Here is a 59,265-nt window from a genome sequence, read left to right on the forward strand (position 1 = left end):
CGGTTTTATTTTAATTTGTTTGTACATGATTGCCTGCAAAAGCTGAAGTCTTGAGAGCAATCATTTAAGCTTGCACTTGTGGCCTCAAAACTGCAGCTGGGAAACTCCTTCACTTGGTAGTGTAATTCCTTTAGGGAATGAGGAATAAAAAGGATAGAGGCTTTAGCTTACTTTGAAACAGTCTTGCTGCCTTGACTACTTCTGGTGCTTTCTCTACAATACATATTTGCTTAAAATTGTACTGGAGAGCTTAGGTGTGATATGCTGTAGCAATTTTAACAGCTTATTCAATTTTAATAAAACGTGGTGGTTTACATTTTAAAAGAATTTGTTTAAAACGTGCAACATTACAAGAAACAACCTGATCCTTAAAAATAAATAATAACTTCTTTTTGCTTAATAAATGTAACACTTCAAGTATATTATCTGTCAACATCCTTCTATTAAATATATATAACACAGATTCAATTCACTGTAATAATTTGTTACCCAGTGGTAAATAGATGGGTGAGTAGTCAGAGATAAAGGAAGATGGTGACAAAGTAGGAGGACCCTAGTCTTGCCTCATCCCATGAATAGAACTACATAACGATCAAATCATCCTAAATACCCCAGAAACAGACCTGAGGACGAACAGAACAAAATCTACAACTAAAGGGAGAGAAGAAGCCACATCGAAGATGGTAGGAAGTGTGGAGACATGGTTTCGGAGAGACAATGGATCCTGGTTGTCGTGGAGGGGAAGGAGCCATGGTCACAGAGAAGGGCGAGAGAGAGGAGCACACTGGATCGCACAAGGAGGTTTCCCCATAGCCACCTGGCTCGGAAAACAAGAGGGGCTGAATTTCATGAGTTCTTGCAACTAGGAGGGCTGAAAGCCTGGAGTTTTAAAGTTCAACAGGATTGACTGGGATAGAGCCCATAGGCACTATGCGGCTCCTAGAGAGAAGGCAGACAAACCTGGGGGCAGACAGCTTGGAAAGAACGATCTAAAGAGTGCTGGGGCACATGGTGGGGAGATTACTCCCTCTTCTTGGAGCTGCCCTGAGAGGCAGAGTTCATGCAGACATCTCTCCGGGGAGAGGTACCAGCTAGTGCCATTTACCTCCCCTACCCCTCAGCATAAACAGGGAGCCACCTGTAGGAAGCCCTGTGGCACCAATATTGGCTACCTAACTTACTTACGCCAAGCACCATCCCCTGCACTCCAGTGGAACCACCCTTCTCAGTTAGGCTTGCCTCAGTCCCACTGTGGGGGGCCCCTCCCCCAGAAGACCAGCACAAAGCCTAGCCCATACCACATCTCCCAACCAGAGAGTTTTGCAGGGCCTCAGTTCCAGTGGAGGTGGTGACAGGACTCGTTTCACAAGCAGACCAAAGCACACCTAGTTAAAACTCACAACATTCAAGCCAGGTACCAAACACAGGCAAAGAACCTTTGCAGATGACTGGCCTCAAGGACAGAGCAGTCAGAACAAAACAGCAGAGTGCGCACAACACACACCGGAGGCACTCACTGAAGCACCAGGCTGTGGGCTCGACAGGACATCTTCAAGAGGCCATTACTGTCAGGAGCACGAGACATAATTGGAACACAGACAAGAAGGCAGCGACTTAGACAAAATGAGAAGTCAGAGGAATTTATCCCAAATGAAAACAAGATAAGGCCACAGGCAAAGATCTAAATGAAATGTAAGTAATATGCCTGTTAGAATTAAAAGCAACAGGGGGTGCCTGGGTGGCTCAGTCAGTTGGGTGTCTGCCTTCGGCTCAAGTCATGATCCCTACCTGGGATCGAGCCCCTCGTCGGGCTCCCTGCTCAGCGAGGAGTCTGCTTCTCCCTCTCTCTCCCCTTGCTGCTCCCCCTGCTTGTACTCTCTCTCTCTCTCTCTGTCTCAAATAAATAAAATCTTTTAAAAATAAAAATAAAAAAAATTGAAAGCAACAATCATAAGGACACCCCCTGGGCTTGAGAAAGGAAAAAAAAAAGACATCAGTGTGATCCTTACTGTAGAGAAAAGTTCAAAAAGAATCAGAGATGAAGAGTGCCATAAACTAGATTAGAAACATGGTTCTAGAAGGCTGGAAGAAGCAGAGGAATGAATTAGTGACCCAGAAGACAAAGCAGTGGAAAGCAATGAAGCTGAACAAACGAGAGAGAATCACACCAAATGAGACTAGAGTTAGGGAACTCCGTGACTCCACCAAATGTAATAATATTCGCATTATAGGATCCCCAGAAGAAAAAGAGAAAAGGGGGCAGAAAATTTATTTGAAGAAATAATAGCTGAAAAATTCCTTAAGTTGGAGAAGGAGATAGACATCCAGATCTAGGAGGCAAAGAGAACTCCCATCAAAATCAACAAAAGGAGGCCCACACCAAGAAATATTGTAATTAAATTTGCAAAATATAGTGATAAAAAAATCTTAAAAGCGACCAAAAAAGTCATTAACCTTCAAGGAAAAACCCATAAGGCTAGCAAGACGTTTTTCAACAAAAACTTGGCAAGCCAGAAGGGAGTGGTGTGATAAATTCCAAGTGCTGAGTGGAAAAAATCTGCAGCCAAGAATACTCTATCCAGCAAGGCTATCATTCAGAATAGAATGAGAGCTAAAGAGTTTCCAGACAAAACTAAAGGAGTTTGTGGCCACTAAACCAGCCATGTAAGAAATATTACAGGGTACTTTTTGATTGGAAAGGAGAGACCAAAAATGACAGTATAGAAGCAGGAAACATAAAAGCAATAAAAATGAATCTTTTTTTTTTTTTGAAAGATTTTATTTATTTGAGAGAGAGCACAAACAGGGGCAGTGGCAGAGGGAGAGGGAAAAGCAGGCTCCCCGCTGAGCAGGGAGCCAGACGTGGGGCTCAGTCCCAGGACCCCGGGATCATGACCTGAGCTGAAGGCATTCGCTTAACTGACTGAGCCACCCAGGTGATTTCTATACACCAATAATGGAGCAACAGAAAGAAAAATTAAGAAATCAATCCCATTTACAATTGCACCAAAGATAAGAAGATACCTAGTAACAAACCGAACCAAAGAGGTGAAAGACCTGTACTCTGAAAACTATAAAACACTGATTAAATTGAAGATGACAGAAAGAAATGGAAAGACATTCCATGTTCACGGATTGGAAGAACAAATATTGATAAAATGTCTACACTACCCAAAGCAATCTACACATTTAATACAATCCCTATCAAAATATGAAAAGCATTTTTCACCGAGCTAAAACAAACAATCTTAAAATTTGTATGGTACTACAAAAGACCCCAAATAGCCAAAGCAATGTTAAAAAGGAAAAACAAAGCGGGAGGCATCACAATTCTGGACTTCAAGTTATATTACAATCAAAACATGTACTGGTACTGGCACAAAAATAGACACATAGATCGATGGAACAGAAGAGAAAACACAAAAATGAACCCACAACTATATGGTCAATTAATCTTTAACAAGGCAGGAAAGTATATCCAGTGGGAAAAAGACAGCCTCTTCAATAAAGGGTGTTGGGAAATCTGGACAGCACCATGGAAAAGAATGACACTGGACCACTTTCTTACACCATAGACAAAAACGAATTCAAAATGGGAGCGGAGTAAGATGGCAGAGGAGTAGGAGACCTGGATTTCGTCTGGTCTCAGGAATTCAGCTCAATAGGGATCAAACCATTCTGCACACCTACGAACTCAACAGGAGATCGAAGAGAAGAATAGCAACAACTCTGAACAGAAAAGCGACCACTTTCTGGAAGGTAGGACGTGCGGAGAAGTGAATCCGAGGCGATATTCGGGAGGATGGACGGCGGGGGAGGGGGCCTCCGTTGGCCGCTTCTGGCAAGTGATAGAGCCGCGGAGCACAAAATCGGAACTTTTAGAAGTCGGCTCCGCTGAGGGACGTCGTTCCAGTGGCTAAGCGGGGCGGTGGAACCCTCGCTGGGACAGTGTGGTCTCAGGACTCTCGGGGTCACAGAAAGACCAGGGGTGCCTGAGTGCGGCAGAGCTCCCAGGTTGGAGCGGCGACGCCGGCTACAGAGATAGAGCCGAGGCGGGCTCTCAACTCGGGGTTGCCATAAACTGTGATCCGCGGCCCAGTCGGGCCACTGCTCCTCCAGCAGGGACCCAACAGTGGCAGTCCGGGGAGACTCCCCTTCCTCCCCGGGAGGAGCGGCGCGAACGCACCGCAGGGATCTGCTGGGTTTGGAGACTCCACAGGGGTCGGGTGCCAGAGATAGAAACACTCGGTCACAGGCTGGGTGAGCACGGAGTGCGGCCGGAGACCGGGGAGACGGGAGTGACTGCTTTTCTCTGGGGGCGCACTGAGGAGCGGGGCCCCGATTTCTCAGCTCCTCCAGGCGGAGATTGGGAGGCCACCATTTTCACTCTGGGCCTCCAAAGCTGTACCGAGAGCTTGCAGGGAACAAAAGCTCCTGAGAGCAAACCCGAGCAGATTGCTTAGCCCGGACCCACAAGGGCGGGGCAATTCCGCCTCCAGCAAAGACATTTGGGAACCACGGCAACAGGCCCCTCCCCCAGAAGATCAGCACGAACAGCCAGCAAGCCAAGACCAAGTTTACCGATCAAGGAGAACGGGAGAACTCCAGCGCTAGGGGAATACTACACATAGAATTCATGGCTTTTTTACCACGATTCATTAGTTTTTCAAAGTTAACTTTTTTAACTGTTTTTTTTTCCCTTTTTCAACCAACATCTTATCAATCCCTTTTTAAAAAAAACATGTTTTTATTTTTCATTTTTAGAATCATATTTTATCCCATCATAGTAGTTACCCTTATTTTTGGCATATATATATATATATAAGTTGTTCTCTCTTTAAAATTTTGAGATACAGTTTCTTCTAACAGATCAAAATATACCCTAAATCACTAGTGTATGGCTTTGTTCTAGTCTCCTGCCTGATCATATTCTCTCCCTTTTTTTTTCTTTTTTAAATCTTCTTTCTTTTTTCAAACAACTTATTATCTTATCAATTCCTTTTAAAAAATCTTTTATACTTTTCATCTTTACAGTCATCTTCCATCCCTTCATTGTATCAACCCTTATTTTGTACATATATAAGTCTTTCTTCCTTTAAAATTTTAGGAGGCACTTTCTTCTAACAGACCAAAATACGCCCAAAATCTAGTGTGTGGCACTGATCTGTGCACTAGCCTGATCATATTTAATCATATTCTGTTCTTTTAATTTTATTCTGTTGTTTGTTTTGTGTTTTTCTTTTTTTTTCTCTTTCTTTTTTCTTTCTTTCCCTTTCTTTTCCCCTGGTTTCAGGTCTTTTCTGATTTGTATAGAGTATATTTGCTGGGGACGTTTTAACCTGTTAGCATTTTGTTCTCTCCTTCATCTATTCTCCTCTGGACAAAATGACAAGACGAAAAAAATCACCTCAGCAAAAAGAACAAGAGGTAGTACCGTCTGCCAGGGACCTACTCAATACGGACATTAGTACGATGTCGGACCTAGAGTTCAGAATCATGCCTTTAAAGATACTAGCTGGGCTTGAGAAAAGTGTGGAAGTTATTAGAGAAACCCTTTCTGGAGAAATAAAAGAACTAAAATCTAACCGAGTGAAATCAAAAAGGCTATTAATGAGGTTCAATCAAAAATGGGGGCACTAACTGCTAGGATAAATGCAGAAGAGAGAATCAGCAATATTGAAGAACAAATGATGGAAAATAAAGAGGCTGAGAAAAAGAGAGAAAAACAACTACAGGATCACGAGGGCAGAATTCGAGAGAGAAGCGATACGATAAGATGAAACAACATTAGAATAATTGGGATCCCAGAGACGAAGAAAGAGAGAGGGGGGCAGAAGGTATATTGGAGCAAATTATATCAGAGAACGTCCTAATGTGGGGAAGGAAACAGGCATCAAAATCCAGGAGGCACAGAGAACCCCTCTCAAAATCAATAAAAATAGGTATACACCCCGACATCTAATAGTAAAACTTACGAGTCTCAGAGACAAAAAGAAAATCCTGAAAGCAGCTCGGGAGAAGAGATATGTAACCTACAATGGTAAAACATTCGATTGGCAACAGACCTATACACAGAGACCTGGCAGGCCAGAAAGGACTGGCATGATATCTTCAGAGCACTAAACAGAGAAAAATACGCAGCCAAGAATACTATATCCAGCTAGGCTGTCACTGAAAATAGAAGGAGAGATAAAAAGTTTCCAGGACAAACAAAAACTAAAGGAATTTGCAAACACGAAACCAGAAATATTGAAAGGGGTCCTCTAGCAAAGAGAGAGACTAAAAGCAGCATAGATCAGAAAGGAACACAGACAATATACAGTAACAGTCACCTTACAGGCAATACAATGGCATTAAATTCATATCATTCAAAAGTTACCCTGAATGTAAATGGATAAATGCCCCAATCAAAAGACACAGGCTATCAGATTGGATGAAAAAACAAGACCCATCAATATGCTGTCTGCAAGAGACTCATTTTAGACCCAAAGACACCCCCACATTGAAAATGAGGGGGTGGAAAACCATTTACCATGCTAATGGACACCAAAAGAAAGCTGGGGTGGCAATCCTTCCATCAGACAAATTAGATTTTAAACCACAGACTGTAATAAGAGATGAAGAAGGACACCATATCCTACTTAAAGGGTCTATCCAACAAGAAGATCTAACAATTGTAAATATCTATGCCCCTAACATGGGAGCAGCCAATTATATAAGGCAATTAATAACAAAAGCAAAGAAACACATTGACAACAATACAATAATAGTGGGGGACTTTAACACCCCCCGGACTGAAATGGAGAGATCATCTAAGCAAAAGATCAATAAGGAAATAAAGACTTTAAATGACACACTGGACCAAATGGACTTCACAGACATATTCAGAACATTCCATCCCAAAGCAACGGAATACACATTCTTCTCTAGTGCCCATGGAACATTCACCAGAATTGACATCCTAGGTCACAAATCAGGTCTCCAGTCAAAAGATTGGGATTATTCCCTGCATATTTTCAGACCACAATGCTTTGAAACTAGAACTCAATCACAAGTCGGAAAGAACTCAAATACATGGAGGCTAAAGAGCATCCTACTAAAGAAGGAATGGGTCAACCAGGAAATTAAAGAAGAATTAAAAAAATTCATGGAAACCAATGAAAATGAAAACACAACTGTTCAAAATCTTTGGGATACAGCAAAGGCAGTCCTGGGAGGAAAGTATATAGCAGTACAAGCCTTTCTCAAGAAACAAGAAAGGTCTCAAATACCCAACCTAACCCTACACCTAAAGGAGCTGGAGAAAGAACAGCAAATAAAGCCTAAACCCAGCAGGAGAAGAGAAATAATAAAGATTAGAGCAGAAATCAATGAACTAGAAACCAAAGAACAGTAGAACAGATCAACGAAACTAGGAGCTGGCTCTTTGAAAGAATTAACAAGGTTGATAAACCCCTGGCCAGACTTATCAAAAAGAAAAGAGAAATGACCCAAATCAACAAAATCATGAATGAAAGAGGAGAGATCACAACCAACACCAAAGAAATACAAACAATTATAAGAACATATTATGGAACTCTATGCCAGCAAATTAGATAACCTGGAAGAAATGGGTGCATTCCTAGAGATGTATCCACTACCAAAATTGAACCAGGAAGAAATAGAAAACCTGAACAGACCTATAACCACTAAGGAAATTGAAGCAGTCATCAAAAGTCTCCCAAGAAACAAAAGCCCAGGGCCAGATGGCTTCCTAGGGGAATTCTACCAAACATTTAAAGAAGAATTAATACCTATTCTCCTGAAACTGTTCCAAAAAATAGAAATGGAAGGAAAACTTCCAAAGTCATTTTATGAGGCCACCATTACCTTGATCCCACAAAGACCCCATCAAAAAGGAGAATTACAGACCATATCCTTGATGAACGTGGAAAAAATTCTCACCAAAATACTAGCCAATAGGATCCAACAGTACATTAAAAGGATTATTCACCATGACCAAGTGGGATTTATCCCTGGGCTGCAAGGTTGGTTCAAATCCGCAAATCAATCAACGTGATACGATACATTAACAAAAGAAAGAACAAGAATCATATGATCCTCTCAATAGATGCAGAAAAGCATTTGACAAAGTACAGCATCCTTTCTTGATCAAAACTCTTCAGGTATAGGGTTAGAGGGTACATATCAATATAAAAGCCATCTATGAAAAACCTACAGCGAATATCATCCTCAGTGGGGAAAAGCTGAGAGCTTTTCCCTAAGGTCAGGAACGCGGCAGGGATGTCCACAATCACCACTGCTATTCAACGTAGTATTAGAAGTCCTAGCCACAGCAATCAGACAACAAAAAGAAATCAAAGGCTTCCAAATCGGCAGAGAGGAAGTCAAACTCTGACTCTTTGCAGATGATATGATCCTGTATGTGGAAAACCCAAAAGCCTCCACCCCAAAACTGCTAGAACTCATACAGGAATTCAGTAAAGTAGCAGGATATAAAATCAATGCACAGAAATCAGTGGCATTCCTATACACCAACGATAAGACAGAAGAGAGGCAAATCAAGGAGTCGATCCCATTTACAATTGCACCCAAAACCATAAGATACCTAGGAATAAATTTGACCAAAGAGGAAAAGGATCTGTACTCAGAAAACTATAAAATACTCATGAAAGAAATTGAAGAAGACACAAAGAAATGGAAAAACGTTCCATGCTCATGGATTGGAAGAACAAACATTGTGAAGATTAATGCTACCTAGAGCAATCTACACATTCAATGCAATCCCATCAAAATACCATCCACTTTTTTCAAAGAAATGGAACAAATATCCTAAAATTTGTATGGAACCAGAAGAGACCCCGAATAGCCAGAGGAATGTTGAAAAAGAAAAGCAAAGCTGGCGGCATCACAATTCCGGACTTCCAGCTCTATTACAAAGCTGTCATCATCAAGACAGTATGGTACTGGCACACATAGATCAATGGAACAGAATAGAGAGCCCAGAAATGGACCCTCAACTCCATGGTCAACTAATCTCTGACAAAGCAGGAAAGAATGTCCAATGGAAAAAAGACAGTCTCTTCAACAAATGGTGTGGGGAAAATTGGACAGCCACATGCAGAAGAATGAAACTGGACCATTTCCTTACACCACACACAAAAATAGACTCAAAATGGTTGAAAGACCTCAATGTGAGACAGGAGTCCATCAAAATCCTAAAGGAGGACACAGGTAGCAACCTATTCGACCTCAGCTGCAGCAACTTCTTCCTAGAAACATCGCCAAAGGCAAGGGAAGCGAGGGCAAAAATGAACTATTGGGATTTCATCAAGATAAAAAGCTTTTGCACAGCAAAAGAAACAGTCCACAAAACCAGAAGACAACCGACAGAATGGAAGAAAATATTTGCAAATGACATATCAGATAAAGGGCTAGTATCCAAAATCTATAAAGAACTTATCAAACTCCCACATAATCCAATCAAGAAATGGGCAGAAGACATGAACAGTCATTTTTCCAAAGAAGACATCCAAATGGCCAACAGACACATGAAAAAGTGCTCCACATTGCTCAGCATCAGGGAAATCCAAATCAAAACCTCAATGAGATACCACCTCACACCAGTCAGAATGGCTAAAATTAACAAGTCAGGAAATGACAGATGTTAGTGGGGATGCGGAGAAAGGGGAACCCTCCTACACTGTTGGTGGGAATGCAAGCTGGTGCAACCACTCTGGAAAACAGTATAGAGGTTCCTCAAACAGTTGAAAATAGAGGTACCATACGATCCAGCAATTGCACTACTGGGTATTTACCCAAAGATACAAATGTAGGGATCCGAAGCAGTACGTGCACCCCAATGTTTATAGCAGCAATGTCCCCCATAGCCAAACTGTGGAAAGAGCCAAGATGTCCATCGACAGATGAATGGATAAAGAAGATGTGGTGTATATATACACAATGGAATATTATGCAGCCATCAAAAGGAATGAGATCTTGCCATTTGCAACAACGTGGATGGAACTGGAGGGTGTTATGCTGAGTGAAATAAGTCAATCAGAGAAAGATATGTATCATATGACCTCACTGATATGAGGAATTCTTAATCTCAGGAAACAAACTGAGGGTTGCTGGAGTGGGGGTGGGGTGGGAGGGATGGGGTGTCTGGGTGATAGACATTGGGGAGGGTATGTGCTATGGTGAGCACTGTGAATTGTGCAAGACTGTTGAATCACAGATCTGTACTTCTGAAACAAATAATGCAATATATGTGAAGAAAAGAAGAAGATAGCAGCAGGAAGAATGAAGGGGAGTAAGTCGGAGGGGGAGACAAACCATGAGAGATGATGGACTCTGAAAAACAAACTGAGGGTTCTAGAGGGGAGGGGGTGGGGGGATGGTTTAGCCTGGTGATGGGTATTAAAGAGGGCACATTCTGCGTGGAGCACTGCGTGTTATGCACAAACAATGAATCATGGAACACTACATCACAAACTAATGATGTAATTTATGGTGATTAACATAACAATAAAAAAATTAAAAAAAAGAATTCAAAATGGAATAAAGACCTAACTGTGAGACCTGAAACTATACAAATCCTAGAAAAGAACACAGGCAGTATCCCCTTTGACATCCGCTATATCGACTTCTTTCTAGATATGTCTCCAAAGGCAAGGGAAACCAAAGAATAAACTAATGGGACTACAGCGAAATAAAACCTGCACAGCGAAGAAACCAATTAACAAAACTAAAAGGCAACCTACTGAATGGGAAAAGATATTTGCAAATGACACATCTGATAAAGGGTTAGTATTCAAAATATATAGAGAACTGATACAACTGAATACCCAAAAAACAAATAATCCAAAATAAAAATGGGCAGAAGACATGAATAGACATTTTTCCAAAGAAGACATCCAGATGGCCAACAGACGTAAAAAGATGCTCAACATCACTCATCATCAGGGAAATACAAATCAAAACTACAATAAGATACCACCTCACACCTGCCAGAATGGCTAAAATCAACAACACAAAAAACAACAGGTGTTGGTGAGGATGTGGAGGAAGGGGAACGCTCTTACGCTGTTGGTGGGAGTGCAATCTGGTACAACCACTCTGAAGAACAGTATAGAGGTTCCTCAAAAAGTTAAAAATAGAACTATCCTATGATCCAGCAACTGCACTATTAGGAATTTACCCAAGGAATATAAAAATACTAATTCAAAGGGCTATTGCACCCCTATGTTTATGGCAGCATTATTTACAATAACCAAATTATGGAAACAGCCCAAGAGTCCACTGATTGATGAATGGAGAAAGATGTGGTGATATTCCACATCTTTCTCCATTTCCACATCAGAGAGAGAGAGAGAGGGAGGGAGGGAGGGAGGAACATTACTCAGCTATAAAAAAGAATGAGATCTTGGCATTTGCAACGATGTGGATAGAACTAGAGAGTATTATGCCAAGTGAAATAACTCAGTCAAGACAAATACCATATGATTTCACTCATACGTGGAATTTCAGAAACAAAACAGGGCGCCTGGGTGGCTCAGATGGTTAAGTGTCTGCCTTTGGCTCAGGTCATGATCCCAGGGTCCTGGGATCGAGTCCCGCATTGGGCTCCCTGCTCAGTGGGGAGCCTGCTTCTCCCTCTTGCTTCTCTCTCTCTCTCTCTCTGTCTCTCATGAATAAATAAATAAAATCTTTTAATAAAAAAAAAGAAACAAAACAAACAAGCAAATGGGAAAGGGAGATGAAGAGACCAAGAAACAGACTCTTAACTACAGAGAACACCCAGATGGTTAGCAGAGAGGAGGTGGGCGGGGCATGCGTGGAATAGGTGATGGAGATTAAGGAGGGCACTTGCTGTGATGAGCACCGGGTGATGTACCAAAAAGTTGAATCACTACATTGTGCACCAGAAACTAATATTACACTGTATGTTAGCTAACAGGAATTTAAATAAAAAATTTTTAAAAATAAATGGGTGAGTAGTAAAAACTTAGGAAACGAAATCCTCAGTGCATCTTGGAGATAGCCAAAAGTAAATCCAATTTACACTACAGAAGTCCTCAAATAGGTTCAGTCAGGTGTAGGCACCAGAAACATCCCAAAGTAAGGGTCAAAAGGAGTGGTTAAAATAATTCCTTGAATTCCATATTAGAAGCCAAATCGTAGATCTCCTCCCCAACTGCACACACTCTTCTAAATATGCCCTCCCTTCCTCTTGCCAAATAGTGTGGGATTTTCCTCTTTATAGGCAAACAGAGAGGATCCCAAGCACACACGAAAGCAGGGGTACTGACTGTGCTGTAGATCTTTCATTTGCCCCTCCAGATCCCCTTCCACCCTTCTCCAGCCTGCTGTGTGTCCTGGGAAGCTGACTAGTGTTGGCTACATCAACAGACGGCCCTATACTCTGGCTTCCGGTTAGATTTGGCTACCGGGGAGTATGACCAGGAGATCCCAGGGAAGGAAAAGACGGATTTTGGAAGATTGGATTCCCACACTTTCTTCCCTGTAGGTCCAGGTAGGCTGGTTGCCTCTCCACCAGTTTTCAGCTCTTGTAAAGTAACTGTCTCCACAGTACCAATCTGTCTGTGGCATCTGATAATGCTCCTTCCCCTTATCACTGGAGACCTACTGTTATTACCTCCGAAGGTACTTGTTATGATCTGAACTGTGTCATCCCAAAATTCGTATGTTGAAGTCCTAACCTTCAGGACCTCAGACTGTTAAGTGTTTTTGGAGATTGAGTCTTTAAAGAGGGAGTTAAGTTAAATGAGGCCATTAGGGTGGCCTCATATAACTCATATAGTAATTACTGCGTCCTTAAAGGAGAGTAGGGGGCGCCTGGGTGGCTCAGATGGTTGGGCGTCTGCCTTCGGCTCCGGTCGTGATCTCGGGGTCCTGGGATCGAGCCCCGCGTCGGGCTCCCGGCTCCGCGGGAAGCCTGTTTCTCCCTCTCCCGCTCCCGCTGCTTGTACTCTATCGCTGTCTCTGTCGAATAAATAAATAAAATCTTTAGAAAAAGAAAACTAGAGTAGGACACAAATACAGAGCTTAGACTGTGTGAAGTTGCAGGCGAAAGATGGCCACCTATAAGCCAAGGAGAGAGACCGCAAAAGAAATCAATCCTGACAATATGCTGACCTTGGACTTGTAAACTCCAGACTGTGAGAAAATAAATGGGCTTTACTACTAGGTTGTTTTCGCCACCTCGTCTATGGTACTTTGTTGTGGCAGCCCTAGCAAACTGACATAGCACTAAACTATTCCTTGTGGTTTCCTTATGCCCTACCCATTCCTGTATAAATAGGCTCTTTGTTGCACTCTCCTCAACATATCCAAATGAATCTGCCGTTTCTGTTGGGTCTCTAATACAATAATGGCACTAAAATGGGCTTTAAGCGAACATGTACACCAAATGCCAAGACCCCCCAGCCCATGGGACGCCTGGGTGGCTCAGTCGGTTAAGCGTCTGCCTTCAGCTCAGGTCATGATGTCAGGGTCCTGGGATAAGCCCCGCATCGGGCTCCCTGCTCGGCGGGAAGCCTGCTTCTGCCTCTGCCACTCCCCTTGTTCATGGTCTCTCTCTCGCTGACAAATAAATAAATAAAATCTTAAAAAAAAAAAAAGACCCCCAGCCCTCTAACCCCGACCCTCAGTCAGCTCCCAGAATGTAGATAGAAATGATCTAACCCTCTAGGCACGAGATAAGTAGAGTGTTATCAGGAATTTAACCAGCTCAAGAGATCTTTAAAAATATCCAAAGATGGGGCGCCTGGCTGGCTCAGTCAGCAGAGCATGTGATTCTTGATCTCCAGGTCATGAGTTCGAACCCCACTTAAGATATAGAGTTTACTTAAAAGAAAAAAAGAAAAAGAAATCCAAAGATGTGACATGGATGTTCCCCAACTTTAAACGGCTTACACAGAAAGCCCTTCAGTGAAGCCTAGTGTATCTAAGCCCCACTGAGAGCCTCCAATCAGCTTTGTAGTCTCTTACTCACAAATATGACCAAACAACCAAGATTACTGGATACCTGAGGAAAGTCTTTTTAACTATATAGACCAAAACAATTTGGAGAAAAAGTAATGAGGGCAACAGAGTCTACACACAGAGAGAAAACTTCAAAAGTATTATCATTAGTATCCCCAGAGAGATTTTAAAGGATATTGCATATAGTATAGTATAAAGAAAAGAATACTCCTGGGGCGACTGGGTGGCTCAGTCGTTAAGCGTCGGCCTTCGGCTCAGGTCATGATCCTGGGGTCCTGGGATCGAGCCCCGCATCGGGCTCCCTGCTCCGCGGGAAGCCTGCATCTCCCTCTCCCATTCCCCCTGCTTGTGTTCCCTCTCTTGCTCTGCCTCTCTCTGTCAAATAAATAAAATCTTTTAAAAAAATAAAAGATTCGCATTCCCTAAAGTCAGGGCTGCTCTCCTGTAAGGCACCCCCACTGCATGTGCAGGTGCCATCTGACCTCCTGTGTCACCCTGTGGGGCTTGGGGCTGGGAGCACCAGTACCAAAATGCCGATACTCTCGCTGCTAATATTGCTATGTATAATAAACCCTCCTTCGTTCTACTAGCATCCATAAAACTGTGCCAGGCAAACTTGCTAGCTTCCTGGTAGCATAAGATCTTAGACCCTTCAGTTTTGACGAGCAGTATTGCAAAGGTGGGGAAATGAAAAGGATACACGTGAGCAATGAATGTAAAGGAAGGAAAAATAATGAGATCTTCAATTTCGGTAGTGGGAAGTATACAATTCCTAACACAAGGATCAAAGAATAGCAGTTCAAACATATTATTTAGGACCTTGGAGGTAAGTAGCCCCCCCAAAATCAACCAAAAGTGATGAAAGGAGTTGCTTCCGGGGAAGAAAAATATGGTAAAAATCCTTGAGGAAAGGGATCATATCCAGAGGATAAGTGGAGGAGACTGGCTCTTGTTTAAAACATAAATAAATAAATAAAAGTCTGTACCCTTGCACTGACATTTCCAGTATCTATCTTTTTTATAGCACTTTCAAAACCTGTGAAAGGGAATTGGATTTTATGTCTTCTCGTCCTACCTCTGTAAAAGGACTGATAGTGAAATAATCAAAAGGATAGTGCCAGCAGAATAGCTATCAGTTACTAAGTACTTACCGGGTCCTGAGCACTGTTCTCTGTATACTACATGTATTAACCCTATGACATTATTATCCAAATTTTATATACAAGGAAACTGAAACACAAGTTTTAAGTGATTTTCCCATAACTGCACACAATTCTAACCTAGACAGTCCGGCTCCAAAGCCTGCACACCACATCCGTCCGGAGAATCAAGAGGTGCCTACACTAGTCAGGTCTCCGGCTGCAAGTGTCAGAAACCTAATTGAAACTACCTTAAGTAACAGGGGAAATTTATTAATCCATGTAAACAAATTGTATAAAGAGAGGGGTAGTGTTTCCAGAGTTCACTTGAATTCGCTGTATCTGACTGGGGTCTAAGTTCTTAGGTCCAGATGTTGGCCTTATTATCTCAGCCTCCTCCAAGTTGCAGGATAGATGGCCCAGATCTCTACAGTATCAACCTTACAGGCTGTAATTCAAAGAGAAAGAGAATGAAATCTCGAGGTGCCACTGCACACCCTTCAGAACAGCTCAAATCCTAAACACTGACATCACCGAATGCTGGCAAAGACACGAAACGAGAACTCTTGTTCATTACTAGTGGGAATACAAAATAGTACAGCCACTCTGGAAGACATTTTGGCACTTTCTTATAAAACTAAACATACTGGGGCACCTGGGTGGCTCAGTCGGTGAGCATCTAACTCTTGATTTTGGCTCAGGTTGTGGTCTCAGGGTTGTGGGATCAAGCCCCACATTGGGCAATGTGTTGGCCGTGGAGCCTGTTGGGATTTTCTCTCTCTCCTTCTCTCTGCCCCTCCCCACCCCGCTCATGCTCTCTCTCCACTACCCCCCCCCAAAAAAACCTAACATACCTTTACCATGTGATCCAGCAATCATGCTCCTTGGTATTTACCCAAATGAGTATGACCACACAAAACCTGCACACAGTCGTTGACAGCAGTTTTATTCATAAGTGCTAAAATTTGGAAGCAACCAAGATGTTCTTCAATAGGTGGAAGGATAAATAAACTGTGGTGCATCCATACGATCAAATATGAGTCAGTGCTAAAAAGAAATAAGCTGGGGCGCCTGGGTGGCTCAGTCATTAAGCGTCTGCCTTCGGCTGAGGTCATGATCCCAGGGTCCTGGGATCGAGTCCCGAGTCGGGCGCCCTGCTCGGCTGGGAGCCTGCTTCTCCCTCTCCCTCCCCTCCCCGCTTGTGCGCTCTCTCTCTCTCAAATGAATAAATAAAATCTTTAGGAAAAAACAAAACAAAACAAACCAAAAAACACAAACTTCTCTCACCATATTCCACCTAAGACCAACTGTGTGTATTTAAGATGTCTTTGCTGATTAAGGGTGCACTGAGTGGCTGGGGGAAGCTAGCTATTTGGTGAAAGAATGGAAACTGAGACTTTGACTGGATCAATAACATTCTTAACCAAATGACTAAAGGAGTTCTACTTTATCCCACGTTGGGACTTTTATGAAATTGTATGTAATAGCATGGCTTTATTCCGAAAGAGGCATGATTACGTTCTATGAATTCCCACTATTTCTGCTCGTTTAATCCTTTATAATCAATGTACTTCTAGCAGTAACAAGTAATAAAAACCATAGCACTTCTCATTAACCTTTTATTTTTAACGTAGTTTTACAATAAAGAAACAGAAAAGAAGTAGATCATTAAAAAAAACCAGCTGTCAATTTAAAATTTTAAATGAGGTTCTTATTAAACAAAGCAGTCACACTATATCCCATAATTACATCTTTACTTGTATATACAAGAACTGTGTGCAAAGTGCTTTTCAAACTATAAAATAAGACTTTGGAATAGGAAAAAAATGGTTATCCCTAGGAGTCAGTCACCTCCCAGTGCCTGTAATGAATCACCTCTGCTTCCATTCTTAATTGGCATTTAGTTAACTGATTTGCTAAAGAGAAAAGCCACCACTTTCTGATACCAAATTGATACCTAATTTTTGAAAATAATCCCTGATCCACAGGTTTAAATGTTATTTTTACATATAATTCAGTTACTTGCTTCATTTTTTTCCCCAAATACCTACAGAACAGTTTTTAAAAAGCAAATATTGGTAATCCCTTTAGATAGACACATTTTAGTCAAGATGTGATTAAAAAATAAAAAACACCAAGTTACATGAAAAAAAAAAGGAAAAAAGAGTCTGGGGAAAGCAAATTATATTCTTATACTTTTTTCTTCAAGCAAACAAAGAATCACCCTCTATCCTAGGGATGGATTACTTTCTTACTGAAAACACTCTGAACACATGATGCTGAACCCAACATCATACATACCAAGAATGCTTAAAAATTATTTGCTACTATGCCTTTGAATGAGAGAAATCTTTACAGTACAAGGTACATCTAAATAAATGGAGTTTTGGAAGGTATATAGGAAGAATAATTCCAAACAAAGCCTTCAAGGATCTAAATTACAGTCTTCTTTTTAGTGTAAACGGGGGACATTTAAGTTTACGTTAGTTGGGTGTGCCTTACTCATATGGAAGCATATGGCCTGCTAGCCTGCGAATCCTTCCATTACCCCTGTGAAATAGGTATATCTCAAATATTATACCCCGAAGGGAAAACGGATCTCTAGTTATTTGGGGAAAAAAATGAAGTAACTGAATTATATGCCTTTGAATGAGAGAGAAACGGAGGCACTAAGAGGTTAGGAGTCCAGTCTGCGTAGTTTACCAGTTGCAGAAAAGTGATTTTCATGTGTTTCCTTTTTGACCTTTGTAAAAACAGTATAAATAAGTTTTCATTTTATATTTCAAAGCACCCTATGAAGCAGAAACAAGATATCCTCAGTTACAGAAAAGCGATTACAAAGGAATAAATGTATACGGCTGGAGAAAATCTTACCAATGAGCTACAGGCTCAGAGTGTACTTCCAGGCCTACTTGCAGCCGGTTCTTCATCATTCCTGTCAGCAGGTTATGTCTAGTCTGCGTTCGTTTGGAAAAAGTACGCCTCGGATGTAGGGCTCTACTTTGTAATAAGGGCGCCTAAACACTAAAGTCAGTGCTGTGAATGCCCAGGAAGGATTCGGGGCAGCCCGAGGAGTGGATGTGGAGAAGATTCTCCAGGAGTTTTCTAGTCCTTGGCATGGCAATTCAGTGACTAAGACAGAAAGTTGATTTAATCTCATTTGAAATTCACTCCTGGTTTGCATTCTTTCTCATAGTTAATTTAGAAAATTAAAAATATCCAGTTATAAATCTCAACTCATTATCACAACTGTACCTTGGAAAAGCAGCTTATAGTTCTCTATGGGAGATAATCAGGTAAACATGTTACCAAACAATAATTAATAATTTAATGTCCTTCAAGTTCAAGGGTAGGGCAAATCTATGTATGCTACTTATAACCTAGTTGAGATTAATGATTCAAGTATCAGCAATATTAGTCCTTAAAATGTTATCATTTGTGTAGTGCAAAATATATATATATGTATATATGTACACAAACCAAACTATTGACGACAAAAAGAAGTGTAATCATCACAAACTAAGATTTCTTGTGAGTTCCACGGAAGTTCCATTTCATTCTGAGGTCATTCAGGCCCAGTAGTCTTCTTGGGGAAAATATCATTTTCTTCAGTTCAGTTTTCTTTAAAAACAAAGTAAAAACCAATTTCCTATGAATATAAATGCAACCTGAATACAAAACACATCCATACCAGAGAATTCTTTGAATGATAACAATAATATTCATATTCAGAATCAAACCATAAAATTACCAACAGTTCTTAAGAAATTACTTCTCATCCTTTTCTAGTTGGCTTAATGCAATTCAGAGTTTTGGGAATTAATTTATAACTTGGAAAAGTTCTGAAACAAAAAAAGCTGAGTAAGATTACAAAAGGTTGATAGATATACAACCTAGACTACTCATTTAATCAACATATATTGGGGCACCTGGGTGCCTCAGTTGGTTAAGTGTCTGATTCTGGCTCAGGTTATGATCCCAGGGTCCTGGGGTCAGGCTCTCTGCTCAGACGGCAGACTGCTTCTCCCTCTCCCTCTGCCTGCTGCTCCTCCTGCTTATGCGCTCTTTTCTCTCTGTCAACCAAATAAATAAAATCTTAAAAAAAAAAAAATCAACATATATTTTGTGTCTGTTACTTTCTGGGCACTGTGCCAAGCACTGAGGATTCAAACATAAATGAGGCAGGCTCTCAGCTCTCAGAAGAGCTCTCAGGTTAGCTTGGGTGTGAGAGGGAGATATATAAACTAAGTTTGGAAAGGCATAATGTGACAGTTTTAGTGATAGCAGAATGAACGAGTGATCAGAGAAGGGTGGGCTTGTTAGCACAAAACAATTCGCGTATGATCTGAGGTCTGGGAAAGGTCCCACAGCGGTGAAATCTCTATTCCGCCCCACAACTCAAGATGCCAAAATGCCTGGAACGTTCTCATCACAGATTCATTCCTCACCTCAGCAGAAATGCTCTTATGCAACCTCCTTGGCAGGAGTGATATTTTAGATAATACCATCAGACTTTATCTTCTGTAGAAAACCTCTTACGTACACTTCCTTGGCAGGAGTGACATTTTAAATGAGCAGATCATTTTTCATATTATGTAACATAAGGACAGCCCTCAAGGCATGAAGAAAAAAAAAAAGCCCCTGGAGCCAGAACAGAATTGTGGGTGGTACTTCTTTTTTTTAAAGGTTTTATTTATTTATCTGAGAGAGAGAGAGAGAGAGAGAGAGAGAGAGAGAGAGCACCAGCTGGGGGGAGGAGCAGAGGGAGAGGGAGAAGCAGACTCCCCACTGAGCAGGGAGCCCAAAGTGGGGCTGGGGCTGGATCCCAGGACCCCAAGATCATGACCCGAGCTGAAGGCAGATGCGTAACTGACTGAGCCACCAAGGCGTCCCACAATTGCGGGTTGGTTCTGAAGACTAACAGCCCGAGTGAGGTTTTAGCAGAAATGTTAGTTGGAAGGTGCATGAACAGTTAGCGACACTAACAACCCACGTGATGTAGATTCCTACACAAAATCCTTTGCAGATTTACAAAAAAGCACACAACTCTCTAATCCTCAATCTTCTCCTGTAATAGGTAAATAGACATAAATCCCCATCAGTATTTTCAGAACTTTAGAATGTTTTTCAAGGCTCTTCCTGAGATCTTTTTGTCCTTTTTTCTTTTTAAATTAACTTGCAAATGTAGGGTATGGTGTGATAAGAGAAGAAAAGTTACAGAAAACAACAGATTAAGGGTAGAGGGAAACATTATGCCTTTCGCCTTGCCTGCTCAAGGATCTGCTCGGCTGGACTGATGGATTCTTTCCCCTCCTCAGAAGCCTGGACTTTTTGAGGCAGGACCATCTGCCCCAGGCTCCACCTGAAGTGTTCCTGCAGAAATCCTCCCCACACCTACCTAGTTCCTAGAACCTGCTACTGAAAGCTCAGTGCCCCAAGAAACTACACGCATATTTATTAACCTGGGCAGGATGATAAAGAAAAGCGGTTACAAACATCCTTCCCTTCAAAGTAATAGCTTAAGGGTAGTCTTTTGGACTTAATAGGGCTGCTTTTAGTATTGTACTCCTGGATAATTTTATTAGAATGGTCAGGTTGGGTAACTGGGTAGAGGCAGAACCACAGAGGCCGCGCAGGGCCAATTTTTGGACAAGAAGTCTGTAGGTGTTGCTCTTCATACCACATTCAGAAAAAATGTTTTTGTTTTTTGGTTTTTTTCTGATCTGCTGCAGAGTGATAATACAATTTTGTTTTTAGATGTTATTTATTTACTGGACAGAGAGAGAGAGCACAAGCAGGGGGAGTGGCAGGCAAAGGGGGAGGGAGAAACAGACTCCCCACTGAGCAGGGAGACTGATGTGGGGCTCAATCCCAGGACCCTGAGATCATGACCAGAGCCGAAGGCAGATGCTTCACCGACTGAGCCACCCAGGCGCCCCACGAGTAATTTACTTTTGAATTTAGATTCTTCTGCACTGGGGGGGAAACAAAAATCAAGCAGTGGACCTCACACATTACTTTTAATGTTCAAGGAAACAAAACATCTTTTCAAAAAGCTTACCGCAAATAGCTACTTATTTTACATATATATGGAACTCTCTCAGTGTGTTTGTACCCAGGTGCATATTTATTAACTAAAATGGGGAAAAAACCCATTTAAAATAAATAAATAAATAAAACGAAAGCTTTCTATATCATATGGTACTTCAGTGTGAACTCCTACAAATAGTGGGCCTTCAGTCATGCCCTCAGCACACATTTATTGAAAGCCCACAGACACTGTATGAGGGGTTGAGGCATAGGATGGTTCCTATTAAGGATAGGGCATACCCACTCCTTTCCACACCTTTCCCACTCCAACTGGATTTCTGGATCTTTCTCCTCATCTCTAACACAGAACCCATCTCTTCCAAACCATACACACTGCTCTCTAGTTTCCATTCCTATATAACCGTCAGATTAAAAATTGTTCCACACTGGGCGCCTGGGTGGCTCGGTCGTTAAGCATCTGCCTTCGGCTCAGGTCACGATCCCGGGGTCCTGGGATCGAGCCCCACGTGGGGCTCCCTCTCCCACTCCCCCTGCTTGTGTTCCCTCTCTCTGTCTCTCTCTCTGTCAAATAAATTAATAAATAAATAATCTTTAAAACAAAATGCAGTTGCACAGTCTAAATAGTTGGTAACTTGGAAGGACTAAACACTTAACATACTGAAAACTTGATGAAGATTCAACAATAACAAAGTAGAGTATTGAAAATTGGTTAAGATAGCAGGACGGAAAGAATGAAGGGGGGGAATCGGAGGGGGAGATGAACCATGAGAGACGATGGACTCTGAAAAAGAAGCTGAGGGTTCTAGAGGGGAGGCGGGTGGGGGATGGTTTAGCCTGGTGATGGGTATTAAAGAGAGCACGTTCTGCATGGAGCACTGGGTGTTATACGCAAATAATGAATTATGGAACATTACATCAAAAAAAAAATAGGTTAAGAGTGGGGCGCTTGGGTGGCTCAGTTGGTTAAATGGCTGCCTTCGGCTCAGGTCATGATCCCAGGCTCCTGGGATCGAGCCCCACGTCAGGCTCCTTCCTCAGCGGGGAGCCTGCTTCTCCCTCTCCCTCTGCCTGCCACTCCACCTGCTTGTGCTCTTCCTCTCCCTATCTCTATCAAATAAATAAATAAAATCTTAAAAAAAAATAGGTAAGAGTTTCTCCATTCAGAGGCATCTGTAAGCAATCAAAAGGGATACTTAGGAGAAATGATGTAGATGTCTAACAGGAAGGAATATCTTAAAAAAATACTTTTAGGAGGCGCCTGGGTGGCTCAGTCATTAAGCGTCTGCCTTCAGCTCAGGTCATGATCCCGGGGTCCTGGGATCGAGCCCCGCGTAGGGCTCCCTGCTCTGCGGGAAGCCTGCTTCTCCCTCTCCAACTCCCCCTGCTTCCGTTCCCTGTCTCGCTGTGTCTTTCTCTCTCTGTCAAATAAATAAATAAATAAATCTTTAAAAAAATTTTTTTTGGAAAAACTGCAATTTTTGGTGACTGCTGAAGCAAAGTCATTGTTTTTTCCATCTTTAATAAAGTGATAAGCTGCTGCAAACTTAAGCATAACATAAATTATTAACCCAAGTAAGCGTTAGGGTTTTTGTCTTGTGCCAAATTTCTCTACTCTCCAATCCTCAACTTTCAACAAAGGAAACATGAAAAGGAACTTTGAAATACATTGCCAATTATGTCAACACCTAACTTCAGGGCCATTGTGTCCTGTTGCTTGAATCTAGCATTCCTACGAAATAGTGAGAAAACGTTGGGTCCTTTTTCTCTCCATTTATTAGGGAAATTAAAATTTAAAACACTGTGTGAGGGGCACCTGGGTGACTCAGTCATTAGGCATCTGCCTTCGGCTCGGGTCATGATCCCAGGGCCCTGGGATCGAGCCCCGTCAGGCTCCCTGCTCAGTGGAGAGCCTGCTTCGCCCTCTCCCTCTGCCCGCTCCCCTCCATGCTCTCCCTCGCTCACTCTCTTTCTCTCAAATAAATAAAATCTGAAAAAAAAAAAAAAAAAAAAGCCCACCGTGTAGCACTAAACCCGACCGTCATGGGAGAAATGTAAAATGTGTAAAAAGAAGAAAAGAAAGGACTTAAACTAAGGTTTATCGAACCCTGCCACCCACCTTCCACACAGCTGAAATGACATCTATACAAATGACTTAGAAAAGAGGTAAATAACAGTGTGAGAGCAGTTTTTGTTTCTGAACTCCTACTCAAGTTTTTTCAAGTGGGCGGGTGTATTCCAAGAACATGAATGTACCACGGAACTTATTTAGTTCTCTTACGAACATAAGTCAAACTGTCTTAACATAAGCAGAAAACGGGAAGACTAAAAGGATTCACCCAAATCCTGATGCATTTCGGTTTCTCTGCCATCAGGTATTATGACTGGAGCACTTATGTTAACTAGTGTGCTGTTTACCCCTTCCAGAGAAGAGAAGGGCGAATGCCTCATTTCCGCTTTTGATAGCAAATACAGTTAATTAGGGACTTGGGTTCTTTGGTAGAAGAACAGCATACCCATTAATTATTTAAACTTGTAGATTTTTAAAAATGTGTCTCTATTGCACATATTTAAGACGGCACTTAAAATTATCAAATATCCTATTTCTTCTCCCCATCTGTTGTTATTTAATGGGACATGGTGATGAAAACACCAAAAACATAGTAAGTGAGGCCATGAGTGGGGTAAACGATGGTCTATATGCCCAGCCATGCGAAGTAATTTAGTTTACGTAGTGTCTAAAAAAAAAAAATGCTTTAATGAACCCAAGAGATTGAGCCTCAGGTTATTCCTAACCTAGACAATCTCAGAGCCCTTTCAAGGATCCCAATCTATTATTCTCAGGCCTATCTGAGGTATCTCCTGGCATCCCAAACTGGAATATTGGCCCTCAAATTAGAAAAATCTCTATTTCTAGAGATAGTCAACACCAGGCTAAAAGTCTTCTGAAATGTCAATGTCCAGTTCAAAGAGCATGCAGGCATTATTTGTTTCCCTACCTATTGTCTGTGGTCCTTTAATGTTAGCAAAGAGCCCAAAATAACCATCAGACTTTAATTTTTTTAAGTCTAACAGGTACTAGAAATCCACTAGGTATCATTTCCAAGATAGTTCAGTCTCGGGATCGGTACAGAATGGCCAGTCTGACAATACATCTATAAAACAGACCTATCCTCTTCACTGCTATTGAAAGCTCTGTCTACTATAGATTATAAGACTCTGCAAACTATTGTCAATCATAAAACTACATTACCTTCTCCTTCTTTGATAATATAAATGCACCAACCACTGGGCAATAAAAGGCCATATGATAGCAAAAGTTAATGCACCAGGAGACATCTCGAAGGGCCACCAAGATGGTCTCTGAGAAAATAAAATAAGCTGGTCACCAGTCTATTACACATTGCATGTATAAACATAAAAACATACTATTTCATAATTTTGAAAATATAAAACTTAATAACAAATGTCAGTCTTGCTATACAGAAGGGAGGTATTCTGTACCTCAGAGCATAATTCAGTAAGTAGATTCCCAGGAGTACTTTTAGATTTAAACACATAACAAGTATATTTTAACTTCAAAGCTCTAGAGGGTAGATTTCATTTGGAATACTTTAAGAACCTGTATACCTAAATTTATTTTAAGTCATTTGAAACCCTGGGACTTAGACTTAAGAATTTCTTACCTGTGAGGGAGGCTGATAACTGGTCTGTAATGTTGACGATTTTGCCTATAAATACAAATGAAAGTGATTTACCTTGGACAAAATGAGAAAAAAATAGTAATTTTCCTATTTCCTTTTTTTTTTTTTAAAGCTAAAATATTAGTTTATTCTGCTAACCATGCTTCAATTGTCCTAAAACCCATACTGGCCAAATAACAAGGTCCCTAAAATTGCTAGCCAAATAAATACTTTTGACATTTTATATTTTATAGTTCAAATTATATAAAATTTCAAAATAAAACCTCAAACTAATCTAAACCATTACTTCTTTTATACTGTTATTCCATTACCTAATCAACTTTTCTTATTCTTTAATTTCCAAAAAAATTACCAATTTACAAACACATCTGAGAACTGCAGCCTTGATTATTATTAAAATTATAAATCATATGGGGCGCCTGGGTGGCTCAGTCCTTAAGTGTCTGCCTTCACCTCAGGTCATGATCCCAGGGTCCTGGGATCAAGCCCCGCATCGGGCTCCCTGCTCGGCAGGAAGCCTGCTTCTCCCTCTCCCATTCCTCCTGCTTGTGTTCCTGCTCTCGCTATCTCTCTCTCTGTCAAATAAATAAATAAAATCTTAAAAAAAATAATAAATCATATCCAAAGATCTGTTTTGAAAATTTACGAAAAGTTATAGCACAAGAGGTATGATAAATATGAGAAATGAACTGTTAGTGTTGTAGGTTTATTTTTAAAGTTTTTTCCAGCTTCATTAAGATATAAAAAAAAAAAGATATAAGTTGAGGGGTGCCTGGGTGGCTCAGTCGGTTAAGCGGCTGCCTTCAGCTCAGCTCATGTTCCCAGGGCCCTGGGATCAAGCCCCGCATCGGGCTCCCGGCTCCGCGGAAGCCTGCTTCTCCCCCTCCCACCCCCACTGCTTGTGTTCCCTCTCTCGCTGTGTTTCTCTCTGTCAAATAAATAAAATCTTAAAAAAAAGATATAATTTGAGATATAATTAATATATATGTGTGACAATTTGATACATATACATATTGTAAAATGATTACCATAATCAAGTTAATTAACACATTCCTCACCTCACATAGTTACCTTTCCTGAGGGAAAGAATACTGTCAGTTTTTCAATGAGATGTATAAACTAAGCAGAAAAATTTCAAATTTAGGAAATTTATATTCCAACTTGGCTCATCCAGAAAACAAGTTTCCTTATACTAATTGTTGGAAACTTATTACTCTAGTTACTCCATTTATTATAACTTCATAGAAATGGTATGAAAATTAAGATCATTCATTCATTCATTCATTCATTCAGTAAATGTTTACTCAGCATCTGTTATGTACCAGTTACTACTCTGGGTATTAGAAATGCAACAGGGAACAAAATGACAAAAAGTGCTGCCCTAATGGAGCTTATACTGTAATGGAGAGATACAAATAATAATGAATAAATCAGTAAAATATACACTATATCAGGTAATGATAAACACCATAAAGAAAAATAAAACAGGAAGGAGGAAAGAAAGAAAAAGAAAAACAGGGAGAGGAAATGAGACATGTTGGAGAGGAGAGTCTTGCAATTTTATTTATTTATTTTTAATTTATATATTTTTTAATTTTTTTAAAAGATTTTATTTAGTGATTCATGAGAGACAGAGAGAGAGAGGGAGGCAGAGGGAGAAGCAGGTCCCAAGGAGCAGGGAGCCTGATGCGGGACTTGATCCCAGGACCCCGGGATCATGCCCTGACCCGAAGGCAGACGCTTAACCATCTGAGCCACCCAGGCGCCCAAGTCTTGCAATTTTAAATAGGGTGGTCAGAACTGCTATTCAACGTAGTATTAGAAGTCGTAGCCACTGCAATCAGAAAACAAAAAGAAATCAAAGGCATCCAAATCGGCAAAGAAGAAGTCAAACTCTCACTGTTTGCAAATGATATGATACTTTATGTGGAAAACCCAAAAGACTCCACCCCAAAACTGCTAGAACTCATACAGGAATTCAGTAAAGTGGCAAGATATAAAATCAATGCACAGAAATCGTGGCATTCCTATACACCAACAACAAGACAGAAGAGAGAGAAATTAAGGAGTCGATCCCATTTATAATTGCACCCAAAACCATAAGATACTTAGGAATAAATCTAGCCAGAGAGGCAAAGGATCTGTACTCAGAAAACTATAAAATACTCATGAAAGAAATTGAAGAAGACACAAAGAAATGGAAAAACGTTCCATGCTCATGGATTGGAAGAACAAACATTGTGAAGATATCAATGCTACCTAGAGCAATCTACACATTCAATGCAATCCCCATCAAAATACCATCCACTTTTTTCAAAGAAATGGAAGAAATAATCCTAAAATTTGTATGGAACCAGAAGAGACCCCGAATAGCCAGAAGAATGTTGAAAAAGAAAAGCAAAGCTGGCGGCATCACAATTCCGGACTTCCAGCTCTATTACAAAGCTGTCATCATCAAGACAGTATGGTACTGGCACAAAAACAGACACATAGATCAATGGAACAGAATAGAGAGCCCAGAAATGGACCCTCAACTCTATGGTCAACTCATCTTTGACAAAGCAGGAAAGAATGTCCAATGGAAAAAAGACAGTCTCTTCAACAAATCGTGTGGGGAAAATTGGACAGCCACATGCAGAAGAATGAAACTGGACCATTTCCTTACACCACACACAAAAATAGACTCAAAATGGTTGAAAGACCTCAATGTGAGACAGGAGTCCATCAAAATCCTAGAGGAGAACACAGGCAGCAAGCTCTTCGACCTCAGCCGCAGCAACTTCTTCCTAGAAACATCACCAAAGGCAAGGGAAGCAAGGGCAAAAATGAACTATTGGGATTTCATCAAGATAAAAAGCTTTTGCACAGCAAAAGAAAACAGTCAACAAGACCAAAAGACAACCAACAGAATGGGAGAAGATATTTGCAAATGACATATCAGATAAAGGGCTAGTATCCAAAATCTATAAAGAACTTCTCAAATTCAACACCCAAAGAACAAATAATCCAATCAAGAAATGGGCAGAAGACATGAACTGACATTTTTCCAAAGAAGACATCCAAATGGCCAACAGACACATGAAAAAGTGCTCAACATCGCTCGGCATCAGGGAAATCCAAATCAAAACCTCAGTGAGATACCACCTCACACCAGGCAGAATGGCTAAAATTAAAAAGTCAGGAAATGACAGATGTTGGCGGGGATGCAGGAAACAGATGTTGGCGGGGATGCGGAGAAAGGGGAACCCTCCTACACTGTTCGTGGGAATGCAAGCTGGTGCAACCACTCTGGAAAACAGTATGGAGGTTCCTCAAACAGTTGAAAATAGAGCTACCATAGGATCCAGCAATTGCACTACTGGGTATTTACCCCGAAGATACAAATGTAGGGATCCAAAGGGGTACATGCACCCCGATGTTTATAGCAGCAATGTCCACAATAGCCAAACTGTGGAAAGAGCCAAGATGTCCATCGACAGATGAATGGATAAAGAAGATGTGGTGTATACACACACACACACACACACACACACACACACACACACACACACACACAATGGAATATTATGCAGCCATCAAAAGGTATGAGATCTTGCCATTTGCAACGACGTGGATGGAACTGGAGGGTGTTATGCTGAGTGAAATAAGTCAATCAGAGAAAGACATGTATCATATGACCTCACTGATATGAGGAATTCTTAATCTCAGGAAACAAACTGAGGGTTGCTGCAGTGGTGGGGGGGTGGGAGGGATGGGGTGGCTGGGTGATAGACATTGGGGAGGGTATGTGCTATGGTGAGTGCTGTGAATTGTGCAAGACTGATGAATCACAGATCTGTACCTCTGAAACAATGCAATATATGTTAAGAAAAAAAAAGAAGAAGATAGCAGGAGGGGAAGAATGAAGGGGGCTAAACTGGAGGGAGAGACGAACCATGAGAGACGATGGACTCTGAAAAATAAACTGAGGGTTCTAGAGGGGAGGGGGTAGGGGGATGGGTTAGCCTGGTGATGGGTATTCAAGAGGGCACGTTCTGCGTGGAGCACTGGGTGTTATGCACAAACAATGAATCATGGAACACTACATCACAAACCAATGATGTAATGTATGGTGATTAACATAAGAATAAAAAATTTAAAGAAAAAAAATAGGGTGGTCAGAGAAGGCTTTGCTGACACTGGAGCAAAGACCTAAACAAAGAGAACTATGCTCTGTGGCTAAGGGGGGGCGGGGTGGGGGCGTTAAGGAGAACAATTTTCAGTACAGAGGAATAGCAAGTGCAAAGACCAACGGTGGGAGGGCGCCTGCGGGCAAGTTTGAGGTACAGCACAGAGGCTTGTAAACTGAACCAACAGCAGGAAGTGGTAAGGAGGAGACAGGCTTTAAATTTCCTTGTTAGAAGTCATATGATCTCAAGGACCCCAGGACCCAGGATGACTATACCTTACAGGTAAAACTAAATTAGTTGCCTCCAGATGTTGCATTAGACCTCACAGACCATTAAGGTGTTAAAGAAGAGTATAATCAAATTGCAAGTGCTGAAAGAATCTAGACAAGGGAATGATCTTTATGGTATTATTTGTAATTGTACCTTGCAGGCATAACGATATATTTTAAAGATTTACTTATTTATTTGAAAGAGAGAGTGCGCACGAGCAAGCATGCAGCAGGGAGGGGCAGAGGCAGAGAGAGAGAGAGAGAATCTTGAGCAGACTGCTGCTGAGCACAGAGCCCGATGTGGAGCCCGATATGGGGTTCGATCTCACGACCCTGAGATCATGACCCGAGCCAAAACCAAGAGTCAGATGCTCAACCGATTGAACCACTTAGACGCCCCAAGGCATAATAATTTTTAACCGGGAGATTTACCTTATGGCACTTTCTTCAGAATAAAGGATAGATTTACAAAATTGGGATCCCTGGTATATGCTGACTTAACTAAGGTCACATTAGTCCGCATGATTTTCAATGGAATTCAAGGTGACCAAATCCCAATGTGATGACACTATTCTCATTAAAGCAGCAACTACTAACAAATACTAAGGTAGAGTCAGAACAATTAAATGTTAACTTTTAGCAGATTTTTTTTTTCTAAGTAATAAAGGGTCTGGAAAGGTAAATGAAGATTCCCAAGGACCCTTGCTTCCATCTAAGCATGGCACTAGCTGTATAAGTAACATTATGACTTTTTGGTTTAATGGTATTTATCCATACACGTTGTTAAAAAAAAAAATCAGTGACACGTGTGAAAGCACAGGAAGGAAGATTTTCTTCAATGGAAGAGGGGCTATCACTATGAGCATAGGGACTTCTACAGTAGGGGGAGACGGAGGGGGCTCAACTCCCAATGCAGCATGGGCGTTGATACTCGTATCAAGGAGTAGGGCTGGGATCGGTGGATGGAAAATTCCTAACAGGAAACATCAGGGTAAGGAAGATTCTGGCTAAACCGACCTAACAGGATTCGTGCTGAAGACGAGCCAGGGTGATCTCAGACAACACCTGGGCTTGGTGGAGGATGAGGAGCCCGCCCGGTTCAACTGACGGAGCAGGGCTCTTGATAAAACTGGATTTTACAAGGCAGAAGTGGAGAGATGGCCTGAGAGAAAGTGCAGGAGTCTGACAAAAGTTTAGTCGAGCAATGAATTTTTGTTGGTATCAGTGGCTTTTACATATTTAGAAGTTCTATTTACCATTCTATGGCTAGATTAAAATAAGGATTACTGACTTTTTTTTTAAAGATTGTATTTATTTATTTATTTGACAGAGAGAGACACAGCGAGAGAGGGAACAGGAGCAGGTGGAGTGTGAGAGGGAGAAGCAGGCTTCCCGCCAAGCAGGGCGCCCGGCGTGGGGCTCAATCCCGGGACCCTGGGATCATGAACTGAGTCGAAGGCAGACACTTAATGACTGAGCCACCCAGGCGCCCCTACTGAATTTTTTGGAAAAGATTTTTGAAAGGAAAAATCCCATACAGTTGCAACCATTGCAAAGAAAATATGAAGACAGAGAATTATTTAAGTGAGGTCCTCTCTAAGGCTGTGAACTTCCTGAGGGAGGAAACCAAGCTGGCTTACTATCATTGCTATTATCATCACCATCATCATGTCATGTGACAATATGTAAATGTCACATGAGTGTTCCAGGCACTGTACTATGCATTTTACTTAATTCTCTGAACAATCCTGGGGCTCCTGGGTGGCTCCCCCCTTCTCTCTCTCGCTCTCAAATAAAAACTCTTAAAAAAAATATTTTGCTTTCAAGTAATCTCTATACCCAACATGGGGCCTGAACCCTCAACCCCAACATCAAGAGACCAACACTCTCTGACTGAGCCAGCCAGGCGCCCCTTAACAGCACTTATCCTTCTAATACTAAGCTACCCTACTTCTACCTCCAACATGGTACTGGTAATTTTACACTAGAAAACTTTTTTTATTAAGTGGCAGTTCGCTTTTGGGTCAGCCTTTTTTTTTTTCAAGATTTTGTTTTGTTTTGTTTTAAAGTAATCTCTATACCCAACATGGGGACCGAACTTACAACCCTGAGATCAAGAGACGCATGCTCTACCGACTGAGCCAGCCAGGCACCCCTGGGTAAGTCTTTTCTTAAGTAAACAATATTTTCAAACGTAGGTCCTTTTTATTTAATTTTTTAAAATTACTTTATTTTTTAAAAGTATTTATTTAATTTTTTAAAATTACTTTATTTTTTAAAAGTAATCTCTCTGCCCTACATGGGGCTTGAACTCACAACACAGAGATCAAGCGTTACATGTTCTATCGACTGTGCCAGCCAAGCACTCCTAAGTCTTTTTTATTGTTTTAAAAATCATTACATTACATTGATTTGTGTAAATCTGATCAACACAGATTACACTTATCTGCTGTTTTACAGGATCGGCAGTGGAGGAACACAAATTCGAAAGCTCACCTGCGAAGCCGTTAGTGTTTCCAGTTTATGAAGTCTCTGAAGGATGTTCTGCATGTCCTCCTGCAGGCGCAGGAGGACGAGAGCAATCTGTTCATTGAGGCTGCCTCTTGACCCTCTGTCGGAGCCCCAGCGTTCCCCATCACCTCCGCTTCCTACTTGCCGACCCTTGGGTCCTTCGCTCATGTGTGGCAGTCTATGCCCTATTTTAAGACAGCAAAATAAGGGAGTTTTAAATAATTCTTATAGAAGTAGCAATAGTGCGTTTTACTCATTTTCCTCTATTATTTCTTTGAGTTCTAAATCTCCAAAGTGGAGTGGAAGCAATCAGGAAGTACACAAAAGACAGAGAGAAAAGAAGTAGATATATAAGCTTCTATTTGTATTAATATACTCAATGTTTTTCTTGCTAAGGTTTTATAATGTACTTATTACACTAGCACATGACGAAATGCATGTAATTCACACATAATTTACATACTTGGGGTGCATTCTCAAAAATTCCTTACTAATGGGGCACCTGGGTGGCTCAGTCGTTAGGTGTCTGGCTTCAGCTCAGGTCATGGTCTCAGGGTTCTGGGATCGAGCCCCACTTCGGGCTCCCTGCTCGGTGGGAAGCCTGCTTCTCCCTCTCCCACTCCCCCTGCTTGTGTTCCTGCTCTTGCTGTGTCTCTCTCTGTCACATAAATAAATAAAATCTTTTAAAAAAAATTAAAAATTAAAAAAATAAATTCTTGCCCAAATTTCTGATTTCTTTAGGAAAAACAGAATCAAAAAAGAAGAATTACTGGGTCAAAGGATGACAACTCTGTAGAGGTTCTTCTTTTTTTTTTTTTTTTTTGAGAGCCAGAGAGAGCATGAGCAGGGGGAAGAGCAGAGGGAGAGGGAGAAGCAGACTCCTCACTGAGGGTGCCTGATGCAGGGCTCGATCCCAGAACACTGGGATCATTACCTGAGCTGAAGGCAGATGCCCAACCCACTGAGCCATGCAGGCGCCCCTTTGTAGAGGTTCTCAATGAGTGTTGCCAAGTTATTTTTCAGAAAGGCTGTAACAGTTTTACATTGCAGCATATAAAAAGTACTACTGTGCAGAAATGGAATATTACAAGTTCTTATCTGTTTGCTAATACAGCGGGTAAGTTTTGTTTGTTTGTTTTAAATAATAAATAGGAAACTGTTTACCTCGTTGCCCTGTGGCACCCTGGAGCCCTAGAGCGGCAGCAGGATTCCCAAAGGTGACCTTGCATCAAGCAGTGTTTTTGTAAAAGTGATCTTGCTAGAGAAACGGAACTGGGGCTGTTTACCAGGTGAAACCCCAAAGAGAACACCGAGGTGCTTATGCCATTTCAAGACTTTACTCTTGTATTGAAAGGAAGTAAGTTTTGAAGTGGTTCTTCAGCTTTCAGGAAAGGACCACTTCAGCTATTGGTATGGAATTTGCAAGGGGGAAAAAAGTGGGAAATCTGGTTGGAGGCTTGGTTTTTTCCTGCATCCCTAAGAGACTGAGATATCCCTAAGAGACTGAGGGCCTGTTGGAGGGTAAGGAAGGCTCTAGAGAATTAGTCCCATCTCTGCTCACTTTACAATATCCTATGTCACAGTCAGCTTTCAAACCAGCCTTCACAAAGACAGGATTAATCAGACCATTCCCATGTGATGGTAATCCCCACCGCCAGTCACGCAATCCAACGATTCATTTTTTTCCTTTTGGAGCACTTATCACATTTGCAACCAATCTGAATTATGGACTTATTCACTGTCAGCTCCCCTTTACTAGAACATGAGCTCTGTGGAAGGAGGGACTATCTCGTTCTCTACAGCATCCCCAGGAACCCAGAACAGAGCCTGACAAAGAACAGCTCAATAATACTTGTTCAATGCTGAGGCAGATTTACTGTGAAGCTCGTGAAGCTTAACTTCAGGGTCTGGCACTTTTATGAACCCCTGTGATTGCCGGGAGTTGTGGTGTTTTATAGGTGGGGTGAAGTCAGGTTATAAATCAGAAGCCTTTCGGGCGCCTGGGTGGCTCAGTTGGTTACGTGACTGCCTTCGGCTCAGGTCATGATCCTGGAGTCCTGGGATCGAGTCCCACATCGGGCTCCCTGCTCAGCGGGGAGTCTGCTTCTCCCTTTGACCCTCTTCCCTCTCATGCTCTCTATCTCTCATTTTCTCTCTCTCAAATAAATAAATAAAATCTTAAAAAAAAATAAATTGGAAGCCTTTCATACATACAATTTTGGTAAACTGCTTAAAGAAAGGGACCTGAATCCAAGGCTCTAGTAATAGGTTGTGATCTTTCTCTTCTTCGTTAAATATTTACCATTCGGTACGTGTTCAAATGGCTAGTGTTTGAACAATAATTTTCTTTCTTTTTCTTAAATATTTTATTTATATATTTGAGAGAGAGAGAGAGAGAGCACGAGCAGAGGGGAGGGGCAGAGAGAGAGGGAGCAGACTCCCCGCTGAGCAGGGAGCCCGATGCGGGACTCGATCCCAGGACCCTGGGATCATGACCTGAGCTGAAAGCAGACACTTAACCAACTGAGCCACCCAGGAGCCCTAAACAATAATTTTCTTAATACCATCAATTCTCTCTTTTTTCCTCCTATGTCTTCAATTGTTTTATGCAGATTTTTTTTCAACTGGACACACAGATAATCCTTTCACTTTTTATGATCTCATGAAATTATATAGGGATTTTCCTTTTTTTCAGCGTATAACATCATGATTTAATATTTGTATATATTGCAAAATAATCACCACAATAAGTCCAGTTAATATCTGTCACCAAACAGTTACAGATTGTTTTTCCTTGTGGTATCTTTTAAGATTTACTATCTTAGCAACTTTCAAATACCCAATACAGTATGATTCATGATCGTCACCATGGTGTACATCATATCCCCATGACTTCCTTATTTTAGAAGTGGAAGTTTTTATCTTTGACCCTTGTCCCATTTCACATCCCCTGCACCTCTGCCTCTGGCAATGATCAATCTATCTATTCTCTATCTATAAGCTTAGTCTTTTTTCTTAGACTACGTATGAGATCATATGGTATTTATCTTTCCGTTAATTCTCTTTTTGGACAGTATCCATTCATTCCTAACTATGAACAACTATAAATTAATACATACTTACTTTTCTTCCCCATTCAACTCTATTCTGTTACCTGATCACAGTACTATTCTTAATGTTTACCTTTGTATTGTTAAATGTTCTTTATCTCTACTTCTTGATTTGTCAGCTATCTTTTCATTTCAGTAAGGAAATGTGGAAAAGACAGAATTCAAATTTTTACCTACAGTAGCAAATAAAAGCAGAAAGGCAGCTAGAGGAACCTGTAAGCAATTGCTCGGGGGAAGGGGGGTGACAGAACATAAATTTGGCTACCTCAGAAAACTGCATGAAAGATGGAGAAATAGGGATGTTCCCCACCCCCCAACCGGTACCTTCAGAGACCAAACTACTATGCCTTGTAGAATCTAAGGAGAGAACCATGCATAAAGAAAAATGGTCAAATGTTATGTAAGGATAATTTTTAACATCTCCTTTGTAGGTGGATTAGTTCTAACGTCTCTCCCATCTGAAACTTTCCCGTTTTACTAATTCGTTTATAAAGAGTCAGTGAGAACAAAAAAGAATACACACCTCTCCCTCTTCTGACATTAGGGCAGTCCGCATTTTCTCCACCCTGTCTCTCACGGTGTGGTGCTCCGCTGTTACTCCGGCCATCTTCTCCTCCATGCTTTACTTCACCTTTTCCTTCAATGGCTACCACCTGCAGTTCCCCAATGTTGCCATTTCCAGGAGATCCTTCTTCAGGAAAAGCAGAATTTTCCACGGGCTGATGGGATCACCATCCAGGTAATATTGAAATGGTCCGTTGTTTGATGTAAAGCTGTCTAAAGACTACAAATTTAAAACAATACTTAGTTAAAAACTATAAACATAAATTTTTACGATAATAGAATTACTGTTCTTATAAAACTTTTTTCATGTTATGATAGGAAATATTTTTCTAAAACGGTATTCATCTACTGCTTCCTATGTGTCGGGAAGAAACGGGATGGAAATGATTTAGCCGTGAGCAAAGACTTGAGTAGTTTTGACAATGAATTGTTCTCATGGGTCAGTCATTCATCCAAGAGATTTTTTAAAAAATGTCTAATCTTGGGAACACCTGAGTGGCTCAGACGGTTAAAAATGTCTACTCTTATTCTAGTTACTATGCTAAACTCTAAGGATAAGAGTTAAAAATCTCTGTCTGCAAGAGGCTTCTTAGTCTTGGTAAGGGAGTGAAAGAAGTTAAGATCACTACAACATAGTTTGATAAGTGTTATGAAAAAGACAGACAATGGGCGCTCGCTACAGGAACTCACGCGAGGGGCGCCGTACTGGGGCTGAGTGGAGGCTTCCTAGATGAAATGATATGAACTAAGTAACTTGGCCATAAAAAAGGAATGAAATTTGGCCATTCTCAACAACACGGATGGACCTAGAGGGTATTAGGCTAAGTGAAATAAGTCAGACGGAGAAAGACAAATACTGTATGATTTCACTTATGTGTGGAGTCTGAAAAGCAAACAAAAGCCAACAACTCTTAAATACAGAAAACTAACTGGTGGTTGCTAGAGGGGAGGTGGATGTGGCAGGGATGGGTGAAATAGATAAAGGGGATTAACAGCTACAAACTTCCAGCTGGAAAATAAAGAAGTCTCAGAGGTGGAAAGTATAGCATAAGAAATACAGTCAACAATATTGTAATAGAGTTGTATGGTAACTATACTTATCGTGGTGAGCACCGAGTAAGTAATGTACAGAATCATTGAATCAACATGTTGTACACCTAAAACTAATATAATATTGTATGTTAATTATACTTTAAAAAATAAGTCAGTGTGAAGAACAGATTTATTTGAAAATTATTCACTTTTCTTGACTGTCAATCAATGTTTCAAACATAGGGACTAGCTTTAAGAGTTTACCCTCTGTCTCCCCATCCCACCTCCCTCAGAGTATTTACAAATATAAATATATGATAAATGACAATGTTTAAATATTTTTTGATATTCAGGAATATTATATAGTTTTAAAATCACAAAAATAATTTTAAATACAAATGTTTAAACATTTTATAGGTATATTTTCAAAGTGATGAACGTGTACATCTGCTATTAAAAGACGCAAGGGGGCGCCTGGGTGGCTTGGTCATTAAGCCACTGCCTTCAGCTCAGGTCAGGATCCCGGGGTCCTGGGATCGAGCCCCACGTTGGGCTCCCTGCTCAGCGGGAAGCCTGCTTCTCCCTCTCCCACTCCCCCTGCTTGTGTGCCCTCTCTCGCTGTCTCTCTCTCTGTCAAATAAATAAATTTAAAAAATCTTAAAAAAAAGAAGTTATGCAGGGTGCCTGGGTGGTTCAGTTCGTTGAGGTCATAATCTGAGGGTTGTGAGATTGAGCCCCACATCAGGCTTGAACTGGGTGTGGAGTCTGCTTGAGGTTCTCTCCCTCCCTCTCACTCTGCCCCTCCCCCCACCTCCCACATGCATGCTCTCTAAAAAAATAATAATAATAAAAATAAAATAAAAAAGTAAAAAATAAATAAAAGAAGTTATACACTGAATTCCGATATATCACTTTGAAAATTTACCAATTAAAAAATGTCATTTTTACCTCTTCTTGTCCAAGTTGCTCCATGGAATCACAGTAAACTTCACTGTCTGAATCACTTGTCAAATGATGAATTCCTGAAACATCTTCAACATGATCATCATTTACATCTAAAAATGAACAAATGATGGAAGAATTATTCTCTAATTGAAGAAAAATGCATTTATTTCATTCTCAAAATTTATCAGCTCATATATTTTCATACTGAAGACAAATTTGATTTATTAAGCCATATTTTTTCTTTTAACTTAACAAAACTAAATTTAGTTGATAATTTTTATTTGAAAAGATTATAGTTTATCATGTAATTACACAATGACACTGTCCATATCAAACTGTACAAAACTTAATAACCTTGTAAGAGAAAATTGACTACCAGCTAGGAGGCCTAAATTGGTATGCAACTATACAAGTTCAGTTGTTATATTAAGTAAGTTTATTTCCTGGTTTCTTTTTTTTTTTTTAAGATTTTATTTTTATTTTTATCATGACCTGAGCCGAAGACAGACGCTTAACAACTGAGCCATCCAGGCGCCCCTATTTCCTGGTTTCTTGACTGAATTGCAGCAGTGTTCATAATTCATCAACTACATACTATAGGCTCACCCCTAGAGTCCTAAGATATGAAAAGATTATAACTTATCTTGCTGAACGGAAAGCAAAGCCATCATATAATCACAGTTTAGGTTAAAAGAAACATCAGGAATAAAAGTTAAAAATTTCAAAATTTTAGGGGCGCCTGAGTGGCTTAGTCGTTAAGCATCTGCCTTCGGCTCAGGTCATGATCCCAGGGTCCTGGGATCAAGCCCCACATTGGGCTCCCTGCTCCGCGGGAAGCCTGCTTCTCCCTCTCCCACTCCCTCTGCTTGTGCTCCCTCTTTCACTGTGTTTCTCTGTGTCAAATAAATAAATAAAATCTTTAAAAAAATTTTTTTTCAAAATTTTATTTTAAAATGCCAAGCAACACAATAAAAAAGTCTCAATAAAAATATAAAAGTTGCCCCTAATTCCACTATCTTTCAAAGCTATACACCCTTATAATATTAATAAACCCTAAGATATTCCTGAATAAGAGATTTTTATGGGAACTCCTTCCTTCCTTCCTTCTTTCCTTCCTTCCTTTCTCTCTCTCTCCCCTCCCTCCCTCCCTTACTTCCTTCTTTCTTTTTTTCAGTAGGCTTCCTGCCCAGTACAAAGCCCAATGTGTGCTCACGACGCCAAGATCAAGACCCACGCCTAGATCAAGAGTCAAACACCCAACTTCCTGAACCACCCAGGTGCCTCCTGAATAAGAGGTTTTTAAATTCTAAACTGCTCCTAAACATCCTAAAATAATGAAAACAGTATTCCATTCATAGGAAAGAAGCTGGACAGATAATTATGATGGGACAATACCTTGAAGAATGCACATAGCATCTTTTCCAGTTTGCTCCAAGTTTTCATCTACAGCCTTTATTTCTTCAGCACTTCTGCCATTCAAGGAAGAACCGGCATGAATGTCATTCTGTGTATCCTGAGCAGAGTTGTCTTTATTACAGCCATTAGTAACAATGATTTCCAAATTCTTATGGTCTGCAGATTTCTTCATCATTTTCTTATCTTTTATAAGAAAGTAGGGAGATTCACAAAAGTTCACAGCAGGTCAATTTCTGTATATATGTTCTAATATCAAGTAATCATTTCTCCAACCTACCATAATCCCTTTGATCAGTTTCCTACTTGGAACAGAGAGATGGAGTACTCCTTGAAAAGGGGTTTATTATATGCTGAGAGCACACTCAAAACTGCTTCATTTCCCTGAAAATCTTCTAGAAGCTATTTTACTTTATTTTATTTTATTTTATTAAGTATGCTCCACACCCAACATGGGGCTCGAACTCACAACCCCAAGATCAAGAGTCACATGCTCTACCAACTGAGCCAGCCAGGCTTCCCTAGAACCCCTTTTAAAAGATAACCTCGCGGGGCACCTGGGTGGCTCAGTTGTTTAAGCGGCTGCCTTCAGCTCCGGTCATGATCCCAGGGTCCTGGGATCGAGCCTTGCATCGGGCTCCCTGCTCGGCGGGAAGCCTGCTTCTCCCTCTCCCACTCCCCCTGCTTGTGGTTCCCTCTCTCACGGTCTCTCTCTCTGTCAAATAAACAAATAAAATCATTAAAAAAATAAAAATAAAAAATAAATAAAAGATAACCTCTTAAGGTCTTTACATTCTCTCAAGCATAGGCAAATTGCCTTACAAGACCCAGCAGTACAAAGGGGTCCACATAGTCAATAAAAATATCCTTCAAAGAAGGTATTATTTGTCATATCTTTCTAGAGAGTAAAAGCAAAACTAAGTTGTGCCATTTGTTTTAGTGTCTTCCTGCCTCCCCTTTCTCAAATAGTCTTCCCCAGAATCACTGGTATTCTTACTAACAAGCTGCCCCCCTGTGCAGTACCTCATGACTCCAATGTCCCCTCTTCATCAATCCAATTCTCTAGATTCCATTCTATTCTTGATAAAGTCTGAGAGTTTAACCTGTCTCCTCTCCTTGGTAACATATGCACAGTCATATGTGGAACAATACTTAAAATGAATACATCTCTTCTTTTGTTTAAGTAAATTCTATGCTCAACATGGGGCTTGAACTCATGACTCTGAGGTCAACAGTCGCATGCTCTACTGACTGAGTCAGCCAGGCGCTCCATAAAATGAATACATTTGTAATGCAGCGTTTCAGGCGTTACATTTAGAAAAGTGGTCTATTCTTGTTAGTGTTCAATTCCATCTATTCTATCTATGCACAAAGTTGACTGTTCCCGTACTTTTGGCCCACAAAAAACTTGGTTATAAGGTCATTAGCCCACATCCCACCATACACACCATTCTCATACAACACCAAATCAGCCCAAAACGCTCCATATTTTACTTTATTTTATTCCTTTTAAGGATTTTATTTATTTATTTGACAAAGAGAGAGAGAGAGCCAGAGAGCACAAGCGGCGGGGGGTGGGGGTGGGGGGGGGATGGCAGAGGGAGAGGGAGAAGCAGGCTTCCCGCAGAGCAGGGAGCCCTATGCAGGGCTCGATCCCAGGACCTCAGGATCATGACCTGAGCTGAAGGCAGACGCTCCACCGACTGAGCCACCCAGGTGCCCCCATACTTTATTTACTTTAATGTTAAATTATTAGCTCATCATCCAAAGATTACCATTATCACTTTGTTCTGCTCCTTTCACTTCTTCTTGGGCCTCTTCTTCCTCAGACTCAGCTCCACTATCACTGCTTTCAGCTTTACCATTAACAGTTTTGGCATTTGGAGTAGAAGTTAGAACATTACCAAGATCTAAAATATGAAATGATCACTTAATCACTAGTGCTATAACATACAATAAGGCTGTAATTTACAAATTATACTGTCATTTACAAATAATAAAATAATTTGGATAAAACTTAAAATTTTTCTTATTCTTTTCTTTGACTATAAGTATACATATATTACATAAATAAACTTCAAGTATCAGTTTACAACAAAAATGACAAAGCTATCTTAAATCCTTTCTAAACAAGACAGAGAATGTTATTTTTAAGTTAATTATCAATCAAAATAGTAAAGTTAGAGATGAATGATCTTCTTTATACACAGTAAATGAAGAGACAGTTCCTATATGCTAGCATACTGAAAACAAATATAACAATCTCATCAATATTATAATGGAACTACATTTTAAAATTCTTTCATCCTTTTATTGCCTTTAAGATTTTATATTTATCGTTTTTTTAAAGCATCAGTTAATGTGATCAATCACTTAAAAAGGCACATACATTGTCATACTGGCCAGTCAAATTTTGAGGGTAAATACATCAGAACTTCTCAAACATTAACATGCACAGGAATCACCTGAGATCCAGTTAAAATGCAGATTCTGAATCTGTAAGTCTGGAGTGATATAAGATTCTGCATTTCTGTAAAGCTCCCCTGTGATGCCAATGCTGTTGGTGACTGGACCTCATTTTGAGATATAGGGAATTACATTTCTTTTTTTTTTTTTTTAAAGATTTTATTTATTTATTTGACAGAGAGAGACAGCGCGGGAAGGAACACAAGCAAGGGAAGTGGGAGAGGGAGAAGCAGGCTCCACATAGAGCAGGGAGCCCGATGCGGGGCTCGATCCCAGGACCCTGGAATCATGACCCAAGCCGAAGGCAGACGCTTAATGACTGAGCCACCCAGGTGCCCCTATAGGGAATTACATTTCCATCGCTCTTTAAGATAATAAAGGCCTCTTACATGGTTACTGGCCAAAAACAGTGGTCTCCCTCCATAAACTTTTGGGCTCATTTTCACTTGCTCAAATGCATTTTGGATGCTTCCCTGCATCCCAAACAACATATTAAATTTCAAAATCTCCATACATCTTAAACAGGAACAAAAGAGTAAGAACTCAACTCTACCATTGCCATTGTGTTCTACTCTCTTTTAGAGAACCATGCAGCATCATAGTTTATGAATCTCCTTGTTCTCTCCCTGACAACCAGAAAAAGCAAGACTAAGAAAAAAAAAAAAAACGAAAGAAACAAAAAAACAAAACCTTGAAAACAAGAAAAAAAACTAACCAAAAAAACCAAAGAAACAAAAACGCCCACCAGGCATGGACATCTCCAACAAAACTAAGCAACAGGGAACCCTTTAAGCCCCCATCAAACGGATGGTTGTAGCAAAACTACTTGAGAGCAGCAAAAGCAGCATTACAGCAGTTCTGTGATGAGAGGTGTAGAAAGCACAGAGAATTACTAGCAAGCCCTACTCAACGTCCAAAAATCAGTTAATGTAGTACACCATACTAACAGAATAAAGGACAAAAGCCACATGATTATCACAATAGATGCAGATAAAGCATTTGACAAAAATCAAATACTTTCATGATAATAACGCTGAAGAAATTAAAAATACAAGAGAATTTCCTCAATCTGATAAAGGGCATCTACAAAAATTCACAACGAGCCTCATAATTAATGTTAAATGACTGAATGTTTTTTGCTCCTAAAATAAGGAAGAAAACAGAGGTCTGCTTTTGCCATCTCTATTTAATATGGTACTGGAAGTTCTTGCCATGGCAATTAGATAAGAAAAATAAATAAAAGGCACCCAGATTGAAAAGGAAAAAGTAAAATGGCCTATGTTTGCAAATGTCATGCTCTTGTATACATGAAATCCTAAGGAATCTACAAAAAAAACCTACTAGAACTAACAAAGGGTTCAGTGAGACTGCAGGATACAAGATCAATAAACAAAACAAAAAAGAAACAAACAAACAAAAAAACCAGATTGTATTTCTACAATCTAACAGTGAACAGTCCAAAAATGAAATTAGAAAATAATCTATAATAGCAGCAGAAAAAATAAAATGCTCAGCAGTACACTTGATAAAAGAAGGTGTAAGAATTTTATACTGCAAATGGACAAAACACTGCCAAAAGAAATTAAAAAACTAAATAAATGGTTTGGAAGACAATACTGTTGTGATGACAATACTCCTCAAAATGACCTACAATCCGTTGCAATCCCTATGAGAATCCCAGGTGACCCTTTCTGCAAAAAATTGACAAGCTGATTCTATAATTCAAATGGAAATGCAAAGAATCCAGGATGGTCAAAACAATCCTGAAAAAGGATAAAGTTGGACAGTTCATACTTCCTGATTTCAAAACTATGTACGTATATTATGAAAAAGCCCGTATGAAATAGATACATCTGTTCTACGAGCCTAAGTGGCTACTTTTAATACCACTCTTTGTTAAAAAAAAAAAAAAGGTCAAGATTGCAAACTATGAAACACCCATATACTTTGACCTTGGCTATTAGATTTCTAATATTATTTCTTACAGATATACCTAACCCATATATTAAATGACATTTGTACAGGGTTACTTTCGGCAGCATTTTCTGAAGATTAGAAGAGGAAACAAATATAACACTCTATGTTAACTAGACTGAAATTAAAATAAAAAACTTAACATTCCCTTAGAATATTACAGATTAAATAAATTATGGTATAGGTCCACATCCCTTATAACACTTGGATCCAGATATGATTTAAAATCCAGTTTTCTAATTTTGCAAAGGTCATATACTATAGGTCCTATATATTATGTAACACCTTCAACAGAGTCTAAGGCAGCTCCCACTAAAAAACAATAATAAATAAAGTTTTGACAGCAACACATATGAATAGTCACACAGAATAAAGATTTAAAATAGCCTCATCTCATTTCAGCTCAGGGTCTGCTGCTCAATTAGTCCATGTTCAGCTCTTAATTTTAAAGATACAAGTGGCCACATTAAAACTGTGTATAAGCTGAAAAATATGCAAAACTGATATAGGATTTTGGTTGCCTAAAGTAAATGTTTTGCTCTCAAATGAGTTACAAAAAAAAAATCTGGTTTATTAAGCTTTTTGAATTTTTTAAATTATAGCTTAGGGATTATGGACCTGAGCCTTTATTATCATTATTCATTTTTCCTTGTCTTTATAATTAGTTGTTCAACATTTGCCTCCGGGCCAGCTTAAATACAACTAAAAACAGGTCCACATTTATTCTCCTCTGAATCCTAGAAACATGCTTCACACAGAGGAAATACTTAATATTTTTTCTGCATTGACTAGCATGAATTACATGGAAGATTATTCAAAATTTGATTCCTTTAGGCAAATCAGCTATGGAGGATGTGGTTATATGAGCGTTATGCTCAGTGAGCATATCAGTTACTATTGCAGACACAAACTGTAGATCTTATGACAGATAGGAATTCGTAAAAGATACCTTGTAAATAGGGAAGCCAGGAAAATAAAACATATATAATTTTCATTTGAAATAATTCTAACAGGCTCATTTCACTCTGCTTTCTAAAAAAAAAAAAATTTAAACAGCAAAAATGCCAGCAAATTTGCCTATTATTCAACTCCTGCTAGTATGTAAAAGATAAGTCTTTCAATTCTTTCCTGAGAACACGAAATTAGAATCTAAAAACAAAGTCCAAGCTAAGTGAATTCACTGATGTCTTGTTTTAGGTTACCACACTATGTAGTTAAACCATACTATAACATATCCATGTTAAAATTAGCTAGAAAACCATTTTAGCCATGGCACTGTTAATGTAATCCAGAAAGCGAATCAGAAAGTATGATCTATCAAAATAAAATCATGAATTCTGTTACAATTCTGTATATACTTAGTGAGCCACCCGTCATGTTTTAATAATTGAAGGGTTAAAACTTAAGCATTTATAATATTTTTTAACTTTATGCAATATATTTGCTTGGAATGAAAACTCTTGAGTGACAAGCTTTTAAGTTATATAAATTTGTGAAAAATCTTTTGGCATGTAAATTTTAAACAAAATGTTTACATGGATGTCATTATTCCTACCTTCTAAGTATTTAGAGATTTTCTCCAGTCGGACTAGCATGTGAAAGTAAAAAAAAATTAGACATATAAATATTAATGCATGCATAATATATCAGTTGCTGGATTAAAAACAAGGTAAGACAGTCCAACCTGAGGTTAAATCAGTTCTACCACTCTTTTTGTCTTCTACAATTTCATAAAATGGACCTATGACATGTAGCAACTCTTCAACTTTCTCAGTCATAGGCATAGTTTCAAGAATCTGTAATTAAAAGAAACAAATCTTGTGAAATCACAAACTACTAATCTCATATACACTAGTACCAAATAATATAATATTTACAATTTATTTAGTAATATTTCTGAGATCTGGTGTTCATTTATCGATTCCCCAAAGTATCTATATTAATTACATACTTAAAGTGTATACTCTCCTAGAAAAGTTTCAAGCATATTAAGGATTTAAAAGTGTCTTCATTTTGAAGACTGTTTTACATAGGCTTCTTTTAAAATTTTACACAATAACCTATAAATTGTGCATTAAAAACTAAGGGCACTAATGTTAAATACAACAGAAAATTCTGGGGTTAGAGTAAAATTATTTTGTCTGTTCTTTAAGGTAGTGTTTCTAAAAGGGCACAAAAGGAAAGTAGGAAGTGGTCAACACTTTCAGTCACCTTCACACCTATGGGCCAATTTAGAATCACCAAATTTAAAGAGCAAGGTAAACTAACTGAAAAGGCATTCAAATAAATAGTCATCAACTGGTAACTGATAAAAGAAAATATTTCCATATAGGACATATTTTGTAGATATTTAAAAAGAATAAGGTTAGGGCGCCTGGGTGGCTCAGTCAGTTAAACATTTGCCTTCAGCTCAGGTCGTGATCCCAGGGTGCTGGGATCAAATTCCACATCGGGCTCCCTGCTCCGTGGGGAGCCTGCTTCTCCCTCTGCCTCTCTCTCATTCTGTCTCTCATGAATAAATAAATAAAACCTTTAAAAGAAATAATTAAAAAAAAAGAATAAGGTTAGCTTCGTGCATGCTGATGGGAAAACATCTGAATTTTTTTTACAGGTAAAAGGTAGTTAGTGAACAGTAGTAGGATGATACCATCATTAGTTTTTTTCTCTTTTTAAAGAAGAAGATATAGATACATATATGTGTTTTCTGAATCAATCTACAAAATAGAATTAAAAGTAATTATCACTTAAACAATTAAAATGGAGGAATAGGGAAGACTCACTTTTCATCTTATACTTTTTTGATGTTTGGATTTTTTTCATTTACATATATTACTTTTATTACTAAGATGAACACATTTATTACTTAAAGCAACCAAAATCCTCTATCATTTTTGCATATTTTTCAGCTTACACACAGTTTTAAAGCGGCCACTAGTATATTTAAAATTAAGAACCACCTTAGACTCCTCCGTCACTCTCCCTGCTTTATTGTTTGCTTACTGCCTATCTTTCGCAATACAATGTAACCTCAGTGGAACAAGGCCTTCATCTGTTTTTCATCACTCCTGTATTCCCAGCATCTAGCACATACAAGGAATTTAATAAACAAGACGGGGGTGTGTTGACAGATTATACAGAATGAACTATGCCAGCCAAATCTCAGTCTAGGTAACTACTCCTTAACCCCAGAGAAGATTTCATTTACAGTATAGGTGAACTAAATCAAGTCAATTGGATTGTAACCTATCCAAATGAAGACTATTTGGTGAGCTGCACAGACTCTAAAAACAGCATCCAAAGCACAATAATTTTTCTAGGTTTCTCTAGCACATTTCCTTTCCTTCTCTAGCACATCAATTCTGTATGATGAAAATATCCTATCAAAGGTATAGATACACTGTATTGTAAAGCAAACAAAGATGAAATTCTGCAGTTGTTTTGTTTTTTGTTTTTTTTGGTCAGATGAACACATCTTTTAATGTCATCCAAATCTCAAGTGTTCTACACTCTGTTCAGTAGACAATGTTACAGTATCTCAAGTGCCTCTGACATTTTGAGGAGTGTCTTATATCTCAATCCTGAGCCTGTTGTGCAGTAGAAGAGTATAACACCCACTGTAACTTAAGGAATTAGCGTTCTGGGGAAGAAAAAAAAAAAGAAATTAGCATTCTGGTTTTTCTCTAAATCTCCAAAAGATGGTTATTATCACTCAAGCCTTAAAAAGAGAAAGCCAATGTTCTGCACTTGTGGAGCTACAGACCAGACCTTCAGCCATGGTAACTTTCAGGTTCCATCCTTTATGAGAATCTGTTCTAATCTTCCCTTTAGTATAGTGATTATCCCATCCTCTTAAAATCCTGAAATAATTAGTCTGGGGTTATGCTGGGGCATTTTTTTTTTTTTAAACAAGATCACCCTAGTGATTTCAATGTGCAGCCAGAGTTGAGTATACCGATCTCTCTTTAAATCCAACAGACATACTGCATATTATTCAAGTTCTGGCTGAATTCTCCAGAAATCCTCATTAAGAAAGCCTATAAAATTGGGGGGCGGCTGGCTGGCTCAGTCAGTAGAACATGCGACTCTTGATTGTGGGGTTATAATTTCGAGCCCCACACTGGGTGTAGAGGTTCTTTTTTTTTTTAATGATTTTATTTCTTTATTTGACAGAGAGAGACACAGCAAGAGAGGGAACACAAGCAGGGGGAGTGAGAGAGGGATAAGCAGGCTTCCTGTGGAGCAGGGGGCCCGATGCGGGGCTCGATCCCAGAACCCTGGGATCATGACCTGGGCCAAAGGCAGACGCTTAACGACTGAGCCACCCAGGTGCCCCTGGGTGTAGAGGTTCTTAAAAATAAAAATCTTTAAAACAAAAACAAAAAAAGAAAGCTTGTAAAATTTGTACAGAAAATAAAATTTTATATTTCCTTTTGATTATGAATCAAAATTAACTTTATTTAAAGAACTATGGATTATTTCCCACAAACCACATTATTCTGTTCTCTCAAAGCTAAAATCCCATTAAATTATTTTAAAAGAATTTTTGATTCCAGCAACTTTTTCAGTGATACTTCACTGGACAGTTTATAAATTACAAAACGCAATTTTCCACAAAACATTACCTATTAAAAGATATAAATGAAATTGATAAGTTCCTTAAACATTTGAAGGCAAAAACATAGAATGAAATGTATACTAAAAGAGTAATTCTAAAGAGCAATAGCACAGTGGACTATATTTACAAATATAATTTAAAAACTGGTTCAAGGGGCGCCTGGGTGGCTCAGTCGGTTGAGCGGCTGCCTTCGGCTCAGGTCACAATCCCAGGGTCCTGGGATCGAGCCCCACGTCAGGCTCCTTCCTCAGCGGGGAGCCTGCTTCTCCCTCTCCCTCTGCCTGCCACTCCACCTGCTTGTGCTCTCCCTCTCTCTATCTCTGTCAAATAAATATAAAAAATAATAATAATAAAAAAAACTGGTTCAATTAGTAAATTATTGCAATTAGAAAAAGTCCCGGGGCACCCAGGTGGCTCAACCGGTTAAGTGTCTGCCTTTGGCTCCTGGGATCTAGCGCAGCATCAGGCTCCCTGCTCAGCCTGCTTCTCCCTCTCCCTCTGCCTCTCCCAATCTCTCGCAAATAAATAAATAAATAAATAAATAAAATCTTTAAAAAAATAAAAAAAGCCCCAAATTCAGTGATCAAATCTTTGGGACAATGTACTACCCCACACCATTATTTATTTATTAATTTTTTTTTTAAAGATTTTATTTATTTATTTGAGAGAGAGAGAATGAGAGATAGAGAGCACAAGAGGGAAGAGGGTCAGAGGGAGAAGCAGACTCCCTGCTGAGCAGGGAGCCCAATGTGGGACTCGATCCCGGGACTCCAGGATCATGGCCTGAGCCGAAGGCAGTTGCTTAACTAACTGAGCCACCCAGGCGCCCCCCCACACCATTATTTAATACATATATATTTTTTTAAGTAATCTTAATACCCAGCATGGGGCTCAAACTCACAACCCTGAGATCAGGAGTTGCAGACCCTACCAACTGAGCCAGCCAGGTGCCTCTGACCCCCTGAAACATCATTATTTAAAAGCATACAATTTTATCTGCTGATGTCCACAAAAGCAAATCTCTGAAAATACTTTCAAAAACTAATCAAATTTTCAATCGATGGGTATCCTAACATTCTTAGATTTATCTCCAAAAGTTTACTATAAATTTTATTATATTCTCCATATGAAAAATGAAATTTTAAAAGTCTGAATGGAAATAGCTGGTGTATCCTTTCAATTAGAGAAGCAGTTACAGAAATCTATAGGCACAGTTGAAGTATCTTAAGACAACTAAAAGGCAGCAGTTACAGTTTAACTCCATCTCCCTCCCACTTTAAACTGTGGTACATCATGAATTAATCAAACCATATAGGGAAAATGGGTAAATTTTACCTAATGTGTCAATTCAACTTTACATGATAGAAGTGTGTCCTAAAAATTAGAATGATATTTAATGGACTGAGCCATCCAGGTGCCCCAAGAATGATATTTAAAGAAAGAAAAGGAATAGTTACCAAACCGAAAAGACTGTAGATTCTTTTCTCTCTGCTTTTGAAAGGCGCCTTTGTTATTTTGCTACTGATATAGTTAACAGCCAAAAGGACTAAACTCTGCCTTGTTATAGAGAAACCAGGTCCACTAAATAAAAACTGCGAAAATTTAACAAAGGGCACAACTTTGAGCAGTATAGAAGAAAACAAAATAAAACAAAACAAATGAATCTCAATCAACCAAACAAAAATGACTTCTAGAAATTAACACTGCCAAACAATCTGGCAAAAGAAGTATTCCTTTCTACAGATTTTCTTTATGTTCACAGATAATTTATTTAAGATTATCAAACAGACCTAAATTTCACAATTTCTCATCCAGCTCCAAAATAGAAATGGTGCTTTATAAAAAGACACTAAGAGTATCTTTAAAATCCAAGATTTCTTCATAAATTTGCTCCTCAAAACAATCCCTTGAACAGACTTCAAAGAGCTAGTTAGTAAGGAATGCTCTCCTTATTAATTATGAGACATTAAAAGAATCCTTATCTTATTCTGCTTCTGAAGGATCTCTGCATTCACAGAAAACTTTTTTTTAATCTTTTTTTTAAAGATTTTTTTTATTTATTTGACAGAGAGAGAATGAGAGATAGAGAGCACAAGAGGGAAGAGGGTCAGAGGGAGAAGCAGACTCCCTGCTGAGCAGGGAGCCTGATGTGGGACTCGATTCCGGGACTCCAGGATCATGACCTGAGCCGAAGGCAGTCGCTTACCCAACTGAGCCACCCAGGCGCCCCTCTGCATTCACAGAAAAAGGCTTGTTACTAAGAAGTCCTGTGATAGGAATATCTCAATTTGTGGGTCAAACTTGATGAGAACACTGAGGGGCAGGGTTGTTAACTATTTCTCCTAAGTAAAAAGTTCCAAAGCAGAAATGGTTTCAAGACAGCCCAGGTACTTCCCAGATTCCTGAGAAAGGGACTTCAGTACTTCAAAAGATTCCTATTTCCAAACTTTCTGAAGAAGTTGACAGCGGAGAAAGACCGGGAAGATGAAAAAAAAAAAATCACATCATTACAATGTGATCTTAAGGAAAAAACACTGACCTTAAGATGAACACTGAGGAGACAGATAAAGCACTAATAAATTCAATAACTCAGATGTTATATCCTAATATATTATAATCTCTTTGTTCCTTAAAACAAAGCAGCTAATTTGCTTGATAACAAATTAAATTAGAGCTGCTCTGAATATTTTCATTTTCTTCCTTTTTTCTTTAACTCATGATCCTGAGATCAAGATCTGAGCTGAGATCAAGAATCAGATGCTTAACCAACTGAGCCACCCAGGTGCCCCATGAATATTTTCATTTTCTGCTGTGAATTATTTCCCCTACCTTTTTTATTTCTTCAACATATGCAATCATGGCTTCCTCTTTGGTCATATCACCCAATGAACTCCAAGCATCCCTAGAAATGAGAATATCCAAATAACAAAAAGACACATTTTCCAATGGCTCAGAATACAATTTATAGTCAATGCTATAGGGTCATTAATTTAAAACGGGCTCTTTACTTAAAGCCTACACAAAGATATTATGCTCTCAAAGGATCACTTTAAATGTACCATCTTAAAGAATAAGTATCAGAGTAAATAAACTGTCAAATTGAATAGTATTTAAAACTAGTAAATACACAGCCCATCTATAGATTACAGACTACAGATTACAGAGACTATATTATATATACTATAGAGCAGACTCTATAGACTGTTGAAAAATATTTGCTAGGAACTCTTCAAAAATTTTATATTATAAAGAACAGTGACATAAATGAACATTTTAGAACTCTACATGAAATGAACTATCACAGCCATGTTTTAAATGAACAGAAGTTTTGCTTAAAACTGTCCATTAATTTAAACAAGAGTCTAACTTATACACTCAAAAAATACAAGTGGTTTCCTACGTCTAAAAAAACAAAAATGTGAGGCAGAGGACATTTTTAAACCCTTAGATGATGAGAAGAGTCCTTTGAAATTTTTGCCTAAAATGAAAACCTTTCTTTTTACATATTTTTTCCAGAAGCAGTTTAAATCAACCAATGGTCATTTCTGAGGAAAAATCATAAAGTAAATCAATTTTCCTAAAACAGATTAGGTAACATACTGCTATTACATTTAACCTATTATCTATGACTATTCATAAATAACTTAGAGGAAAGTACAGTACTAAGAAATCCTCAAAAGAGTTTAAGGACTTCCAATGCAGTGTAAAGAAATTTAGCCATTGGGCTCCTGTGTGGCTCAGTCAGTTGGGCATCTGCCTTCAGCTCAGGTCATGATCCCGGAGACCTAGGATCAAGCCCTGCATCGGGCTCCCTGCTCAGCAGGGAGTCTTGCTTCTCTCTCTGCCCCTCACCCTGCATGTGCTCTCTCTCTCTCTCAAATAAATAAGTGGAATTAAAAAAAAAAAATTAAGCCATCAAAATGTGTGGCTCTTAAGACATGCTTCACCAATTAGCATACTCTGTTCATAACGTACAGTCTATGTTACAGAGGTATCTCCGGCTATTTTATGATTTTCTTAAGGATATTAAAAATCAAATTTCTATTCAAGTACAGTGGGACAGGAGGAACACAGCCTAGATAAAAAGTTAGCACAGCAGTCCCTTAGTCATACGCCTAGTTATCGTCTAAAGGCTCAAGGCAAACAGTGTCCCTTGGCACGTAAAGTCATTATTTTTCTTGGTAGGTACAAGAGGCAGAAGAGTTTGTTTGTTTAACTGATTTTGGGAGTTGCTCTTCTTACGATAAATGAAAAAAACTCTATCAAAGGAAAGACTAACTGAAAATGATATTTTTTTTATCTTTGATATACCTTTTGGTTCTATCTTCTTCTCTTCCCCAAGACTTTTCTATTTGTATGAAATTGTGTTAAAAGCACATGGAAGATAAAAATTGGATCTAGTACGTTAGAACACTTCTGCTCAGAATAATACATAACCACATAAGTCATATGATAATTATGTCACTAAAATAAAATCCCTTTCATAGCTCTCTATGTGAAATTACCATTTGTATCTTCCAATAGGATCCCAGAATCCAGGCCTTGAAAGTTTACAGGGTCCTTCAGTTGCCTGCTTATACAAGCTATAGAATTTGAGCATCATTTCATTTGTTGGCTGAAATGAACCTATTGGAAACATATTAAATACAGATCACTCGAGAATACAATTGATAATCTAAGGCTAGAAATCAGCTGAGCTATACCAATAGTGATTTTTAAATATTTCATCAATAGTTCAGATAACCTTTTATTTTTGTCTTACAGAAACAAACGTTATGGCTCTGGTAGTTTCTATACTATTTTGATTTAAAAAAACTCAGATTTTTACACTTAAATAACAATGCCTAACATAATCCAGTAAATAAAAGAATAAATGAACAAACATGCCATAGGTGTTATTAAAATAACTGGCAAATGTCATTTAAAAAAAGCAATACATGAAAATAGAGAATAACTGCATTATGCAACTATAATAAGGTATTTTTTATTCAAAGGTTGACAAACCAAACTGACTAGCGTAAATGAAAAAGTTAAATGTACACTCTGCTTAATGGAACCTCCATATTAAGAAATTCAACTCCTCAGGGTGCCTGGGTCGTTCAGTTGGTTGAGCATCTGCCTTCGGCTTAGGTCGTGATCCCAGAGTCCTGGGATCAAGCCTCCAGTCGGGCTCCCTGCTCAGCAGGGAGTCGGCTTCTCCCTTCTTCCCATTCCTGCTCTCTCTCACTATCTCTGTCTCTCTCAAATAAATAAATAAATAAAATATTTTTAAAAAGAAGAAAGAAACTCAATTTTCTTGGCCAAATTTCAATTTCTTGATGAATAAGGAAGTTTGGCTAAAATCAACCAGTGTGTGCTGTGGTAGAAAAAGAATTAAACCAAGATAAAAGTGATTTCTCAGGACACCTGGGTGGCTCAGTAGGTTAGGCATCTGCCTTCAGCTCAGGTCATGATCCTGGGGTCCTGGGATCGACTCCCGTACGGGGCTCCCTCCTCAGCAGGGAGTCTGCTTCTCCCTCTGCCTGCCACTCCCCGATTGTGCTCTCCGACAAATAAATAAATAAAATCTTAAAAAAAAAAAAAGACATTTCTCATTTCCTACCTCTGTAATTTTGGACACATCAATTTCATTGAAAATCAGTCTTCATATATGTCCCTAGTGTATCTATAAGCTTTTTTATGTTAAAAATTTCAAATTGTGGGGTGCTTGGGTGGCTCATCCAGCTAAGCATCAACCTTCGGCTTGGGTCATGGTCCCAGGATCCTGGGATCAAGTCCCATGTCGGGCTCCTTGCTCAGCAGGCAGTCTGCTTCTCCCTCTCCCTCTGCCCCTTGCCCCTGCTCATGCTCTCTCTCTCTCTCTCAAATAAATAAAATCTTTAAAAAAAAATTTCAAATTGTATGCATGAGTGGTATAAGTTGCAATACTTAATAACAGGGAAAATTGGAATGCAAATGTTTTATAATAAATAATTGCCTAAATAATTATGATACATATATACAACAGAATAGTTTATAACTACAGCCCTTAAAAATTATATGGCATTAAATTATAAACAATGGCTTAAGAAAAATTTCACAATCTACTATAAAGTGAGAAAAAAACAGTAGTTTAAAAATAGCATATCCGGGGCACCTGGGTGGCTCAGTCGTTAAGCCTTTGCCTTCGGCTCAGGTCATGATCCCGGAGTCCTGGGATGGAGCCCCACATCAGGCTCCCTGCTCCGCAGGAGGCCTGCTTCTCCCTCTCCCACTCCCCCTGCTTGTGTTCCCTCTCTCAGCTGTGTCTTTCTCTGTCAAATAAATAAATAAAATCTTTTTTAAAAAATAGCATATCCAGTATAATCCATTTTTGCAAAATAAGTATTTATATACATAAAAAGCAGAATAGAAGGAAACACATAAAAATGTTAAAGAAGATATCTCTGGAGATAGTAAGCATAGAGATTATTTTTATTTTCCTTCTTGCTTCCTTGTGTTTTAAAATTTTTTACATTCAGTGTGTCTGTATATTAATTCTACACCAAAATTATTATAAAAATAAAAATTAAAACTGTAAAAAGATATTTTAAAAACTTTATAGATTGCATAATAAACAGATAACATGTAGTAATAAAAAACGAGTAGTTTATAAACATTGTGAAAATTACAACATAGATAAACTGAGAGCTGGCGTTTCAAGTTTGGCCAAGAATGAATAATTAATTCCAAAATCACAGTAACAATTATCTATATATATAATAGATGCTCCTTTAGGAATATCTATTAGATATATTATTTCAATAATATGGTCCTTCATCATATAAAAGGTAAAAAAAAGGCTAAATTACAGTTAAAATGGTTATGTATTTTTAAGCTTTGAAATAAAGTTTTATTTGAAAAAATATTTTTTAATGGTTACCTATTTATTTTTTTAATGGTTACCTACTTAAATAAAACAAACTAAATTTAAAACACCAAGAGCCTCACTTCATAGTATCTTCAGTAAATCAAAATGAGATATAAAAGTTTATTTTTTAAGTTTATTTATTATTTTTTATGAGTGACATATACATTAGAATAGATTACAGCAAAAACTGATAAGGTATTGTATATATTCTGTGTGTAAGACACCAGATAAAGTATAATCTGTCACACACATATTATATGAGAGCCCCGATGCAGGGCTCTATCCCAGGAGACTGGGGTCATGACCAGAGCCAAAGGCGGACCCTTAAGCAACTAAGCCACCCAGGGGCCCCTGTTCTCTTAATAACAACCCCCTCCTATTTCCTCCCCTAGTTCGACGTTTGAGATTACGAAAAGAATACTATTTTGTGTATATTTGTTTTCAAAACCTTTTGAATCTCCAATTAATGGATTTTTATTAAACAGTGTTGAATATTCGTTACCAAGACAATTCATGATTAAATAGAAAACATATTAAATACTGCGATAACGGTGTATTCAGTGAGTATTCAGTGAGTTTTATGCTCTGGCACAGTAATAGTGCTTAAAAGCATCATTTAAAAAAATACAATTTTAGGGGCGCCTGGGTGGCTCAGTCGTTAAGCATCTGCCTTCGACTCAGGTCACGAGCCCAGGGTCCTGGGATCAAGCCCCACGTGGGGCTCCCTGCTTCTCCCCCTCCCACTCCTCCTGCTTGTGTTCCCTCTCTCTCTATCAAATAAATAAATAAAATCTTTTTTAAAAATACAAGTTTATTGTGAAAAATAATTCATATAATGAAGAAGGATAGGAAGTAAAAGATAAAAGTTCCCCTTGCCGAGCCTCTCCACAGAAAAAAATATTTGAATATCGGCTTTAAACTTCCCAACTTTGGTCAAACACATAAAATTACAAATTCAGAAAGCTCTGTAAACTCTAAACAGGATAAATTTGAAGAAAACCACACCTGGACACATCACGGTCAAATTGCTAAAAGCCAAGGATAAAGAGAAAAATTTTGGAAAGTCGCCTGAGAAATGACACATTAAATACAAAGGAACAACTGGACTGACTTTTCTCCTAAGCTGCAAGGAAGGCCCGATATAAGAATAAGAAACAGAATACTAGAACAAGAGAACAGCACACACAAAAAAGTCACAATCATATGTATTTATTAAAATAAATCATTTTACAAGTGAGTATAGCTATTCTTTCCTTTCCCTCCCTTCACATCGAAAGTTTCTGAAAGGCTTAAATAGTACACTTCATGAGCATGCGGCACCAAGCATCCCCAACCCAGTTTTTTTTTTTTTAAACATATCCTAATCCGCAGTCATTAAGTAAGACTTCTGTTTTCAGCAATAAAAACTACTCAAAATCTTGAAAGATCAGCAGGTAATTAATTAACACTCTTTACCTTCCCTCCAATTACATTCCTTTTTAAACGCAGAAACGAAGGAGGTTAAATCAGCAAGACGACAAGCAGAAAGACTAAAGGAGGCGAGGTTCAGAAACCGGGGCCTCCGGCCTCGGGGGGAGGCTTCTGCAGCCGGGACCCAGCGCACTTACCATTCTTCGGCAAACTCTGGATCACCTTCACCGCCGCCTCAAAACTGGTTTCGTGCACGGATCTCGGGTCGGCCATCTCCAGCCGCCAGCGCCGGCCCCACTCCCGGGCCCAAGGTCTGTCGGCTGGAATCAGGCAGCAGCAGCAGCACCAGCTTTCCCAGGCGCCTGCATGAAACTGGAACAGGGAGCGCAGCCGCGGATCAACATGCCCAAAGGGAGGAGGCCCACGCAGCTGGTCACTGCCCCGTCGCTCGGCCCTATCCAGGCCACACAGATCGAGGTGGCCCAGCTCCTTCCTCCTCCCCGGGGCGTGACCTAGGCCGAGGAGCCGGCCCGCCGAGACAGAAAAACAACTCACCGAGAGGAAGAGCATCTCTAGCACAACACGGAGGGGCTCCGGACACCCGTGGTCGCGGAGCGTCTCTCCCACCCGCAGGACCCTGGCGGAGCAGCCACACTCCCCATCCCGGCGGGGTCCGTCGGTCAGTCGGCGCCCTCCCCACAGCCCCGCCCCAGAGCCACTAAAGGACCCACTAGCTGCAGCCGCCGCTGCGGCCGCTCAGCCGACTCCACCCACCCGCCCCGCGTCCGAGGCGACGACGCGCGCTGCTGTCGGTCGCCCGGGTAGGGCCACAGGAGAAGGCCAGGCAGGGAAGTGAGATGGATCGGGTTCTCGGTTTTTGAACAGGCCGGACGCCGCGTCCGTGCCGGTGCAGCCGGACAGTGGGAAGCGCGCAGGGGACGCGGGGTTGGATCTGCACCAGGGCCCAAAGGTACCGCTGGGCGAAAAAAAAAAAAAAAAAAGACCCTGCGATCCACGGCGCCTGCCCTCTTAGGTTAAGGTTTGAGGAACGTGATGGGACGTAAGAAAGGGCTTTGGATCCCGATAGGCTCGGTGCCAACCTTATGTTCTGCCATTCGAGTTCTGGCAATCTTTACAGCACCCTAAAGAGTAGATGAAAGAATCTGAGATGCTGGATCAGTGTTGAGCAGTGCTTGGGCCGCGATTCTTCGGCAGCTTTAGCCGCCTTGAGCCAAGAAAGTCCGAGAGTAACCAAAGGTGTGTGGGAAGGTTGCCCGCTCCCAGACTGGGCCGGGAGAAGCGAGGGGACCTTCCCCAACACCACCACTAACATCTTGCCCTGGGGAGCCGGGCACAGCCCAGCTTCAGCCCGATTTAATAGGCCGCAGCGCTCGGGGGAGGGAGCATTGAGGACGCAGTACGGACTGCCAACCCTTGAAGGGCGTACCCTGGGCCTTAACCTTTGTAGTATAACACCCCGCAACCTCAGGCACCCGGAAGAGGCCCCAGGCCCATATTGGGGGTACTGAGAGGGGTTTTAAGGATGGAGTCCTGCGGCCCGGAAATCCCCGAATTGCCAGGGCCTCTTTGTCAGTTCCGGGTGGGTTAGGAGGGTTACTAGCAGAAATCTAAGCGCAGACTGTAAGTTACTCCTCCCTCTGAGCCGCACTGCCGGCATTTACCTTGGCCTTGCGGGGCAAGGCCCGTCCGGTATTGTCCCCGACGCCCGCCCCTGGCCCTGCCCCGTGGACTTGTGGGAAATGTAGTCCCCCACCCCCTCCGCGGCGCTTCCGGATACCTCCCTCTGCGGCCCGCGTTCTTCCCACCTGTTCCGGTTCGGTTTCTCCGTCCTTCCCGCGGCCTAGCACTGCGGGGCCAATTCACAATGCCACATCCGCTTCCAGCAAGAGAGACCCTTTGTGATACCTTCAGAGGTATCCTGATGAGACCTGGTGTGAATCGGAGAGCTGGGGTCTAATTTTTTGCTGCTGCTTGCTTACTAACTTTGGGGGCAAGTATCTGAAGGCAGGCGCCGTTTAGGTAATTAAAGACTACCGTTTTCCTGGATGCCAGGTATTTGCCAAGAGAATGACACACGTTCCAAAACCACTATACGGTGTTTACGAATGAGGAAATGGAGGTTCACGATAACTAATTCGCCCAAGGTCCCACAGGTTAGTAAGTAGCAGAGCCAGAAGCAGTCCAGAAAAATCCTCTTGCTTTAGATCTTGGAGTTTTTCCAGGACGCCCAAGTTTTAACAAACTAACAGTTTTTGTAATTTACTCAGACTAGGAAGAATTTATGTGTTTTAATATCTGCTGCTTCCTCTCTTTGTTTTTTAATTATCTTCATTTCAGTTTCAATCTTTTCAGTCATGCATACTTATAAAAGGGCTTGGGTGTTTATTTCTAAGTCTTCATTTTGACAACTCTTCAATAAGTTTATGTAATAAGCAAATGTATAGTATGTTGGTATTTAGGTAAGGATGAATGGGAATTTTCTGTCAGTGGTTTTGTGGAATTTCCATTTGCAGGTAGTGTGGATTTCCAATCAAGGAGAATAGCATAAGGAGAAAGGAAATTGAAATTATTCAGATAAAGGTATTTTAAAAGTAGCTCTTTCATGTAGCTGTGCTGATTTATATGTGGTAACTCCTACTGAAACACAATGATGAATATGATGGATTGACTCAGTTCCTAAGCTGCCTTCCATTCTACCTAAAATATATCTCATGGAACACTGGTTAGTTAATATCTTTCAGTACCTTCAGAACAGTGCCTGATATGAAGCATTGTTTTTTTAATTGAGATTTAATTGACATACATTATATTAGTTTCAGGTGTACAAAATAATGATTGTATATTTGTACATATTACTAAATGATCGCCATAATAAGTGAAGCATTCTTTTTTCTTTTAAATATTTTACTTATTTATTTGACAGAAAGAGAGCCCAAGCAGGAGGGAGCGAAAGGCAGAGGGAGAGGGAGAAGCAGA

The 59,265-nt window shown here is 39.9% G+C and overlaps 1 protein-coding gene across 1 annotated transcript; it reads right to left on the minus strand.

Moving 5' to 3' along the window:
• Positions 1-16,732: 16,732 nt before the first annotated feature.
• Positions 16,733-57,999, minus strand: ACBD5 (acyl-CoA binding domain containing 5). The gene is given in 15 exon segments (XM_035729246.1): positions 16,733-18,770; positions 24,451-24,560; positions 24,884-24,928; positions 31,836-32,035; positions 35,484-35,690; positions 35,693-35,744; positions 37,505-37,611; positions 38,897-39,100; positions 40,690-40,824; positions 44,910-44,942; positions 45,039-45,150; positions 50,799-50,871; positions 52,475-52,595; positions 56,466-56,640; positions 57,951-57,999. Coding segments are annotated over 14 exon segments (1,488 nt in total). The 5' UTR covers positions 56,542-56,640; positions 57,951-57,999; the 3' UTR covers positions 16,733-18,757.
• Positions 58,000-59,265: the final 1,266 nt, after the last annotated feature.

This window comes from Zalophus californianus, chromosome 9 (assembly GCF_009762305.2).
Source record: "Zalophus californianus isolate mZalCal1 chromosome 9, mZalCal1.pri.v2, whole genome shotgun sequence".
NCBI classification, from domain to species: Eukaryota; Metazoa; Chordata; class Mammalia; order Carnivora; family Otariidae; genus Zalophus; species Zalophus californianus.